At 49.5% G+C, this 71,251-nt stretch overlaps 2 protein-coding genes across 2 annotated transcripts; both read right to left on the bottom strand.

Moving 5' to 3' along the window:
- Nucleotides 1-3,582: 3,582 nt before the first annotated feature.
- On the bottom strand, nucleotides 3,583-7,019 carry Rpl14 (ribosomal protein L14). The gene is made up of 6 exons (XM_051202506.1): nucleotides 6,883-7,019; nucleotides 6,271-6,372; nucleotides 5,753-5,847; nucleotides 4,564-4,663; nucleotides 4,428-4,481; nucleotides 3,583-4,118 (listed from the first exon to the last, which is right to left on the bottom strand). The coding sequence occupies exons 1-6, from the start codon at nucleotides 6,883-6,885 to the stop codon at nucleotides 3,831-3,833; spliced, it is 642 nt and encodes a 213-aa protein (XP_051058463.1). The 5' UTR covers nucleotides 6,886-7,019; the 3' UTR covers nucleotides 3,583-3,830.
- An 8,627-nt stretch (nucleotides 7,020-15,646) lies between these two features.
- Entpd3 (ectonucleoside triphosphate diphosphohydrolase 3) lies at nucleotides 15,647-37,628 on the bottom strand. The gene is made up of 10 exons (XM_051173322.1): nucleotides 37,625-37,628; nucleotides 35,033-35,160; nucleotides 26,827-26,944; nucleotides 25,360-25,510; nucleotides 23,213-23,372; nucleotides 22,224-22,457; nucleotides 20,889-21,158; nucleotides 20,616-20,726; nucleotides 19,467-19,604; nucleotides 15,647-15,905 (listed from the first exon to the last, which is right to left on the bottom strand). The coding sequence occupies exons 1-10, from the start codon at nucleotides 37,626-37,628 to the stop codon at nucleotides 15,669-15,671; spliced, it is 1,551 nt and encodes a 516-aa protein (XP_051029279.1). The 3' UTR covers nucleotides 15,647-15,668.
- Nucleotides 37,629-71,251: the final 33,623 nt, after the last annotated feature.

Raw genomic sequence — 71,251 nt, 5'->3', positions numbered from 1 at the left:
ACCGCCTGGGTTTGATCCCTTGAACACACCTGGCAGAAGAAAGGAGTTGACTGCTGGAGGAGTTGAAAGAAAATGCATACATACAGGACATTGGTCTTGAAGACACGCCCACAATGGATGAAGCAAACGCTTCACTAAGGTTTTGATTTTTTAATGGGTGGATGTGTAGTCGGGGGTTGTCACACACATGCGGTTTTCCCACAGACCAGAAGAGGGCATCGGCTCTCCTGGAAGCAGCTGGAGTTACCCGTGACGGTACCGCCCAGCAGGGATGTTTGGAAGTAAACTTTGTTCTCCTGGAAGAGCAACAGGTACTCTTAAACATTTCCGTAACGCAAAGGTGTAACCCAGGCTGGCTCCCAGCCGCTGATACTCCGTTTGCGCCTCTTCAGCATAGCCTACTGGCGACGGTCACCACAACCAGCCCCGCGAAGAACTAACTACAGCAGGCGATTCTGTTTGCAGACACGATCCGCGCGAGCTTCACACTCGGGGATGGGCAGGCGTGGGTGTCCTTTCGTCCACTAGTATGTGAGCGCGAGCCTGACGCCTTGCGGCTTGGGGCGTGGCTGGTGTCCCTGGCTTCACGCACTGTCTTCTGGCTAAGCGGGACCTTAGAAGGTACCAGCACGGCACGCGTGCTACACTGAAGCCTGCCCGGGCTCTGTTTCCCACGGTGACAGCGCACGCGAGCCCCCGCTCCGCCTCCCACGCACCCTGCAGGGCTTGCATGCGCTGGCAGGGCACGCGGGTCCGACCGCGCGCGGCGGCTTTAAGGAGCACCGCAATGGTGCCCCGATGGCGGAGCGCCCCCAGGTCCCCCGCCCGCCGTGATCGAACACCGCCGGCGACCGAACACCCGCAGCCGCCACACCGCCCACCCGGAAGCGCGAGCCCGCACGCAGGCCGCTCTAGGCCACGGGAGGCCTCGTCTCGGTGGTTCCGAGCCCCGAACACCAGATGTCCAGGTGGACGTGGCTGTGTGCCTGAGCGCGTGCGCACTTGAGAGTGTGACGGGCTCACACGGCCCTCGGGCTCCGATGAGTGTGCACTGGGAGGGCCTGGGGGCTAGGTTTCGCAACATCTGGGTGCATGCGCACTGGGACCGCAAGTGGCAGACCTTGCCGGAAGCTCTGCACATAAATTATACAAATTCGCTCCAGCTATTTCTCTGGCACCAATTTTAAATAGCCACATTGATTGGGAAAAAAAAAGCCACATCTCTACAAATACCTATTGGACCATCAGTGCTGTTTCTTATGCTGACGTGGCCGGGAAGGGTCCCAGCACCTAAGTCCAGAAGGCCCAGTGCAGCTCCAGCAATCTGCGCCCCCCTCTGGGTCTGCCTGGCACCGCACTCATGAGCACATACCCACGCAGACACATAAATTTAGTTTTATTTACAATGTATACAATGCCCCGTCTGCATGTATCCCTGCAGGCCAGAAGAGGGCACCAGATCTTACTACGGATCGTTGTGAGCCACCATGTGGTTGCTGGGAATTGACCTTTAGAGCAGCCAGTGCTCTTTACCGCTCTTTACTATCTCTCCAGCCCTTAAAATGGAGAAACGGCTCAGCAATTGATAGCACCTGTTGCTCTTGCAAGGGTCCAGCGGTTGATTCCAGCACACACACGGTGGCTCACACCATCCCTAACTCCTGCTCCAGGGAACCCAAGCCCTTTTCCTTCTTCCACGGGCACCAAGCTCACATGAGGTACACACGCATGCAAAACATTCATATGCTTAAAAAATAAATCTTTAAGAAAAATTAAAGCCTATTTCTCACTGGGCGTGGTGGTACATACCTTAATGCCAGCACTTCAAAGGCCTACGTAGGAATCAGGAGTTCAAGGCTCAGCTGGACCACACGAAACCCTTCCTCAAGCAAACTGTCTTTTTTGTTCAAGGACAAAGCAGGTGTGGTGACTGAGAGCCTATCTGAAGACTAAGGCAGGAAGTCTGCTGGAGCTCAAGTTGGAAGCCAGAAAGGCACACAAAGTGAGACCCCAATTTTCTATTAGTCAGCAAGTCTACTACTGCAGTCCCAAGGTTAAGAAATCCTTGGTAATCAAAGCAATCTTCATCCCCAACAAGCAATCATCACATAGCTCACTGAAGTAACCGTTTCAAACTACTGGCTCCCAGGGACCTTTCTCCCTGACCACTCACCCTACCCACCTTGACCTCAGGTTACTCCACTAACCCCAGCCCCAGGTGCTAATTCCACGCCAGCAGGATGGATGCAGTGAAGGACTGGCCACTCCTGCAAACCAGCCTGAGCACACCTGGGCGTCTGTGTTGGTGCAGGAATCAACCTGCTGCTGCTTAACAAACACTTGGTTGATTGAAAGCAACACACACACACTCGGCCCCCACCCGGTGTGTGAACCAGGAATGGCATGGCTGGAGATGTTTCATGTCTACGTTCCCAGTCTCCACAGAAGGGCCTTTCCCTGCCTGTACTGCTCTGGTGAGGGCAGATTTGTTTCTATTCAGTTCTGTGGGGTGAGCTGAGCAAATGGCCGAGACTAGATAACCACAGTACTGATCTCAATTTCACTTTGTTTTAATTCCTTTCTCACTATAACCTTAAACCCAGACATATATACCCAAACACAATCCAAGGAACCAACTGGTCATCAATTGTCCTGACAGCAGCTAGCCCAATGTGTAAGCACTCCAAAGTGCCTCAACTAAGATCACCTCTTTCTCCATCTACAAGCCAATCAGAGCTAGCCAAACTCAAGTTCCAGCTTCACTTCCCAGAAGCCCCATTACCAGCACTGCTTCCCTTTTGGGGATGTTAAGTCTCACTGTGTAGCCCTGGCTGGCCTCTCAAGGTCTTCCTATCTCTGCCTAGCTTATTCCCTTTTCCCCCTTTGCCTTTACTGGAGGGCACCTTGACTGCAGGGTGAGTTCCAGGAGAGCCAGGGACACAGTGAAACCGTTCTCAAACCAAACAACAAAATCAAGACCATTTCACTTCATAGTCCTGGCAATCTGTATCCTAGGCTGATCCCAAGCTCAATAGATCTGCATGCCTCTGCCTCCTGAGAATTACCGGCATACACCACCACCAGGCTCATTCCCTTCTTTGGTTTCTTAAGACAGGGTTTCTCTGTGTAGCCCTGGAACTTGCTCTGTAGACCAGGTTAGCCTTGAACTCACAGATCCAGATGTCCATGCCCCTTTCTTAATCAGACTGCTCCAAATTGCACCATTTCCTAGGAGCAGCCTATATCCTACCACCCTCAACCTGCCACCTCATGGTAAAGACCCCAAAAGCCGCTTACCACCCCCCCCAGTCGTCTCCAATTTGTATTCCAGTACCCCACCTTGCTTATGTGTAAGCCCTGGAGATGATTCTCCTACCCACGGTCTCTTATTGGATTCATTGCAATGCTTTTACAAAGCTTTCCTCCAATCAGCAACTTTTCCTAGAAATATGCAAGCTTCTGAAATTATCAGACTACTGCAGTGGAAGGGAAGAAGCCTAACACCCCCCCACCCACAACAACCACTGAGCCATGGCCCAGCCCCACTCTGCCTTTGAAGAGTATTAGATTGACTCATCAAAATGATGAAATCCCACCTATTTGTGGGAAATACATTTATTTGTACAAGGGACAGGGTTCGAATTGTTGTACCTGCATATACAGATCCAGTTTGACTGTGGTTGTATGTTAAGGCCTGGGTATGAGTTTAATTAAATGATCCTGTCACAATACCATCCATCCTTTTCTAATGCCCACTCGGTGACAACTGTGAGTTCACACACGAGATTTGCCAACACGTCAAAAAAGAACGTTTATTCCTTTGTACAGCCTCATGCTTTCTTTCCAGCTGACTTTGAAGCAGGTGCTTTCTGGGCTGGGGCTTTCTGACCCTTCTGACCTTTAGCAGGAGCGGCTGCCTTCTGGCCTGTAGCCTTCTGGGCTGGCGCCTTCTTGCCTGGTCCTGTCGCCTTCTTGGCTGGCACCTTAGCTTTAGCAGCAGCTGCTGCAGCTGCCGCTGCTGCAATGGCAGCCTTAGCAACAGGGGCTTTTTTGGGGGAAGCTTTCAGGATAGCAGCTCTTTGAAGTTTCTTGACCTCAGTCTTGATTATCCTGTTCCTCTGGAAAAACACAGGAGAGCATAGCATTCAGGGCAGGCCTGCACAAAACATGCTTTATGTCCATTGTTTAACAATGAATTAAACTGCTTCTTCCACAGAACTAAATTTAAATAAGGACACTATTCTAGCATGATATAAGGATAATTCTGTGGGATCAGTTCTCTCCTTCCTCCATTTAGTCCCAACACTCAAAGTCAGGTCATTAGGCCAGCACCCTTACCCACTCATCTGTCTCGCTGGCCTGAAGCAGGGACTGGCCACTGTCTGCTTATACCAGGCACAGCACACAATGTGCGTCTCCAAACTCACCATTTTCTTTGCCTTCATGACTTTGAAACGATCAAAATCTGTCATCTTGGCTTTCTGTTGAAAGAAAACAAAATGATCTCTCCTGTCATTTACCAGCACACACCTGACCCTCCAGAGCTCAAGACTATGCCATTACCCTTTCTCTGGCATCAATCTTCTTGGCCCATCTCGTGGCTGCCCATTTTGTATTGATATCTGCCTTCTCCCAAGCTTTCCGCACATACTTCTGGCGGGCACTGTGAAGATGAAGAGCAAAGCCATGGATTAATCAAACAGCTTTGCAGTTGCGCATTCAACGACAGCAGCTCCCTCCTGCCATACCCTGCTTTAGGTGTCTCCCTAACAGGCATGCTAGACAATATCCAGAGTAATTTCAGAGACTGGAAAATCACCTGTCTGAACACATTCGATACTGCTTACACCTGTGCACATAATTAACAAAAGCCACTCCTTACACCTATTTATACTTTGTCTATTAACTTGGCCAAATTTCTTACCCACCCCAAACACCCTTACTTCTATGAACCTGTAACTACTCCAGTACAGTGAGTGACTAACCAACCCCATCCCTGAACTGCACTTGTCTCCCAAACCACTCAGGCTCCATCTATCCTGGTAGTACATTACAGAGGATGCTCCAGCACACCAAACATTGCTGATCTGACAGCCACACAGGGAGGCAGGACAGGGGTTTTAATTCGCATTTCCAAAAAGTTCTGCCTTCTTATGAGCTGGGAACATGCTTCTTTATGTTGCATACTTTGTAACCACCACACATAAGTCTAAAGGAGGGCATGGGAACTCCTTTAAATACACTAACTCCATCACCAAAGGAGGCCAAGTCAAGGAAGATAAATTTGGGCAACACCAGAAGCACCACAGGCCAACATGGACTCCGCTCAGTGGTCCTTCTCAACACAATGACACCACACGCACAGTTCTGCCCTAGCAACTACAGTAGCAACACACAAAAGCGACTCTGGGGATGAGTAAGTTTCTTTTGAATTTATTGTACAAAAAACAACAGAGGAGCCAGGCAATAGTGTTATGTGCCTTTAGTCCCAGCACTCAGGAGGCAGATGGATCTGAGTTCGAGGCCAGCCTGATCTACAAAGCTACACAGCGAAACCCCATCTCAAAAAAAGAGGTACCAAATATGGACAACTTCCATGATGGTAAAAGGACTGGGTGTCTTTAAGTAATTAAGGTAAGTTTGCTAAACCTGAGTTCTGGGTTGGCTCTGAACCCCGTGTTGCATGCATAATCTCAAGGATAAGAACAGACAGCCACACAAAACCGACAGGCATCTTACGTCAGGGAGTTACCTGTGTGGGAACTTGAGGATGAAGTCAGTGAGCTGCATGCACTTGAAAGGCATGGCCTGTCTCCTCACCCGCGTGCAAGGTCCATCCACTAAAGCCTAGAATAAAAACCGAGGATCTCAGACGGGAATCTGCAAACTATAAAATCTCTTGTCCTTTCCAGGACTGGATGTACACGACTATCCAAATAAAGCCACGTCCCAGAGACTGAGGTTACAGGCGCCACCACCCCAGATTCAGGGTCTTGAACAAAATCTACCAAGAACTTTACCTCAGGCCCCTGTGAACTCCTTTCATAGTTACCTCATTTAAACTCACCTGCGTTTTGAGCCTGACTAAAACATCTGCCCAGTGTACTTCGTGAGCTAACCTCATGTCTACACTGCTTCTGACCCGTGCCCAGAGTTCTCTCAAAGGTAAAGCTATAACCCAAAGGACCCCGCCCGAGGCCCATCTACGGTGTTGTCAGACCCACTGCCACGCTAAACACGAGGCTGTGAGACACCTCCTCTCACACGTACCCTGTTCTGATCGATCACGTCCACAATCGCGACCAGCTTCCCAGCATGAGGCCCAAAGGAGACGTAGGCCACCCGGCCAACCTCCACGAAGCGCCGGAACACCTAGGGCAGCGAGGGAAGAAAACTCGGGTTGGCTTCAACCCTTCCGAGTCCGCTGCAAACCGGGAACAACGGGGCTCGGAGCCGCCCGCCGGCCGGATCTGCACTTGGTGACGAACCCGCACTCCTCCCGGCTAAAACGTCCCGCGCACTCTGCCGCCATGCACCCCGTGCCTGCGTGTGCTCTTCTCACCCATCCTCGGAACTCTGCCGCTGGGCGCGGTGACACAGAGTCCCCGATCGATCGCCTCTGACGCCCTCCCCGGCTCGCAGCAGCGCCGCCACCCGCACCCCCGCCAGTGCGCACGCGTGGTCCAGGCCCAGGCCCGGCCCGGCGGGGCCTCCACGCGACCCCGAGCCGCGCTCCCCAGGGGCCGCGTTCCACGGCCCCGCCGCCTCCCCGCGCTCGGCCCGGGCCGCGCACAGCCACCCCACGCCGCGCCTCGCCCGCCCGGGGCGGAGGGCGAGCGTCACGACGGCCGCGCTCGGAGCCCTCGGCAGACACACACTCACCATGTCGGCGGCGTTCAGCGAGAAGGAAGAAGGCCCGCCCCGGCCGTGCGCATGTGCCGGCGGAAGCCCCGCCCCGACGTCCAGCGTGGCCGCCGATTGGTCGAGCCGGACTGCGTGCGCTTGCGCATGCTCGGTAGGGGGGAACATGGCGGCGGCGCCTCCGTCTCGGTTGCGCCTTCCCGCACACGTGCTGCTGTCTAGGCGGGTGTCGCTCGCAGCTGCGCCCCTGCCGTAGTTCCCCGTATGCTGGCGCGACAGGAACTGCAGGGACAGGAAGGACACAGGCAGAGCCTTGCGCTTTCTGTTCCTACGGTTCGCGCCCCACATCCTTCTGTCTCCGTGGGGTGGGACATCAGCCCTTGACCCCAGCACTCCGGAGGCAGAGGCAGCTGTGAATTCCAGGCCAGCTTGCTCTGCAAACCGAGTTCTGTGCCACCCAGGAATTTATAGCGAGATCTTGTTTTTTTTTTTTTTTTTTTTTAAAAATACAAATTTAAGGGACAATGGGGACAAGAGAGGGCCGGGGTTGGATCCAGAGTCGGTGATCTCCAGGTTTTAGCATCTCACGCTTCCTTTGCATAGTTTAGATTGAAAACAAATCTCCCTCCACCCTCCCATGTCGTTTCCTTCGTATTTATCATTCTTTCATGCCCGCATACTCGTGAGTGGGTGAGGCCAGTGCTTCTGAGAGTTGGTTTTCTGCTTCCACAAAGTAGGTCCCTGGGACTGAGCTCAGGTTGTCAGACCTGGCAGCAAGCACCTTTACCCAGAGTCTTTTGTTGTTTTGTTCAAATGTTTTTGTTTGTTTGTTTTGAGAGAGGATCTCTCTATGTAACCCTGGCTAACCTGGAACTAGGTAGATCAGGCCGGCTTCCTCCCAAGTGCTGGAATTAAAGGCCTGGGCCACCATGCCCAACCCTTTTTATTTTTCTACTAGCACAAACTGGTAACTATGGAGACCCATAAGCAAGATAATGGCTAACTTCTGGTGGCCCTGCAGCAACAAAGTCTCTGAGACTTTGGAACAATGTGGGTGAAATTCACACAGGACCCTAACTGAAGTAAACAGGAAGAATATATATTGTATTGTTTTATTCTACATAAAATTCACATCAGCAAAAGCCTGAGTGTCAGAAGTATGGATTGTGGCTCTGGGAGGTGTTTCAGTGGGTAAAGCACTTAGGGATAGGTAAGAAGTTCAAATCCCTTTAACACCCACATAACCGTACTTTGAGTGTGGTGGCCTGTCTTGTAATTCCAGCCCTCAGGAGTCGGAGGCAGTCAGATCCCAGGGGCTTACTGGCCAAAGAACCTAGCCTACTTGGTGATCTCCAGGTTCCACAATAGACCTTGTCTCAAAGACTGAGGTGGGAAGCAATGAAGGAAGATGCCTGAAGTCAACTACTAGCTTCTACATCCGTGCACACACAACTGAACATGCAGGTGAACTCATGTGGTAACAGACAAGCAAAAACAACAAGACAAACTAGTATCAATCTCGTTTTTTCCGTGGTGCACACCGCAGTTGCTGGAGGGCAGCAGGCTTCATGCTGTCCCTTCATCCCAACAGTAAGATACAAGATGTTTACTTTGTGCAGACAAAGATCTCCCCTTAGCAGCTGCGCCCCTCCCCCAAGTGTGTATTAACTTGAAAACAAAGAAAAAACCCAACACCTTTTACTTCTTGATGAGAGTTCCCTGGCCCTGCCATAACCAGAGAATTGAATGCAGATCGCGGGAGGGCTGAGATGGTTTAAGGTTCAGTGGTGTACTAAATACACTTTGGGAAACACTGGGTAAATCCTTCCGTTTACAGGACTTTTCCATGAATGTCAGTGTTCTCTTTTACACCCTAGCCTACAGGATGACATGTATAACCTGGAGTCCCAAGGTCGGTCATCTCACCTGAACATTCTCCGATGTTTTGTTTTTTCCTCCTGGAAAGACCGGAGCACACCTTTACCCAGAAGCATCAGGCTGCTTCAGGTTTCTTTCAAATTCTGTCTCATTGACAAGGGAACATTTTCCCAAACAAGTCTTGTCTTTGCCGTAGTGCAGCGCTTCTCAGCCTTCGGGTTGAGACCCACAAGGGTTGCCTCAGACCATTAAAAGGCACAGATATTTACATTACAATTCGTAACAGTAGTAAAATTAGTTACGAAGTAGCAATGAAAGTAATGTCATGGTTGGGGGGCAGCGCAACTTCAGGAACTGTGCTAAAGGGTTGCAACATCAGGGAGACTGAGAACCTTATGAATCGTAATGTATGCAAGATATCCGCTATTCAACCATATTCAACCCAGACCCAAGGAGGTCTCCACCGACAGGCTGAGACCCGGGAATCACCTGCTACAACCCTCTGGAAGCAGACAGCAGACACCCAATCAATGAAAGGAAGAGCATGTGAGACACACACACACACACACACACACACACACACACACACACACACACCCCGCCCCCAGTCAAGCCAGAGTCGCCAAGCTCTGGTTCCTTGAGCCTCTCTCTGCCCAGCGCCCATTAAAAGGCGGTTGGTCGAAGGGCTGGAGAGACTGTTAGGATAAAGCTTGTGGGGATCCTTGGCAGCAAGGGTGACCAAGGCGGAGGGACAAACATGCCAGACAGACAGAGCTTAAGTGAGAAGTTTCTTTAGAAAGGGGAGCGAGGGGGTAAGGAAGGAGAAAAGAGGTAAAGCGGCACAGAGACACCAAGGCAGAGAGAGAGAGAGAGACGAAGGAGACCGGAAATGTCCTGCCTGCCCCAGGGGAAATGGGGGAAGAGAGCAGGAAAGAGAGACGTGGGAAGAGCATGAGTGGGCGGGGTCTGTCTTTTAAAGGGTCCTTTGCACCTGCATGCAGACTACAAAATCATGGAACCCTGGGCTGACCAGGGCACTGCCTGAGTGCGTTCTGCCAGGTGACAGAGGCAGGCCAGGGTAATGCCTGAGTCCTTACAGGGATGGCTTAGCAGAGTTCAATTCCCAGTATCTACAAGCACCTGTAACTCCAACCCAAGCGGATCGGATGCCTCTGGCCTCCAGCCGCACATATACATAAATGGAAAGAAGAGAAAAAGCCTGGCGGTGCTGGCACCTACAAGGAGGGAAGCCCTGGGAATGCTCAGGAGATTCCGGCAGCCGCCCTTGTCACCTGGCCCCACCCCCTGTAGCAGAAATCCATGTGGAAGACACAGGGAAGACAGACAGCGAATACCCTGCCCATATCACAGGCCCGATGCCCCCCCACGGCTTCTGCCAACATCTAGCTACTCTGGGGATGTACCTCGAATTTCCTACTCAGCATGGGTGCCTCAGTTTGACAGAGGAAGTGTTTGAAGCCTCAAAGAGAAAAGCAAAAACAAAAACAATGTCTGTGCAAGTAGTGAACCCAAGGCTACCCTGCCCCTGACTGTCTCCTTTAAAAGGAATGTAATTATTAGGAACAGGTGTGCACATCCACCCGCGCATGTGGAAGGTAGAGCCCGTGCAGGGCGCCCGGATTTGCTTCCTGCTGTGATGAGAAAACACCAAAAGCAACTGCAGAAGCCAAAGTTATATTTTAAGTTTTAGTTACTGTGCCTAAGATCCATAAAGGAAAAAATGCCTCTAGCCTGTAAGCTCCTTGCCCAAGGACAGACACTTCCTGGAATGCTGGAGGCTGTTGTCTATGGGAGATAACAAGTCACTGGTTTTCACTCCCCTAAACACGTTCATTTGACTCAACGACACCAAGTGTGCTGAATCATACGTGAGGATACATGCTTCTCCATGACTGAAGCTGATGGGAAATACAGTGCCTTGTGGGACTGCCTGTTTTTCTTTTGGTTTTTCAAGACAGAGTGTCTCGGTATAGCCTAGGCTGGCCTCACAGTGATCCGCCTGCCTCCGCCTCCCAAGTGCTGGAATTAAGGGTGTGTGCCGCCACCCTACAGGGGCACGAGCGAGTGCCTTTTAAAGCCTCTACAAGGCATGATTTGTGGCCATTGTCTGGGAACCCAGAGGTGGACCTGGCTAGAGAGCCCATCAACCTCGCCAGTATTCAAGTAAAGCGTGCTTCAAAATTGGCTTTAAACCATGATAGTGGTCTCTTTCTTGACTGGTGGGACCAACACAAGTTGAGGAGGAAAGGGTTTATTTGGCTTACAGCTTACGGGCCACCATGGAGGGAAGCCAGGGCAGGAAGCCGGAGGCAGGGACGTGCTCCCCTTCCTTGCTCAGTCTGCTTTCTTACACTTCCTCCCCAGGGTCACCTGCCCAAGGGTGCAATGGCCCCCGGTGGGCTGGGCCCTCCCACATTAATCACCAATTAAGAAAGGGATCCGTAGCTGGGCGTTGGTGGTGCACGCCTTTAACCCCAGCACTCGGGAGGCAGAGGCAGGTGGATTTCCGTGAGTTCTAGACAAGCCTGGTCTACAGAGAGAGAGTTCCAGTACAGGCTTCAAAGTCACAGAGAAACCCTGTCTCGAAACACACACACACACAAAAAGTGTTCCACAGACTTCCCTCTCATGGAGGCATTTCTCTCTTCCCAGATGTGTCAAGTAGACATGCACAGAGCAGTACACTGGGCGTCTCCCTCAGTCACTCTTCACTCTCTTTTGAGGGAGCCTTTCACTGAGCTAGTTCAGTTGGGCTGCTCACCGAGCCCCACATGTGTGCCTGTCTCCACCCGCCTCACACTAACATGGCCACTCAGTCCATCAACCATAACTCTCTCTCTTTCTGTCTCTCTCTCTCTCGCGTGCGTGCGTGCATGCGTGCGTGTGTGTGTGTGTGTGTGTGTGTGTGTGTGTGTGTATCCACATTCAGGCCGTTATGGACAACAAGCACTTTACCCATTTTGTACGTGTGGTGTGTGTGTGTGTGTGTGTGTGTGTGTGTGTGTGGTGGGGTCACCTTGGACCTCAGGGAAGGTATCCAATCCCATAAGGCTACAGGCACCAATGATTGTGAGCTAAAACTGAACTCTAATTCTCTGCAAGAGCAGCAAGAAAGCACTCAACTTCTGAGTCAACTCTGCAGCCCCAAATGAGCCCGTTTTAGACCATTTCTTGTTACTTTATGTGTATGGGTGTCTGCATGTATTTCCGAGCCCCAATCGCAAACAAACTTAGTACCTGCAGAGGCCAGCAGAGGGCATCGCATCCCCTGGAAATGAACTTTCGTAGCAGGCTATGCGCTGCCCTGTAGGTCGCCCTCAAGAGCAACAAGTACCAGTGAGCAGTGAGCGTCTCTCCAGCCCCTCTCAATCAACCCCACATCCTGAGAAGTCTGCCTTTGCTGGAGAGCGAAGTGTGAAGCACCTCTGTGTGAGAAATCCCAGGGAAAAACTTCCTGTTGGGACAGGTGCAGGGAGCTGAGTGAAGGAATGTTCCGGGCAAGAGTGACTACAAATTCTTACCACCCTGCAACATATGCACAAAGGCCCTCTCCATCCTTGCTCTGGGCTTGCTGTGTCACACTCAGAGAGCATCGGAGAGGGTAGCATCAGAGAGGTGCTCTGGAAGACTGCCCGGGCTTGACTGTGCTAGCTCCAATGAGTGTTCTCACAAGTTTGTTTTGAGTTCTGTTACCTGCTTACAGTGACTCTTCTGAGTGAGTCTGTGGTCCAGGGTAGACAGCACATGGTACCTGTATTCTGTAGAACTGGGTCCTGGGGAGCTTCACTGCAGGAGGCTTGAGGGATGGAGCATGAGACAAGCAGGAATGTGACTCAGCGGTACGAGTGTTTTCTGGGATACATGAGAACCTGGGTTCAAACCCCAAACCCTGTCAAAATTAATACACTTAAAGCCAATCACAGTGGTTCACTAAAGAAAACAGGCATGCATGGGTTGTTCTTAAATACAAGTGGCCCTTTATATTTCCTTGATTTTTTTCTTTGTTATTATTAGGTCATAAAAACTTTGGAAGGAAGGCTTAGGTGAAATCTTAGGAAGTTGATTTTACAATTGAAAATATTGTGTATAAGCTGTGTGTGGCAATGCATGGCTGTAATCCCAGCGCGCAGGTGGCTGAGGTGGAAGACGCCAAGCTAGGCTGGGATGCACAGCAAGTACCCGGGCTGCAAGGCAAAACTTTCTCAACGCCAAAGCAAGGGCTGGGGAGGTGGCTTAGCGGGTGATGTGCTCGCGTGAGGACCTGAGTTCAACCCCGGGAATCCACATTACAGAGGAGAGAGAGAGAGAGAGAGAGAGAGAGAGAGAGAGAGAGAGGAAGCCATGCATGAGAGTGTAAAAACATGTAATCCCCATGCTGGGGGTGGCATATGAGACTGGTGAGTTCCTGGGCTAGATGGCCAGCTAGAAATACAGTGGGCTAGCTCAGTTAGTTCTCCCCTCTGCCCCTCTCTGGCTGTGGTTAGCCCCCAACCTCCTTTTCTACGGTGAAATGGCATCTCAGAGATCTCTGTCTGATAGGTGCACACTTGCGATCCCAGCTACTCGGGAGGCTGAGGCGGGAGCAATAAGGCTGGGCTGTACCAATGTGCACAGGTCTGTGTTGGAGATCAGGTGTGAGTGTTTTTAAAACTGTGTGAGATGCTTTGTGAGCAGCAGTAGTGGTAGAGAGCCAGTATGAGCGCGTGTGCGTGTGTGCGCACTTGTGTGTGTGTGTGTGTGTGTGTGTGTGTTAGACATTTGAGGGTATGGGTATCTGTACAAGGAACACAGATGTAGGGGCCATGAGAGTTGGGATAGCTGGAACAGTGTATGGGATGGGGCAGGTATGGCTTTGTGAGTATGTAGATACAAGCAGGGTTGGGGTATCTGCGGTGTAGATAATGTGTGCAGAACACAGCTGAGTGAGGGTCATCAGGTAGAGCTGGCTTACAGGTGTGCGAAACAAAGAGAGGAGAGACACTCAGAGCTGGCTTTCCTGCCTATCCAACTGAGCACTTGTTATTTAGCGATGATCCTGAACACTCAGCAGTTTTGAAAGTAAGCACAGAGAATGTTCTGGTTTTATTAGGCACGTGTTTGTTTTTAAATAAACTGGGAGGCTCTCAGAAGTCAGAGATTGGCAAGTAAAACAAAATGCTTACCGTCCTCTTTTAAGATTTATTTCACTTAAAAAGTTTTTCATTGACTAACTTTTATGTGTATGCCATTTTGTTTGCACGTTTGGCTGTGTACTGTATGATGGAGGAGGTTAGAAGAGGGACTCAGCTCCCTGGGACTAGAGACATAGTCAGTTGTCAGCTGCCATATTGGTGTGGGGAACTGAACCCAGGTCCACTAGAAGAGCAGCCAGTACTCTTAACCAATGAGCCATCTCTCCAGCGCCTGTTTTTATATCTGATATAAGCATCTTTGTGAGTTTGTGCAAGACCCCATCTCAAACCCAAAACAAGGGCTGGGGAGATGGCCCAGTTGGTCACGCAAGCCTGAAGATCTGTGTTCAGTACCCAGAACTCACGTTAGTGGGTAGAAAACAAAAACCCGGAATCCCAGCACCAATGAGCCAGAGGCAGAGCTCCACAGGAAGGGTCTCCTCCTTTTAAAACACTACCCTGTCTCCTTTGCAGGAAGGGCCTTATATCCAAGTTAGCAGACACATACTGCAAAATAAAAATAAGAGTTTATTCCATATGGTGCCAACAACCAGCCATGCGAAACAGCATTGGTTTGCAGCTTGTAGCTCTGGGCTTGCTGGAGCCCTTTCTCATCCCTCTTTGGATGTGAATATTCCCAAGATTGCATTTTCTTTCCCCCAAATCAAGATGTGCAGCAGCTACTTGGGGAGAGCTGTAAGCAATCAGGGGAAGTAACTGATCAGAAATTCCAGACTGGGATGCTTTAGCGCAGGGTCGAGTACACCCGTGAGAGTTGTGGGGAAAACCACATGCCATGATGACAGTTTGCCAGGTCGGTGAGATCCACAAGGATGATGACACACACCGAGTCCAATCTCAAGACCAGAGCCTCGTGCGGGGATTCCACAACAAGGACAGCTACTGTTTTAGTGACTTCTATGTGTCTGTGCGTCAGGCTCTGGCTACATGACAGAGGCCAGGAATCCTTGGGGCCACAGAGTCTTCTTAGCTGGGGATGTGGTTCAGTTGGTAAAATACTTGCCTAGCATACACGAAGCCCTGGGGTTCTAGCCCCAGAACCTCATAAACCAGGTACGGTGACTCAAAGCCATAATTACAGCACTCAGGAGTAGATCAGATGTTGAAGGTCATCCTGGGCCTTACAGTGAGTTGGGTGGAGGCTAGCATGGGCTACATGAGACTCTACATTTATCACCTTCCCCACTAAATGCTACATCCTACCAGTCAGGGAGCTCAATGCTTATGGCATTGCTAAAGCAACGTGTCAGTGGCTTGAGACAAGGCTGGACTCAACTAAAAGACAAGAGAGTCTTACAAAGGACCTATAGGGTAGAGCATGGGGCGAGGTGTCTGAGTTGGAGCCTTCATGGGTGCCTTGCTAAGAGGGATAGTGGCAGAGGGAAAATGGAAACTGAGTCCTGTGGTCAGTACTTCCACGTTAAATTACTATATTCTCAACTTCCTCTAGAGTGGATGGAATGAAGTCCCTGAATGTGACTGCCTGTGTCTCCTTGGTTCCCAGTGGATCAGTGATTAGGTCGGGAGGGGCCGCAGGGACAACTCCCACTGGGTAGTTGAGGGACTCCCGGGAGGTTCTCTGGCAGCAGCTGCGAGGCACATGACCTTGGCATGTAAGGATGGATCGCGTCCTGGTGGCAGCCACTTTGCTCACACTGCCTGGTGTCAGTCTGGCGGGCTCCAGGCAGCCTCGGGCTCCAGTTGTCCCTTGAAGACTCAATCAGAATCTACTGCTTGGTCGAAGGCATTCTCAGAGTGTGCCTTTGTCCTGAATGCCGAACACAGATACAAAAGGAATGCCAGGCACAGCAAGGCGATGGCCGTGAACAAGGCCAGGACTCCCATAAAAACCGGTGGCTGTATGGGCAGACGGATCAGGCTACTTCCAGCTGGGATCTGGTTGGTCAAACTGAGCATGTAGCCTAGGGACCAGGAGATGCTGCTGTTCCCCACCTGTGGAGGAGAGTGGGTGGCTCAGGCCTCAGGCAAAGCTGCCCATGGTCCCAGCCCACACTACTGTCAGCCTCACAAGGGCACCCTATGGTCTAAGAAGGTCAAAGGGTTTGCCTAAGTTCTGGGCAGCCCAAGTGAGAAGCCCGTTGTGTTCATTTCTTCTGGTCAGTCCCCCTCCCCTCCCTCCCCTCCCCTTTTCCCTTCCCTCCCCTCTCCCCCTCCCCTCCCTTCCCTTTTCCCTCCTCTCCCCTTTTCCCTCCTCTCCCCTTTTCCCTCCTCTCCCAGTCCCCTCCCCCTTCCCTCCCCTTCCCTTCCCCTGCCCCTACTTTAAAACAGGGCCTCACTGAGTAACTCCTTCTGGTCTGGAATTCACTCTGTAGACCAGGCTAGCCTGGAACTCAGAGCTCCACCTGTCCTTGCCTCTAGAGAGAGTACTGGGATTAAAGGTGTGCACCACCACATCTGGGCTTCCAGCTTTTTTTTTTTTTTTTTTTTTTTTTGACTACCTTATTTGATGTTTTTTTAGGCATCTCCATATTTTGAGTTTGCAATCTTTATAGTGAAGCGAATTTATCATCTGTGTCCTTCATCTCAAATGATGATCTTCTTCAAAATTGTTTAGCCAGATATTAAATGGCAGCACCAGTTTTTTCTGTGGGTAATATTTCCTTGTTATTTATTTATTCATATTACACTTTTGCATAGTGGTGTGTGTATGTGTGTGGGTGTGTGTCTTCGTGTGTGTGGGGTGTATCTGTGTTCGCATGTATGTGGGGGGGTGTTTGTGTGTGTGTGTGTGTGTGTGTCTTCATGCAGGTGTAGAGCATATCATAGCATGCATGTAGAAAACACAAGACAACTTTCAGGAGTAGGTTCTTTCCTCCTATGATGTGGGTCCTAGAATGGAACTCAGAGTCAGGCCTGGAGGCAAGTGCCTCTATCCACTGAGTCATTTCATTGACCCTTCGCTTAATACTAAGAAACCTCTTTTTTTTTAATTAAAGATTTGTTATTTATTGTGTTCTGTCTGCATGTATGCTTGTAGGCTGGAAGAGGGCACCAGATCTCATTATAGATGGCTGTCAGCCACCATGTGGTTGCTGGGAATTGAACTCAGGACCTCTGGAAGAGCAGCCAGTGCTTTTAACCACTGAGCCATCTCTCCAGCCCAAGAAACCTTTTTTTTTTTTTTTTTTTTTTTTTTTTAATTTTAACTTTCAATTTGTATAATTTTTTTTAACTTTTAACTTACGTATCAGTATGAGACAGGATGTCATACATTACCGGCTGGTCACGAATTTACTATGTAGCCGATGATGACCTTGAATTCCCAATCCCCATGCTCTATAGGTGCTTGACACCATGCCTGGCTAACACAGAATGTAACAGACATTCAGCATGAGTTAGAATCTGTTTGCAAGCCACGCCCTTTGCTCTTGCTGCAAGGTCCCCAAGCACTAACCCGAGAAGCAGCCTGGCTTGTTGAGTTTTAACAATCTAATCTGACCATGTTTGTCTCCATAACAGAACTGGTAGTTTGAGCTTCCCGGCCTGGCCTCAAAAACATGTTGTAGCTGAGATGACCTTGAACTCCTGATCTCCTGCAACCTGAGTGTTGGGATTAGGGATGTACAAGCTGGCTTTGGGGGTACTGGGGAAGCTGGGGTTCTACCCAGGTACAATATATGTTAGACAAACGTTCTACCAACTGAGCCATATCCTAGGCTAGACCTTGAGACTAATGAAATGGATGATTTGAACTTCTAATATTGTTTTAATGATCTCAATTCATGTTGATTCCCTGAATTTATTTTCCTCTGTTCTTGCCTCACGATGGTATATGGTGGCTAAACAGCTGAGTGCAGACTGCTATTGCAGAGAGCACAAGTTCAGTTCCCAGTACCCACACTGTGGTTCCAACAGCCTACAACTTCATGCTTCAGCACCTACACACACACACACACACACACTGACACACAAACACTCATACACACACTCACATACACACTCACACACTCACACACATACACTCACAGATACACAACACACACTCACACACATACACCACACACACACACCCTCACACACACACACTGACACGCACACACTCCTACACGCACTCTGTGTGAAGGTCAGAGGTCTTGCAGACAACTTGCAGGGGTCAATTTTCTTCTCCAATGTGTGTTTGGGAAATAACTCAGGTCAAAGGGCTCACTGGGAAGTGATTTTACCAGCTGAGCCATCTGGGCTGGCCTCTGGAAAGAAATTTAAACCAAGAATGTTTCCTCAATGAGGAGATGGTGGTCTCCATTCTTAGAGTCCTCGACAGATGCTAACTCGGCTCACAGGCCAAAGCCCACACCTCTAGACATCCTCTTTTTTTTTTTTTTTTTTTTTTTTTTTTTTTTTGTAGATGACTCAATTTTACTTACATGAAAATAGACAGTTCCAGTCTTAATTCGGGATATTGATTGGATTAATCCAATTTTACCAAAGCTGGAACAGAACAGAATGGCTCCAGACATCCTTTAGGCTTTGCCACAGCCAGTCCTCAACTGAGAGCATCCTACCGGAACTGGGAGATGCAGTGTGGCCGGACAGACTCAAAAGGCAAGTCCTGCGTGAAACAGCCATCCCTCCACCTCCTTAGTCACAGGGCCGTGTCTGTCCAACCATCTAGCTAGCTTGCTATCACCTATCTGTCCATGTGCCTAATTTATCTGTCCACCTACTTCCAGCTATCTATCCATCTTCCATCTTCCTCTCGTAGGTAATTATTGCCTACCATTCCACTACCCACCCCCCATCCCATACATTCATCTATCATCCGTTTAATCTACCTATCATCTATAATCTCTCTATCATCCATTGTCTGCCTACTAACACCTATCTATTACTGAGACAAGAAGGCCCTCCCCATCCCTGAGTTTTGTCTGTAAACACAGTGAGCTAGGGTTCCTTTACAGAGAAAGATTCCTATCTAATGAGGAGCCGATGTGAACGCCGCATGCCCTCAACACTGCATCTTACATCGTCTCTTGTGTATCATGGAGAGCAATTAATTATTCTGCTATAAAACAAATTATAAGCCAGGAGTGGGGCAGTGTACATCTTTAATCCATGTACTTACATAGTTAGCTCCAGGCCAGCCTGGGCTACATAATGAGACCATGTCTCAAAAAAAGAGAGAGAGAGAAAAAAAGTGAATTCAACTTGTAGCCCTGTAGGGATGAAAAGTCTCAGGTACTTACATGTCCCATTCTCTCACCAAAACCTTCCTCAGTACTGACCGCACTCCAGCCTGAGCTGAAGGCTGGCATTTGCCTTGCCCAGACACCCCGCCCTCGGGCACCCATCCATTGGCCCTCAATTCCAATCCTCTCATCTGCGGCAATCTCCTGAGACAACCACTTTAAATTCTGTCACCTCTCTTCCTGGGATGTTCACAGGTGACCGGCAAGATCAGGTCAGGTCATCCTTTAACCCCTGACCTGTGGTCTACATCCATGCATATCACCCTTTCCATGGCCAGCAAAAAGAGAAAAGAGGAAAAAGACTCACTTCTTTCTCAAATCGTATCTGAGGCCAAGTCTCCTCCGTGAACTTGTACCCGTTCACCAGCAGGTGATAGACGTAGTGAGCCGAGAAACAGTAGGAGCGGGCATACACCTCATCAAACCTGGGAAGCAGGGACGGGAGCTGGAAAGGAGGTAAAGACCCCAGCGTGGGGTGGACAAGTGAGTCCCAAACCTGCACCCGGGAACACTTGACGGTGACAGCAGTGGTTCAAAGCCCATCGGGACTTCAAGATGAAAATGACAAATAACACAACCTCACAGAACTGAAACATCTACCCAGTGTCGCCTCATAATCCAGAAGGTCACGGAGATTGTTCACAGCAGTGCGGCTGGCTTCTACCTGCCATGCTTTTCCCTTGCTTATTTATTTTCAGATGGGGGGGTCTCACATCGTCCATGCTAACCTTGAACACACAATGTGCACACACACACACATATACTCACATGCACGCATAGGTGCACACACATACATGCGTATGTGCACGCACGCTCACTTATAAACCACAGACACACTCATACATGCATTCGGGAACATGGTCTGAGAATGGAGTCCTGTGAAGGGAATTCTGAGTGCTTGTGAGAAAAACTGCAGGAGAACAAGACAAGAGCCTCGTGACCTGTTTCTTCAGGACCCAGGACTGTTCTTGGAAGGCGTCTTTGTGCTCCTCCCGGGTGGAGCGGACAGGAATGCGTTTACTTCTGATTATGTGTCACAGCTGTTTACCTGCCTCTATGGAAAACACGTCTTGGCCACGTGTGGCTTGCCTGCCACGTGTGGCTTGCCTGCCACGTGCAGCTTGTCCTTGCGAGTGTACACTTTACTCAGGTGATGCTTCTTAACCCTCGGAGCATAAATTGTCTGACGCTCTGAATAAAGTTGGCTATCGCACGGGGACTTTAGTCCGCCTGATTTGTCAGCTCCTTTCATACATATTTATACCCACACACACGTGTGCGCACACACATGCTTGAGCCTACACCCACACACATGTACACACATACGTGCACACACAACCTGCTGAGAGTACGTGCACACAGATGTATACACACACACACACACACACACACACACACGTGTTCTGCTGTACTGTTTGCCCTGATTCTCACTCTCTCTCTCCTTTCTAATACTGACCTCTGTCCAGGTGTGTCTGCAGAAGTCCCAGCTGCTGGTGTTGAAGGAGGCGAGGGAGAAGGTTCCGGAGAGGTTTAGTGCACTGGCTGTGTAGTAGAACCCAGCAAACGCCTGCGAGCAGGACAGAGGCAGTGAGTCCTCTAAAGGTGTGTGCTATGGAGCTATCCGGGGAGGGAATAAAGCCGGCGGGACAGAGGACGGACGGGGATGGCGGAGGGACACTCTCCCGGGGATGCAGAGCCCCCACACCTACCAACTGATCTTTGGTCTCACCACAAACGGCCCTTGAACCTTGGGCTGGTAAACGCCATCGAAGGAGCAAGCGTCTTGCTCCTGGCAAGCTTTGAAGTCAAATACAGAAGCCACCTTCTCCCTGCACAGCCATGGGTCCCCAGTTCCCGTGAAGGTGACAACATCATCAGGGTTGTAGCTGTCTGGCCTGTGCTTCTCTGTGCACAGGCTGCCGAACACGTGGCCCAAGCTGAAGACGGAGCTGTAAGCCCGAGGGTAGCAGGGGTTGCTGATGTTTCCAGTGGGAGAGCCCTGGAGGTGTGGCGGAGAGGAGTGAGATGGGGCATTTCCTTCTGGAATATTCTCCTGACCACTACCCTGCAGTGCCCCAGGAGAGGCTGAGAACAACCATCACACACTGCTCTGCTGCTGGAGAGAGCAGGATCCTGAGAGCCCTGCCCAACAGCCTTTTCCAGTCACATGGAACATGTATGTATAAGACAGGCAGACAAATCAAACATTGGCTCATGACAAAAATCATATCGATTTATTCTACAACAGTCTGGGAGGGGCAGGGAGATAGATGGCTCAGTCAGAAAAGTGCTACCTGCTCAAACAGGAGGATCGTGTGTGTGTGTGTGTGTGTGCGTGTGTGTGTGCGTGCGTGTGAGAGAGAAAGAGATAGAGTGTGTATGTATGTGTGTGTGTATGTGATGTGTGAGTATGTATATGTGAGTGTGTGTGTGTGTGAGAGAGAGAGTGTGTGTCCGTGTGTATGGCGTATATATGTTGTGTATATGTGTGTGTATATGTGTGATGTGTGTGTATATGTGTGAGTGTGTATATGTGTGAGTGTGTGTGAGTATGTATATGTGTGAATGTGTGTGTGAGTGTGTATATGTGTGTGTGCTCTCACAGGTGCATTTGTGCACACACCTGTGGAGATTAATCTCAGGCGTGGTCCTCCAGTGCCGTTCACTTGGTTTTCTTTCTTTTAGTAAGATGATGATGATGAATATTATTCTGAGAAAGTGTCTCACTGTGTAGCCCTGTTTGGCTTAGAATCACTATATAGACCAGGCTGTCCTCAAATTCATAGGGATCCACTAGCCTCTGCCTCATGAATGCTAGGATAAAAAATATGTGCCAGCCAGGCATTGGTGGCATACGCCTTTCATCCCAGCATCCAGGAAGCCAGATCTCTGTGAGTTCAAGGCCAGCCTGGTCTACTGAGCGAGTTCCAAAGCAATACAGAGAAACCCTGTCTCGCAAACCATGAGACTATGATGTCATTTCTGCCCACTCTGCAGACTGGAGTGAAAAGGGACAGACAGACAGACAGAGCTCCTCCCCGGCTCACACCCCCCCACTCAGCACCTGCACGAGCATGGCCAGGAACTTCTTCTCTGCCTCGTTGCGGCCGTAACACTGAAAACTGTGTGTGTAGAGCGTGTACGTGTAGCCGTACAAGGACACCTTCACCGTGTCACTGGCGTTTGGCTCCATCTTCTCTCCGGACACAAAGGATATCTGGGTGGAGGCGCCGCCCAGATCCAGGGCCCCTGTGGTGTCTACTCCGTGCGGGTGGACCCACATGTGCCATAGGTTTTTCTGCGTAGCGGGAATAGGAAGTGAGAGGAAAACCAGACACCATCTCCGTTGCCCCGGGCTCTCCACCCAAGTTCCAAGTCCCACTGCTGGGCAGGGTGACACACTCGGGGCTGATTCTCTCTCTTAGTACGGTGATTATGAGCTGAATTGGTTATACAAATGCACGCAGCATAGACAGGAAGTCAGGCAACAAACTAGGGTGTGCTGCCCGGCTGGGAGCTCCCTGCTCCCCCCCCCCCCCCGAACTATGTCTAAGGCCTCCAAAGCCGGGAGAGGACAGATGCGTGCAGTTTCATGTGAGATCTCCCCAATATCAATCACGTTAATTAACTTGAAAATTCAAAATATGCTTGTGGGGGGAGTCAAAGGTCTAGTCTGGGATGTGGTTTGAATATATCTGCAGGGAGGGGACGGGAAGGAGGCCAGGGGCACAAGCAGACTCCTTCTCCCTGAACAAAGAACGATAACTCTGTAATAAATTTCCAGGAAGTTTGGAACAGCCATCCCCACGATCCCCTTCTAAACATCTGAGGCCCAGGGTTCAATGCAGATTCCTCCCAAATTTCTTATGAATGAGCAAAGTGATGCGATTTCTCACCTCATCCACGCACTTGGTCCTTAGCTGGTGTCCCCGAGTGCTTCCCCAGTGCATTGCATGGATGGAACCCACCCTGATCCAGGACCTCCACCCAGCTATCACCCACCGGGACGGGATAAACAGTGAGATGAGAAACCATGCGTTTCTTTCCACACACCTCCAGGAAATTTCCCATTATATAGTTGGCTGTAATCCATCCATACACCCCTTCCTCTTGTCCAGAAATGATCTGAGCACCCCTAAAATCAAAAGGCTGGGACTTGAAGTAGCTTTGGATGCTCTCAAGGACTTCACGAGCTGCTGTCTCGTTCTGCAACCTACGCAACGCACAGAACACAAGAGTCTGAGCACCGAGTCAAGGCGGGCTCCCATCAGCTCCCTTAAGTGACAGCCTCCTCCCGGCCCATTTTATAGATCTCCCAGGGTGGCTGGGAAGGTGGGGTGCACGTTGTTACCTGCCAGAGTCCCACTTGTCATTGCCCGCCCCCTCCCGGGCCCCTGACTGGTCCTTCCACCAGGGGGTGGGTAATCAGGAAGACTTGCCCCAGCTCTGGCCAGTGGAGGGCGTAAGACTGGACAGGGCACAGCAGTGACTGATGGTCTCTGGGGGCCTCACCTGGACAAAGCACATGAGCTTAGGGTGCAAGAGGAAGGGACACCAGGGTCAGAGAGCACCAGCATGCCACCCTCAGAGGCCCTGACAGCACAGTATCACCAGGTTACCCAGGGACAACGCCATCCTAGCTCCTTCCTGCCGCGGCACCCTACAGAGCAGTGGATCTCAACCCGTGGGCCGTGGCCTCTTTAGGGGCCACACAACCCTTTCACATGGGTCACCTGTCAGATACCCTGCATATCAGATATTTGCATTATGCTTCCTAACAGCAGCAAAATCAGAGTTAGGAAGTAGCAGCGAAAATAATGTTATGGTTGGGGGATCACCCCAACGCAAGGAACTCTGTTAAAGGGCCTCAGCATTGGGAAAGTTGAGAGCCGCTGCTCTAGAGAAAGCTAACATGGAGGCAACTCTCCCTTTGTTTGTGGGGAAAGGAAGCTGGGGTGTTTGCTCGCTCAGGGAGGGAAGGAGGAAAAGGCCCTGGTTGCTTCCAGCAATGGTAAGGATAAAGAAACATCTAGAGGTCCCACCCAGCAGGAGAGGCCCTGGGCTCTTTACGTGCCCAGCCTGCCTCGTTCTTTCTCCTGCTGGGATCATGAGCAAGACACCTTACTTCCAACACCCTGGGCAGCCTGCACCCCGGACAGATTACACCCCCCCCCTCTCCCTTCCTTTCTTTTCTTTTAAAGATTTATTTATTATGTATAGTGTTCTGCCTGCATGCATGCCTGACAGCCAGAAGAGGGCACCAGATCTCATTATGGATGGTTGTGAGCCACCATGTGGTTGCTGGGAAATGAACTTCTAGGAGAGCAGTCAGTGCTCTTAACCCCCAGCCATCTCTGCAGCCCCATCTGGGATTATTTTTAAAATTCCATTTCAAGGTGAAAGCAACACTATAAAGAGGAAATGGAGACGGCTGGGGAAGTAGCTCACTGGTATAACACTTGCCTAGAGTGTGCAAGGTCCTGGGTTCGATGCCCAGCACAGAGAAACAAAATAAAACAGAGAAAGAACATTAAATGTGGCATGGTGGCTCACACCTATAATCTGAAGAGGCAGGAGGATAGCTATAAGTTCAAAGACAGCCTGGGCTATATATGTAAGTTGCAGGCTAACCTGAGCAACAGAGTAAAACCCTATCTTAACAAAACAATGACCACACACACACACCTATTAGCGTCCCTAAGATCAATCTCATGTTCTGCAGATTCAACAGGAACAGAGTGGATGGAATGAGATGTTTGTTCCATAAAAATTCCAAAGACTTTGACCTGGGTGAGGGGCAGACATTGCATTATCTTACAAAGATTTCTGGAACATTCTGCACAGGGTAGAGCCTACGTGGCTAAGGGCTGAACTTACCACAGAATTTAACTGACTGTTTACCCTTGCCAAAAACAATAACTGTTCTCTGAAGTATAGGCTACCCGGTGATCAGCTGTCAAACCAATCTGACCATTCCTAGACTTCTTGGTAAAATTACCACAGGGAAGGAACCCAGTTTTAGAAGTCTTTCTTTCTTGCTATGAAAACAGTGGCTACAAGTTCCCCAGCCATCAAAGCCTAAACTTACAGCAGAATATGTGCTTTTTTTTTTTTCCTCTTAGGTTTGCTCCCAGAAACAGAGAGAGTGACATTCCTGGCTGTCCTGGTCATGTGGGCTCCTCTGTGCCCTTAGTTGTTACCTCAGCAAACGCATCCCAGCTGTGGCTCCCAGGTAAATGCGGGTGGATCCATGGAGGGACTCAGGGATCTGTTCCTTGACTTTTAACATGCAGTCCTCAAAGGCCTTGGGGGCATCTTGGGGATTATACTCATAGCCGGAGATTCCAGAACCTGAAGAGCAAGCAGTCAGAACTCATTAGTCTTCCTTAGAATAAAAAACAGTAAAAAGACTTTTAAATAAAGAGTCAGGGGATGGGGAGATGGTTCGGTGACAAAGCATTTGCAAAGTAAACACAAACACTTGAGTTCTGACCTCCAGAACCCAAGTAAAAAGCTGGGCATGATGGTGTGTGCCTGTAATTCCAGCTTTTGGGGTGTGTGTGTGTGTGTGTGCAGAGACAAGAGCGTCCCTCGGACTCCCTGGCCAGCTGCCCAGCTTACCCTGTAAGCTCCAGGTCAGTGAAAGATCCTATCTCAAAAAGAAGGAAGGGAGAGAGGGAAGGTAAGGAGGGAGGGGAGGGAAGAGAAGGGAAAGGAAGGGAAGGGAAAGGAAAAAGAAAAAGGAAAAGAAGCAGATGGGTGGTACCCGAGGACCAACAGCAGAGATAGCCCTCTGGCTGCCATATGCATTTGCACGCACACACACACACCTATGCACCCTCACAAACTAGCTGTCCGTTGGTGGAAGGAGTTCTTGGCAGCCTGGATGCCATCTGTGACCCCGCAGAACACCCAGAAGTGATAGTGTCACCTCAGGAATCCATACATACTCTGAGGGACCAGAGGCCACAAACTCCAGTTGAAATGACACAGTGGAGTTTGGCCAAGTGTCACACCCTGAAGGACACTGGCTTCTCCAGCACTGAGTGAGGTTTCTGTGGTCCCAGAGTGGTGGCCAGCCACATGGGCTGGTGAACCCAGGCACATTCAAGAGGTCCAGACCCTCAGGGTGGCCTTGGTGGGTCTCAACCCCTGCCTCTGTTGGTGGTCTCCATTTAAGCGCCTGTAGCTCTGCTGTGGGAAAGCTGCTCTGCATAGCCTAGCATACTTGTGTGTGTGCTGTCTGTCTGTGTGTGTGTACTGCTGTCTGTGTTCCTCTCCTCTGACACTGCCCACCCTACAAGCACGTACTGTCTGTCTGTCTGTCTGTATTCCTCTCCTCTGACACTGCCCGCCCTACAGGCCCGCACCTCCTGGCTTTCTTCTGTGCAAACTGGGAGCTGGAGAGTTTTCAGGCGAACACGTTGAACCTTTGTTTAGCGCTCTCACTGCACAGAGGCAGGCCCTTCCCTTTTCTCATACACAAGTTTCCGCCATCACCTAGGTGAGCACTGAAGGGGGGGGGGACCTCAAGCCATTCACTGCCCCTGACATCCCACAGGGCTGTGGAGGAAGGGACTAGACCAAGCCGGCTCCACAGATGGGCAGCAACACGGGGTGTGTCACGCCCTCCTGACCCCCAGCTCAGGCCGCCTTGTCCCCTTTACCTTTCACACTGCATTTGAAGGTTTGGCTGACCACTCCTGTGTTATTCTCCTTCTCTGCTGGCCACTGATACACATACACCGTGGTTCTGGAGGAGCCAGCATCCAGCACGATCCCATACTGAAGGGAAGAGGAAGAGAGTTGGAAGCAGGGCTGGGCCCTTCTGAGTGTTTATCTCACCCTGGATCACTGAGAACCACGGATGCCATTTTAATTTATTCTTGGAGAATTCCATATGTGCAGAAAAGTATTTCATTCATATCAACTCCTAATTCCCTCTCCAACTCTTCCCTGAATCCTCCCATCATTCCTCCCACACCAATATCACCTTTTCATAACCCACTGAGTCCGGTGTCATCCTTGGGTGGCCATTATTGTGACCCAGGCGTCCTGCCAGGGGGCCACTCCCCCAAGAAAGCTGATCTGACCCTCTCTTCTGGGCAGTTGTCGCCCAGCCTGCCCATAGCTCCTCAGCTAGGGGTAGAGCCCCTTGAACCTCCCCTTCATCTATGCTGGAACATTGACACGCTTGCCCGTGCATGCGCCATGTGCTGGCAGCCACCGTGAGCTCTTATGTGTCCAGAAGACACCGTCGCCTAGCATCTCTCCCCGGTCTCAGGCTCTCACAGTCCTCCATCCCTTCTTCTGCCGTGCTTATGCTATGTTGGGAGGGGGTTCGATAAAGATGTCTCATTTAGGGCCGAGAACTGCGTGGTTACTCATCCTCTGCACTCCAACCAGCTGGGGACCTCGGCATTAATTGCCGTCCACCACAAAAAGAAGCTCTCCAGATAAAGATCGAGGCCGTGCTGACCTGTGAGCATACATGTATTTAGAAGGCAGCTTGATACTGTGTCCGTTTAGCAAAACAGCAGAAGGGGGAACCCGGCTGTATTCGTGTACTTGTTTCATTTAGGCAGAGGCAGATCAAGGAGAGAGAGCGCTACTTGTCCCCAAACCAGCTGTAGCCCCCTGGACTCTGGCGAAGGATGAGATGAGGTATGTAGGCTCTCAGTCTTGGTTGTGCATGAGACTCCCCTGGGGAGGGAGGGAGCTCAAAATGCCCGGTGTGGAGAAGCCACACCAGACCAATTAAGTCCCAATCCCTAAGAATAGGCACAATACCATCTCCCCACATAATTCTAATACATAGATGCTTTGAGACCAAATGTGAAGGAACTGGCGAACACCACACAAGCACCCTGATCCAGACCCCAGGGATAACACCAGGGGCCCAGCGAGTGTCCAGCCAATCCCCACTCCATCCAGATCCCTGGATAACACCAGGGGCTCAGCAAGTGTCCAGGCTTGCTCCATCCAGACCCCCAGGATAACACTAGGGGCTCAGCGAGTGTCCAGGCTTGCTGTGCAGACACACAACTGAAAGACATTGTGGGAAGACACTATGGGAACTTCTCATAAGGAAGAGCCATGTCAGGATTCCCATCAGCCCTCAGGAGAAGCTCACAATTAAGGGCAAAAGAGCAATGCAATGTTGGCAGAATCAGCCAGAGGCCCCCAGGGGGCTTCCAGAATCTTCTGGAGGCAGCACTCCAAATCCCTCTACTTTTAGCCCAGCTTTGCTTGCCCTATGGGAGAAGATGAAGCCAGGTCCCAGACAGGATCCTCTAAATGGATTCTACAGTGTTACAATGCTGGGGGATAGTTAAGCTCCCAGGGTTCCCTCATTTTAAGTGACTCGCTGCAGAGGTAAACAGAAAACCATATGCCCAGTGCTAAGTGGCTGCTTGTTTTTAAAGCCACAATTGCTGAGTATGGTAGTGTTGTCCGTAATCTCATCAACTGGGGAAGCTGAGCCAGGAGGGTCAGGAGTTCAAGCTCATCCTTGGCTACACAGCAAGCATGAAGCCAGCCTGGGCCACATGAGACCATGTCTCTGAAGAATAAATATATAAAAAAAAAATAAAAATAAAAAGATTACTCTGAGCCAAGTATGGTGGTTGACACTTGTAATCTCAGTATTGGGAGGCTGAGGCGGGACTGTTGCACGTTCTAGGCTAGCCTTGTCACAGAGTAAGACAGGTTGTGGGAAAAGCTCCTTCTGGACAAACCCAATGGCCTGAGTTTGATCCACGGAAGCCATGTTAAGTCAGAAGTAGAGAACCAAGTCTACAAAGCTGTCCCCTGACCTCCACATGTACACCAGGGCATGTGCACACCCCCATATTACATACACACACACACATCACACCACATCACACACACATCACACCACATCACACACACACACATATCACACACATCACACATGCACACACACACCACATCACACTCACCCTCCCACCCACCCATGTCACACACACACACACACACCACATCACCCACACTCATATCACACAAACACACACACACCCATATCTCACAACACACACACATACACACACACACATCACATACACTCATATCACACACATACTCATATCACACCCACCCACCCATGTCACACACACATACACATCACATTACACACACTCATATCACACACACATACACACCACATCATACACACCACATCACACACATGCACATAATAGACTAAAATGGAGGGCTTTTAAATCACCTTGAGAAAAGCAAGACAATACATAAATAAAGTTATAAAAGAAAAAAAAGGCCAGCCTGGTCTACAAAGCAAGTTCCAGGACAGCCAGGGTTACACAGAGAAAATCTTGTCTCAAGGAAAAAGAAAAGGAAAAAGCGATAGAAGAAAGCCAAGCCAAGAGCTCCTCAATGTAATTATTGTCTTAACCTTATGTCATATTACCATGTCTGCTGGCCTGCAGGTGTATAGATCTGTTCATTTAAAGGCAAGGCTACTACATAACCCAGGCTGGCCCTAAGCTCTTGACCTGTGTGCCTCAGCTTCCTATGTGCTAGGATTGTCCGGGGGAGCCACCATGCCTGGCTGTGGTTCTATATTTTTCTAAGATTTATTTATTTTTATCTTATATGTATTTGCCTGCATGTATGTATGTGCACCACGTGCACACCTGGTGCCCATGGAGACCAGATAAGGGTGTCAGGTCCCCTGAACGTAGAGTTACAGAGAGTGTGCTGGGACCGGAACCCAGGTCCTCTGCAAGAGCAGCCAGTGGTCTCAGCCATCGGGCCATCTCTCCAGCTCCCGTCACACTTTAAACCCACATGGGATTATATCATACACACGCACACAGGGTTTATGTGTTTAACTTCTCATGGACAATCTCTTCAGCAAACCACTCTGAACAGCTCCACCATGTCTTATGCGACATATGGAATGACTGGCTTTAGCACCTCTCTGGGTCTAGGCTACAGGAGCCAGCCCCTGGGTCCCAGCTTCTCCTCCCATTGGCTCTTGGCAGCTCCTTCATCCCAGCCCTTCAGTTTGATGAACCTGATAGGGACCCTGACAGGACGTCCCCAGCAAACAAGGCTGGCATTGTTCAGATCTGTCCCAGGCAGGGATGCAAGTGAGATTAGCGTGCAGGTGGAAACTAACGCCAGGTATGAAGAGGCCAGGGCCTCTGGAGGGTCAGCCTGCTTCCTCCTCCTCCCTCAGAGGAACTGATCACCAACGCCACTGGCCTGCTAGGCCTGGTGTACACACACACACACACACACACACACACATACATCACACACACATCACACACATACACCACACACATAAACACACATCACACATACACATCACACACACAGACACACACATCATACACACACACAATCACACATACATCACACACACATCACACATACATCACACACACATCACACACATAGACACATACATACACACACACACACACAGATCTATTTAGTTTTATTCTATGTGTATGGATATTTTGGCTGCATGTCTGGGTACCCACAAGGATGTCATCAGATTCCTTGAGACTGGAGTTACAGACAGCGGTGAGCTGCCCTGTGGGTGTTGGGGATTGAACCGAACCCCATGGAAGCCCAGCCTGTGCTCTTAGCTGCCAAGCCCTCTCTCCAGCAGCTCTGCCCTGTGTTTTGGGATAAGGTTTCTCATTGTACGTGGCACTCACCAACTGCCAAGGCTAGCTGGCCATCTCTGCCTGCCAATGCCAGAATTAGGGTATGTGCCACAGCTCCCGGCTTCGCACCCACGCAGCGAGCACCTTACCCACCGAGCCATTTCCCCAGAGGCCAGCATTTGCAAAGTGGTAAAAGATATTTTAACCCATGTTTAGATATTATTTGCTTCAATCACTGGACCCACTGTGGATGTGCTGGAGGTAAGGGATGGGAAGGAAATGATTTTTCAAATCAAATAGGAGGTGATGGGTTATTGGAGGTCAGCGTGGTGTCCAAAAAAAAAAAAAAAAAAAAAAAAAAGAAAGAAAGAAAGAAAAAGAAAAGAAACATGGCTTGAATGTAGTTCTGGAGACACACCCAGTGTTCCTCAGGGCATGGCAGTATATGCCCTTAGCCCCAGCACTCGGGAGGCAGAGGCAGGCTGATCATTGTGATTGAGGGCAGCCTGCTATACACAGTAAGTTCCAGCCATGGCTACACAGAGAGACCCTGTCTCATAAAAGGGGAGGGGGGACAGTCTTCATTTTCTACTTTTCCTTTTGTTTTATTTTTAGGGTTTTTTGTTTGTTTGTTTCTTTGTTTTGTTTGTTTGTTTTTTTCAAGACAGTTTCACTGTGTGGCCCTGGCCATCCTGTAACTCGCTTTGTAGACCAGGCTAGGCTGAGCTCAGTCATAGAGATTCGCCTGCCTCTGCCTCCTAAGTGCCAGGATTAAAGGCGTGTGCCACCACTGCCTGGCTGGAACAGTCTTTCATGCTGAAACCCGTGATCCAACACTTGGATACTGTGTGATCTTCTGCCGAAAGTAAGAGCTGGGGTGATAGGTTGTGGGTCGTAAGATCAGCCGTCTTAGATTTGTTATTAGCTCTCGAAGACGAGGGGACAGTAACAGACTCCTGAGCAGTTGTACCCTAGGATCTGATTTTTCTGGTGCTTTAGTGAGCTTTGTTGCCTTCATAAGGCTAGTAAAATCATCATCTTAATTGACATGAGAACAGGCCTGGTATTAAGCTACAGTGACTCTCAGAGTTTCCAGGCTTTCACGGAGGGAGTCCCAGGAAATCAAGTTTGATGAGGCCACTGTGAAATAACAGGCCTGGTGTGCTAGGATCGATATACTCCCTTTGTTTGGACAGACGATCCCTTCAGACTGCAGCCCAGGAGCAAATCTAGCTTGAGGCAAGGTAGACTGGCTTGTATAACGAATCTGGGGCTTCTGCATTGGGAGGAACAACTTATCCACTTCTTGCTGCCTCAAAATTGGAATAGCATGGGCCACAAGACACCAGAAATCCAGGAGACCTCACAAGGCTCCATGAGGGCTAGTGGAGAATGACTCACCCAGCCTGACTCAGAGAACACCAGCAGAGCATGGGCGTGGGAACTAAGATGCCTGTGATCTTCTACCCAGTGAGGGGAACTAAGGTGGCCTGAGCAGCTCAGAGGGAGAGCCCATCAGGGCATCCTTAAGACTATCCAGGACCCTCTTTAATGGTGACAACCAGTGGCTAAGAAGAGGGATTGGCACCGGGATATTGGGAGCAGAGACACCTTAAACTCTGATGCTCATGTTGGGGGAGGGAGAGAGAACCCCCAAAGGGAAGATTTTGGAATTTGTGGTAATAAAGCAAGTGAGGGCCTGAGTGGCGACATATTTACTCTTCAAGCTTGTGGAGCAGGCCAGACCAGTATCGCAGGGACCTGGGGGACGTTGCTGACCCTTGATTGAATCTTTCTCTAATGGTTCTGCTCTTAAACTTTCATCAGCCAAGGTCAGGCAAGTCAAGGCTGGATTTAAGAGCAGGTGTCATACCCTTTCACAGGGACAACAAACATTGCAGGCCGAGGGGAAGCTGGTGCCTCATAACCCACAGTCAGCTGCACAGAAGCAAAACAGGACTCGTGGGGACTCGTGGCAGGAACACACAAACACCACCAAAGCCAAAGGCCCTAGCCGTCATTCAGCTACACGCCTACAGCACTCTGCCCGGCCCTGGCATACCACAGAAACCCAAAACACAGAGGTCTCTCAACGCTCAGCCAAGCTGCAGGTGGGGCTCCCTCTGCCAGCTGTCAGTCACCTGCCCAGAGCACCTGTCTCTTCTCACATTTCATCCACCCACTCAAGAAAACGGACCATCCAAAGCAAGCAACTTCCTGTGCCCTGGAACTCTGGCCAGGGCCCGCAGCTATTTCCAAATGGATTGACGATGCTCTCTCTCTCTCTGTGTCTCTGTCAGTCTCTGTCTGTCTGTCTTTCTCTCACACACACAGTATGTAGCCCGTGCTGCCTTCGGCCTGTGAGTGCTGGGATTATAGGTACATGCAATCTTGCCAGCTGTTTAGTAAACATTAATGACACACTCCATAATAATATGAAGTAGAGTGTGACAATACACAAGCCAGCGACAGTCATCTGTTAATGCTAGCGTGCATCATCTTACTCAGCTGGCACCAGTATCACCACAAATACACGTGCAATGAATACTGTACCATGACATCTGCCTTAGTCTTAGTTAGGGTTTCTATCGCCGTGAAGAGACACCATACCCACAGCAACTCTTATAGAGGAAAAAAATTTAACTGGAGTGGCTTACATTTTCCGAGCTTTAGTCCATTTCTCATCATGGTGACAAGCCACCACAATGTCACAATGGTACCCTGTCCCTAACTGACAGGAAGGTTTAGCTCCAGCTCCCACAAACAGCTACCTGGCGGCCACATCTCAGACCCTCAGTAAGATCCACCCTCGGAGACCCTGACTTAAAGATTCATTGCATGTTCTAGAAGTGGGGAGCACAGGCTCAGGGTAGATGTATCTTATGGAGAGAGACAGACATGAGGTGCAGTTAGAGCTGCTCCTTTAACAATGTGGGGCCCAGGTATTGCTCTGATTACAGCCTTCTAGGGTGGTCCTGGTTTTCCCGCCCATCCCCCAGCTCTACAAGGCTCCCTGCATGGGTCCCTCCCTGAGCCTTGCTTCCCATGCTCCTGCTATGGTTGGACCCATTGTTGAGGAACTGCCTCCATCACACTAGTCGGTGGGTGGGCACGTCTACTGAGCATTCTCTTGATTCTTAATTGTCTACTTGAATGCATGAGGGTTCAGCCCACTGTGAGAAGTGCTATCCTTAGGCAGAGTTTTTGTTGTTACTTTGTTTTTTTGAGGCAGGGTTTCTCTATGCAACAGCTCTGGCTATTCTGGAACTTGCTTTGTAGACTCAGCAAACAAACAAACAAAAAATCCCCACCACAATGAAAAGCTCTTACTCCAGCCCTTCCAAACATGGGGCAAAGCTGCTCATGGGACCCCAGGCAATATTACCTCCTTGTTTTCTGAAACCAAGTACTCCAAATACAACTTAGAGCGGTTACTGGTGGCAGGAAGATGGGAGAAAAGAGGTGAGGGCGAGCGTAACTCCTAAAGAGAGTCAAATAACACAGCAGAATGACTGGGCTCCCTATGGAGCCTCCCCAGCTAGGAAGACTGACTCCATACATTTTTAATGAGCCCCAAACCTAACAACAGCACGCAGCAGAGACTCTAAGTGGCCTTCAGAGCCTAAAATATTACTGTTTGGGGTATCACATAAAACGTTTGCTGACTGATTCCCAAAATGACTAGAGGACTCCCTGAATCATCACTCTTCGTTTCATTCCAAGGCCCCACCCCCACCCTGCCATCCATCTCCTAAGAGTGAAGGCCAGCAGTCAAGCACAAGGCCGTTTGGGGATGAACTCAGAGAGATCACCGGACATTACGCAAAGTCCTGGTGGGACCGGGAGGCGTAAATGCGTATCTTAGAACCGGGAGAAGGGGCACACATATGCCTCAAAGAGATTTCCCAACACTCTTAAAACCAGGAGCCCCGTGCCTCCCCCAGTCCACCCATGATCATACTGTGTGCTTCCCCGGAACTGATGGAGCACTGCACACCTACATCTCTGGGGCACACATTCCATCTTTGTATCCTATAGTAGAAGTCAAAGCGAGTCCCTGGAAAAGGTCCCTTCCTGGAAGCACGCCTCCGCCTCGGTCTGCATCACAAGCCCAGCCCTCCTCCTGGGTCTCACGCTGCTTTCTCCAGCTGCTGGAGTTTTCTCTTTAAGTTACAACATTAGCATGACTGATGCTGCCGCCCATCTGGCTTACCTTCAGCCCTGGGGGGAGGACCTGAGGGTGGCAGATCTGGATGAGTGTGAGCGTCACGAGCACCACAATGCTCACAAGCAAGACCACCAAGGTGACGATGGCTGGAGTCCGGGACAGGGCCCTGAACCCTGCAGGGGGAAGCAAAGCATTGCAATTTGAGTTCCAACGCCCAGAAGCTGTCCTCTGACCTCCACTCGCAGGACATGTGCATGCGCGCGCGCGTGCGCGCGCGCGCGCGCACACACACACACACACACACACACGTAAACACGTAAACAAACGTGTAAATGCAGAATGAAATTTTAAGTGTAATCATGTAAATGCAAAATGAAAAAAAATTAAATTTAAATGCAGATTAAAAATCTGGGTTTTCAAGTGGGCAGTGGTGGCGCACGCCTTTAATCCCCAGCACTCAGTAGGCAGAGGCAGGCCCGTCTCTGTGAGTTCAGGCTAGCCTGGTCTACATAGAGAGTTCCAGGACAGCCAGGGCTACACAGTGAGACCCTGTCTCAAACAAACATGAAAGAATTGCATGCGCAATCCAAAAACATATGTGTTCAGAAGGTGAGACTACCCAACTAGGGAGTGTAACGTAAGATCTAACCATTTCTCTCTGTATCAACTAAAGAACTGTAACAGCTAGTTAATTAAAACATTGAAGTTGGCTGGGCTTGACACCACACGCCTCTAATCATTGCACTCCAAAAGGAGAAGGCCCAGAGGCAGGAGGGTCAGTAGTTCAAATCCAGTGTTAGCTATGTAGAAAGTTCAAAGTCAGCCTGGGCTACACCAGATCCTACACTTTAGGAAAACAAACAAACAAACAAACCACATCTTGGCTAAATAATAGTCTTGGTTGCCAGGCAGGTGGCATACACCTTTGAACCCAGCACCCTGGAGGCAGGTGAATCTCTGATCTTGCGGCCAGCCTGATCTACAAAGAAAGCTTCAGGACACCCCCCCACTAAAAAAAAGGTCTTGGTAGAATGCTAAGGCATAAGTACAAATAGTATTGGCTGAAGTATGATTAATTATAGATGAGAAAACATCAACATTTCTCTTGAAACTGGCTGTTTAAGTGCAAATTAATCAAAATAAATAATTCCTCAGTCATGTTTCAAGCATTTGGTCCCCCGTGACCCTGTGGTTGCTGTGCATGATAAGGATGCCACAGTTCAGCGCCACCACGCCACCCCTCAACAGCCATGGGTATATTTTACCCTATCCCACAACATTCCCTCTTATATCATTGTAGACTATGGTTCACTTCCTCTTTATATCTAGATTTTTTTTTTCCTGGAAGAAACAAAGGCTGCATGCACCACCTTAATCAAATTAGTCGCAGCCCATATCCAATTGCCTTGCCTTGCTTGCTGCCTGGGTGGGGGGTGGGGGTGGAGATTCGTGGCTCAGAAGAGCCAACTCCTGCCAGTGAGTATAGACAAGTCACAGGCACTTCCTGATGTCAGAGGGGCCCCTCCATTGTCCTAGTGTAACTGGTTTGGCATCCGTGGAAGACAATTTGTCAGTATTTGCCAACGCTCAGAGATGCTCACCCCCTGACCACATTGCACTTCTGGAAACCCACCTCACCCCACAACCCACGGAAGTGAGGGGACTTGGGGCACACCTCACAGATCTGGAGGAGAGCCTAGCCCTGAACCTCAGAGCATCAGAACTTGTCCTGAATCATTCATCTGTGCTCCAGATAAAACCTCCCCAGCCACAGGGAATCCACAGAAACGAACTCACTCCTACTGTCAAACCTCATCAGTGTTAGTAACAGAGGTTTAAGGGATTTTTTTCCCCCAACAAGACCCAGTAGAGTTAATATGCCAAGTTTAATCTTCCTTAGGAAAGAATGTAACCAATCAACTTGTATGTGGAATGTTACAGTATGTGTGTTAAAAATCTAATGTATTTGGGGGGAAATGTTCGATGTAATATAAACCATCTCCTTTAGTCTAACTGTTCTTTCCAAAATATTTAATATAAATTGGTCTTTATGTCCTCAGGTCATACCCTTTTGGAAGTCAAGAATCAGCAGTTTAGGGCATAGCTAAGGAACCTCTTCAAGGGGAGGGGTGCGTGGAATGTAAGCAGTCTCCTGACCACAACCATGGACTGGCTGGCCTCTTGAATCTTCTGGGCTTCAGCACTTTCCAAGTGAAAAGCTATGATTACCTCCAGCAAACACTTACCCAGCAAAAAAGATTATTGCAAAGCGAACAGACTACTAGGCTAGGTCTCATTCATGAAGAAACACAGCCTAGAGCTGTGCAGTAGCTAGGGCTGGGCAAACACTGTTAATTGCTGGTGCCTACCTGAGCTTGGAGAGGAGCTGCTGAGCACATACTTCCCACCTTCACAAGGATAGCTGGGGGGGGGGGGCGTTGGGGAGCTGGCAAGCCAGGCTGGGCAGGCTTGGGAGTGTGTGGGAAGGGGAAGGAGGGAGGGAAAGAGGGGAGGGAGGGGGAAGTAGCCTATCAACACTGACCCCCAAAGAATGGAGGGTGTGGCAGGCACTGTACCAGGACAGATCCAACTCTATCAGGATTCACCCCCAAGTCAACCACACACTGCAAATCTTACGCATAGCTAGGTAAGGAAACCACAAGAGCCAAAATAATGGATTATACAAACAGGAAAAACCATTTAAGCCAATCTTGTGTTAGCCCTTGTTCCGTGTGGCTTTGTGGACAGCATTGCTTTTATCTGAAGAAAGCCAAGGGCGAAACCTAGGTGTGCCTCGGCGTCGTCGTCTAGCAGCAATAATAAACAGCCATTCACTGGAGGTATGGATGGAGGGAGAGCTGGGAACCAAAGCTGGGGTTCTCCGGGATCTGACAAAGCCGCGTGCTCGCCGTCCAGCGAGCGACACTTACCTGCTTGTTCACAAGGCTGGCGGGTCACCACGGTAAACATCTCCTCTGCCGGCTGAGGGGGAAATAGCACAGAATGAGAGCGTGGCCAGCCCCTCGCTTCGGAAGTTCAAAAACAAACTTGCACGGATTAATATCGAAGCCTCTTTGGGAACAGTGCGCTCAGACCCAGAGCTTGACGCCAGTGGAACCAACCCGGCGAATGGGTACGTTAAAAACTTTAACCACAGGGCAGTTTTGAAAATAAAACCACGAAGGATTGCGTGTGCTCTCTCTCTTTTTTAATCTTTTCGCTGCAGGTCGTTCCACCTGTGAACAGCACAGAAGCACAGCAAACCCTCCTCTTGGGGACAGTCTCAGGCTCGGGCTGGGCCGTACCTCACCAGCAAAGCCGGTTCGCAGTGATGTGTGCTGGTGGCTGGCAGCGTGCGTCACCCCTTAAAGACCCGCGGGGTGTCTCCAGCTCCCGGAGAGCAACACCGGCAGACAGCTGTCAGGGCCTGGGGATCAGAGTGGGGGCCCCGGAGTTGGCCGGTCCCCTGCATCTGCAGGTCTTGGGGTGCGTCGTGACGCGGTGTCCCCTCCCTGCCAGATGACAGTGCCCAGCTCCCCGGGTTTCGGCTCCAGCCTGTGGCCCTCTGCGGTGAGCGATGTCCAGGCCTTCCCTCCCGGCTCCCGGATGCCCGCAGCCCGCTCCATCCCATCCCTGCGCGCGGGTCCAGATCTTACCTGCGCGCTGTGCTCGCTGGGGGTTGCTGAAAGGCGGCGGCGCCTCCGGGGTGCGGGAGGCGCGGGAGTCAAGGAGGCGGGGCGAGGCGAGGCGGCGTGGGTGGTGCAGTGTTCGGGACCGCCTCTGCGCTGAGGCCAGGACCTCTTCACCCTCCCTGGCTCCTCCCTTTCACTTCATTCACCCCCCAGCTTGTCCTGGAGGAGGATGGAGCCGGTCGGCGCCACGTGGGGGGACAACCAATCCTTGCCAGCCCCTGTTTTAGTTACTTCCCTCGTTGCTATGACAAAATACCTGAGCAAAGCAACTTAAGAAAGGTGACTCAGGGCCGTAGGGTACCATCCGCTGCGCTGGGACAGGTGCGTTGGCAAGAACTTGAACAGCTAGCTGATCACATTGCCTGGGCTGTCAGAAACCGGAGAGAGACTAATGCAGATGCCCAGCTCAATTCCCCGGTTTTTATTTAGACCAGGACCCCGGCCTAAGGCATTGATGCTACTCTTAATTCAGGTAGGTCTTCCCACATCAGCTAGTCCAGTCTAGATAACCAGTCTCAGACATGCACAGTTTGTCTCCTAGGTGATGGTAGGTGCTGACAGTATTAATTGTCACAGTGTTCCAACAGGACCCATCCAGATAGCTCTTCATGTCTTTATCTTCTAACTCCCTGGGTGGTCTCCTGAGCCCAAGGCAGAAGAGGAGGTGTTGTGACCTTGCCCCCAGTCCCAAGGACCCTGCGTGGGAGCAGAGTACCCTTTGCCTGCTAGTCCTCCAACTGTCAAGACAAATAACCTTTATACGAGATGTATTTATTATGCGTATCCGTGTGCCTGCCTGCATGAGTTTGCGTGTGCCGTGTGTGCAGGTACCCAAGGGGTTTTAGATCCTCTGGAACTGGAGTCATAGACAGTTGTGAGCTACCATGTGGGTGCTGAGAATTGAACCCAGGTCCTTCTGGAAGAGCAGCCAGTGCTCTTAACTGGTGAGTCATCTCTCCAGCCCCGTTTTGTATGCTGTTTTGAGACAAGGTTTCCTATGTAGTCAAGGCCAGTCTTCTACTTGTTCCTGCCTCAACCTCCTGGTGCTGGGGTCACTCTCCGGATGCCGTTCCTCCTGTAAGGGAAAGTAACTCTGTTTTGCCATTTTTCCCGGTTAAACCTTTCTTGAGGGAAAAGCAGGGCCAAGGGCAGAGTAGGACAGGAGAAGCCATTCTGAGAGCACACGTGATTTCTTGCAGCCACCCCACCTCCAAGCTCTCCACCGGGCCAGAAGCGGAGTAGAGCAGAACTCACCTAGAATGATGAGTAGGCTGATGGGTCCCTGGGTCTTCTGGGTGGGCGCACACTGGGGAGCGAGCACAGGACAATGCAGACACTCGCACACATGGTAGCTCATATGTGGTGCTGAAACCAAGGACTTCCTTAGTAGTGACAGAGAGATGTTCTTCTCCATCCTGAGTGGCACTGAGCCAACAGTCAGGACAAGAGCAGCTTGGAAGAAGCCAAATAGGACAGGAGGCAAAAAGGTGGAGCTCAGGGACTGTGGAGATCCCAAGGACCTCGGATTCCGTCTCGGGTGCAGACTCTTGGTGCCTCTGACAGCCCCAAGCAAAAAGCCTGAGTGGGAGGTTGTCCTCTTGTCCTGTCTGTGGCTGTGATAAAAACACAAACCCAACTTGAGGGAGGAAAGGATTTATGTGGCTTGTACTTCCAGGCCACACACAGGCCATCCATAAGGGAAGTCAGGGCAAGAACTCAAGCAGAATCTTTAAGTAGAAGTCAGAAGGAACGCTGCTGGCTGCCTCAAGGGCTTATCCAGATTTCTTTATAATCCACGACCACCTGCCCAGGGAATGGTCTGCGCTACAGAGGGCAGCGGGGCCCACCTACATCAAGACAATCCTCAGTAAACGCGTCCATAGGTTAGTCCCACCTAGGCAATCCTCAGTGCAGGCTTTCTCCTCAAATGACTCCAGGCTAGTCTAAGCGACAATCAGAAGAAACTAGGACAGTGGTCTTGGATCATCTCTCCTTGAGGCTCAGTATGCCTGCAAGGAAGAGCTAAGGACGAAGTCCTTGCCCTTCCTGCCTTCTCCTAAAGATCTACCGTTTGCTCCTGGGCAAGTGGGGCTGGAGTCCCTGTGAGAAAAGAGAGCCTTAAGACAGGAATTCCCCTGAGGAAGACCCCTGAGCCTAGGGGCTGGAGAGATGGCTCAGTGGTTAAGAGCACTGCTCTGCTCTTCCAGAAGACCTGGGTTCAAATCCCAGCACCTATATGGCAGCTCACAAACTTGTCTGTAATTCTTGTCTGTATTTCCAGAGGACCCGACACCCATGGCACATAAAACAAAGATTAAACAAATTAATAAAAAAACAAAGGACCTCTGAGCCTAGAGAGGAGAGCCCAGGCCACAGTCCTGCTTGTGCGCGTGCGTGCGCGTGCGTGTGTGTGTGTGTGTGTGTGTGTGTGTGTGTGTGTGTGTGCATGGAGATGGGTCCCTGCTGTGTGGATTTGCCCCTGCACTGGGGCAGGGGTGCTGGCTACTTTATGAGACTTATTTTCCTTGAACACTATGGGACACTGGAACATAACATGTGTGGAAGAACCCCAAGTCCCTGTGCATCCAGAGGGCCAGGAGTCTACTGTCCCCAGCAGGCACTGCACCCAGATCTGCTCTGTATCTCACCAGAGTTGCTGGGAGCTGTGAAAGATTCTTGGGCCAGGGACCTTGCAATGCCTCTAAACACAACTGGGCCAACTTTGCTTTATGCTGTCCCAATCTTCGAGCCTTGTGAGTGTCAACCTCCTCTGTGAGGTGTCTCCAGTTCTTTTCTTATTGTCCCAGATTTCCCTGAAGCTCTGCTCCAGGTTCAGACTGAACAAACATTCCGGTAGCTCGCAGACTAGCCCAGTCATTCAAAGGTGATTCACCACCCTCCTGAACGCACGCGTGTGCACTGCCTTCCCTCAGCTCCACTTGTGAGTAAGCCTTCAGAGCTCTGGTCACAGGATAACACAGGCGCTTTACTTGCTCTCCAGGCATGTTAGAAAGCTGCAATGATTAGATAGGGTTGACTACAGGGATCTATTTAATTGTCTGAAGAAGCAAGAGAAACTGAGCTGTATCAGACAATGGGTGTGGAGTTTAGACTGCACTAAAGGACAAGCTGGGATAATGTGTTATCCGAGGACCAATACTGAGATGATGAGTTATCTGAGGACCATACTGAGATGATGTGTTATCTGAGGACTAACGCTGAGATGATGTGTTATCCGAGGACCAGTACTGAGATGATGAGTTATCCGAGGACTAACGCTGAGATGATGCGTTACCCGAGGACCAGTATGAGATGATGAGTTATCCGAGGACCAGTACTGAGATGATGTGTTATCCAAGGACTAATACTGAAACTCTTGGTCCGTTGGGAAAGGATCCTAAAAGTTGAAACAGAAAAGAAGAATGCAGTGTACCAGGAAAACAGAACATTTTTACCGTTGGAAGGAACCACCGGTCCGAGTGTAAGATCAGAGCGAGACGATAAGCAGGAGAACAGATGCCCTGAGAGGCGGCTGAGTAAGACAATGGGGGGAGGTGTAGGATGCGATTGCAGAGGCAGCAAGATGGCTCCTGGGTACAGGTGATGCTAAGTCTCCTGACCTGAGTTCCACCCCCAGGACCCACATGGTAGATGGAGAGAACAAATCTTGAAAGTTGTCCTTTGCCCTCCACAAATATGCCACGAGCATTGAGCATCACCAAACCTCAGACAAAATAAATCTAAAAAGATAAAGTCATATCACTACAATACAGAGTGAAGTCCTGTCAAGCTGTAGAAAAAATAGGAATATCTAAAATAGAAAAATAAATGATATGCAATATCCTATTTTCAAAAAAAAAAGTAAGTGGCTGGTTTCCAATGAAAATGTGATCACATATGAGTATACCAGTGTTATAGGGTCATAGGGTTTCTATCGATGTGAAGAGATGCTGTGATCACTCCAACTCTTTTTCTGTTTGTTTTGTTTTGTTTTTTGAGACAGGGTTTCTCTGTATTGTTTTGGAGGCTGTCCTGGAACTAGCTCTGTAGTCCATGCTGGCCTCGAACTCACAGAGATCTGCCCACTGCAACTCTTATAAAGGAAAAAATTAATCAGCTGGCTTATGCTCATAGATTCGTTCCATTATCTTCATGTCAGGAAGCATGGCGGCGTGCAGGCAGACATGGTGCTGGAGAGGGAGCTGGGAGTTCTGCATCTAGGTCCTCTGGAAGCAGGAGAAGAACTGAGTACTAAATACAGCTTGTGCATATATGAGACCTCAAAGCCAGACACACTTCCTTCACCAAGGCCACACCCACCCCACCAAGGCCACACCCACCCCACCAAGGCCACACCCACCCACCAAGGCCACACCCACCCACCAAGGCCACACCTCCTAAAAGTGCTGCTTCTAATGGGCCAAGCATTTAAACACAGAAGTCTATGGGAGCCATATCTATTCAAACTACCACACTAATGTGTATGTGAGTATAAGTGTGTCTGTGTGTGTGTGTATGAGTGTGTGTGAGTATGTGAGAGAGTATGTGTGAATGTGAGTGTGAGTGAGGGTGGATTTGTATATGAGCCACCATACCCAGTTTAAAATCTTAACAACTTAACATCTTTAGACAAGATTTCTTTTGTTTATTTGGTTGTGATTTTTGTTTTGTTGGTTTGTTTTTTGTTTTTGTTTTTCATGACAGGGTTTCTTTGTGTAGCTCTGACTGTCCCAGGACTTGACTTGTAGACCACTCTGGCTTCGAACTCACAGAGATCTGCCTGCCTCTGCCTCCTGAGTGCTGGGCTTAACAGTGTGTGCCACCGCTGCCCAGCTCTATTTTTGCTTTGTTTTTAAGATAAGAGCTCTATGCAATGCTGGCTGCCCTGGAACTCGATATGTAGATCAGGATGGTCTTGAACTCAGAAGAAGAAATGCAAATGCTCAACAAATACTCCAAATAGTGCTCAACACCCTTATCCACCAAGGAAATGTCAAGCAAGGCTGTCATGATTCCATCTGATCCCAGCTACAGTGACCCTTCTTAAGAAACCCAAATTCAGTTTGCAGCACCACATCTGACAGCTCACCACTGGATCTGACTTCAGTTCTGGGGGTCCCGCCTTTTCCTGGCCTCTGTGGGCACTGCACACACATAAATAGAAACTTTTAAAAAGTCAGAAACTAAAATGACAGCACACACTGGTGAGAAACAGGACCTACTACACTGTTTGCTTTTGTTTCCCACTTTTAAATTGGAATAGGAGTTATTGGGGTTGTGTGACCCTCTTGCTAAACAAGGTCCACCTGAGTCACAGAGGAGCCCACGTGACCACGTGACGTCCTTATATAAAATGTGGGCCAGGAAGACACATGCAGCCCAGCAAAGCTTCGCAGTGCCCCTAACTTTATAAACAGGTGGTTCCCTGGGGCTGGTGAGATGGCTCAGCGGTTAAGAGCGCTGGCTGCTCGCTGGTGAGATGGCTCAGCGGTTAAGAGCGCTGGCTGCTCTTCAAGAGGCCCTGAGTTCAATTCCCAGCAACCCCACGGTGGCTCACAGCCATCTGTAATGAGACCTGGTGCAGAACACTCATACATAAAATAAAAACAAACAGGTGGTTCCCATGGCTTCTGAATGCCTGTGCTAATTGTCCTCTCTCTAATTTTAATCACCTGATTGGGCCCTGAAGCCCTGAACCATTGGTTGGACTATGCCTAGCTTACTCCTAGACCTGACTGGCCTAAGCTCACCTCTCCAGGCTGGTAGAGAGAGCTCTGAATTGTTTTCAATTTCCTTGTCTGCCTCCCAATACCACCCTGACGTCACTTAGGTAATAGTCCCCCTCCATGGGCCCCTTATGAACATGGCCAGTTTCGTTCTTATTCATCTTGGCTCTTTCTTTTCACTTTAAACATTTTGTTGTCTAACCCCTTGTTTAAAAGGTAAAGATATATTTTGTTTCTAACATGAGTGCAATGGTTAGTGTCTTGGATTTTCAGAGCAATTTCCATCTTCTAGATCTACATTTAGGACAGCAAAATCTCTCCAGAAACCCCTGTGGACACATGTATTTTCATATTTAATGAGCATCCAACATGTTGTAGGCAGCCATCATGACCGTGTTTATTATCATCTCCCTGTGAGCTCAGTGGTGATTTCTTTACAGGCTGAAGCTCACACACACACACACACTGCTTCCAGCTAGTTTATTATCACTAAGCCAATGCTCCTGCTTATTGAAAACAATGGTTTTCATTTTGTCCTTTTGGGGGTTTTTGTTTTTGGTTTGGTTTTTTGTTTTGGTTTGGTTTATGTTTTCCATCTGAACTGTATGGTCTCTTCAGCAATAGGCTGTTATCTTTATTTTATGAGGGCATTAAGGGCTTGTTTTGTTTGGGGTCTCTTGGACTCCCCTGACCAACAACTCAAAAGGAGAACTTCCTGCCTGGCACTGGGGTTCTTGTTAAAGGGCTTTGGTGAGGTCGCCATTATCATCCCAAGTGGCATAGCTTCAAATATATATGTGTGTGTATAACACATTATGTGTTAATTTCAAGGGAACATGAATCCCTGTGGTTTGTTCAGACATCGTTAGTGTAATTTATCCTCCCCTCCATCCATGTTGCCCTCCCTCCCCCTCCCTAGCCATCTTTCCCACCCCCACCCCCCTTCATAGTACCCGTGACCTCCCAGTTTTTCTAGAGTCCCTGCCATTTTAGAATCCTGTCCTAGTTTGTTGTCTGTGTCTGTGTCTGTGATAGAAACCACAATGAAAGCAACCTTAGGGAGGAAAGGGTTTATTCCAGCTTACAGATCACGATCCCCCATAGAGGGACGCCAGGGCAGGCCCTGCAGCAGACACCAGGGTGGATGCTGCTGGTGGGCTTGCCCCCTCTGGCGAGCCTTCAGTCAGCTCTCCTGCACAACCCTGTCCAGGGGTGGCTCTGCCTACAGCGGGCGGGCGGGCCCTTCTACATCAATTAGCATCAAGGAAATATCCCAGGGACAGAAGTGCCCACAGGCCACTCTGGTCTAGCTAATCTCCCAAGACTCGAGAAGACATCTAAAGCTAGCTAGAAGTTCTCTGGATTGTGCATTAGCTGTTATTCACTCTGTTCCCATATTCTCCACCCTTCTCTCCCCTGCTGTAACCACAGAAGTGTCACCCAAGCTCTTTGCCAGCAGCCACTTCGTGGTCACATTGCTAATGGGTGTCTGGAAGAGGAAGGTGAAGAAGAGGGAGCTTAAATATTTCTTGTCCCCTCTTGCTCGCATCAGGTTGTGTAATCTAGCACAGAGCGTCTCACACTGTGGGTCATGGCCCTCTGCATGCGACAGAATGCAGAGGTCATGAAACATTCGGCAACAGTAAAAGCTTTCTGAAGGTATGTGAATTCAATACCAAGTAAATAAGGGTCTGAGGTGCCACGGACAACACCCGCCTGTGTTGTATCACACGGCGTCACTGCGTACACGACACGCACATTCCATGTGCACCCTGTCGCACCAGGCAATGTTAGAGGAAACGCCTCAGCTCACATTACATGTCCATGCTGTCATGTATCGCTCTACTCTGTCTTGGCCTGCTCAGCCAAATCCTAGGGAGCATTGTGCTAAATCATCACCAGCCATCCTTAAATTAATTAATTGTTTTCTATGTTCCGAGTCTTTCGTTTGTGCCTGGCGCCCACAGAGACCAGAAGAGGGCAGCAGATTTCCTAGGACTAGAGTTTACAGACAAGTGTGAGCCGCCACGTGGGTGCTGAAAACTGAATCGGGTCGTCTGGTTCGTATGTGTTATGTGTGACTATCGTGTTGTGAGCCTCGGTGTTTTCACTGCACACGCAAAGCTTCCTGCTCTCAGAGAAACATGACGGTTTCATTTTGGAAAGCAATGACATTTTTCTACCAGCGATGTATCTTGGCATTACCACATTAGTTTGTCTTCAGATTGTCTTGTGCCCCACCAAGAAGCAAGCCCCAGCTTATGCTTCGCACACTTTCTTCTGTAACTAATAGATAGCAAGATTTATTCATCTCTTCACCGGAAACTCGCTGTGCTAAAAGGAGGCAGGGATTTGCCCATCCAAGTGGGAGATGATGAATTGGATCAGATGTCAAGAGTTGGAGCTGGAGAGATGGCTCAGTGGTTAAGAACGCCGGCTGCCCTTTCAGGGGACCCAGGTTCAGTTCCTGGCATCCCCATGGCAGTGCACAACACTGTATCCCTAGTCCCAGGGGAGGTGATGCCTTCTGCTGGCCGCCGTGGGCACCCAGCAAGGACAAAATATCCACGTACATAAATAATTGAAAGGGCTTTGGCTGCCCCCCCCCCCAGTCTTTGTTTCTTATTCCCTGCCCTCTGTCTCTCTGAGGCAAATAAGTCTCCTTTGTGCTAAGAACTTGGTCTTAGAGGTCCTGAACCAATAACGATCCATTCAATAATAGCAATAAAGTTGGTGATGATTTAGCAGAATATTTTCTAGGATTTATCCAGGCAGGCCAAGACAGAGTGGGCTACACCGGGACCCTAGCTTTACAGAAGTAGCACCCGTGTAGGCGGTTCTTGGAGAAGGCTGACTGTACTTTGGTCAAGGATATCCTTTACCAGCAACTTTCTCCTTTAACCTTCCAGATCAGTGACTTATTTTTTTTTTTTTTTTTTTTTTTTTTTTTCTTCAGCTGGGTCTATCCAACTAAACTTTGGCAGGCTAATTGCATTACCTGCTTAGCGACAGGAAGGGGAGTAGAGTAAACCTGATGATCTGTATTTCATATACAGAAAAAAGAGCATCCCTTGCAAGGGCACAGTAGGATCGATTTGTAATGTGAAACACTACCTGGTTGGCGAGACACATGAACATCACTCTAGAACAACCTCTCCTGGCCATTTGTGTTTTGACGTCTGTGCCCACCAGTAGGCTACGCTCCGTCTAAACTTCACAGGAGTGTGATGGCTCAGTGCGTGTGTGCTTGAGTGTGCACCCCAGGTGTGCACAGGCTGCCGCACGCCTGGCTGCTCGTCTTGGCCCTCTGCATGACTGTACTAGAACTGTGAATGCATGTGCTGAGTCATGGACCCCCCTCCCCCCCCACGGAACTCCAGTCTCCAGGGCTGGGGTCAGGCAACATTTTGAGCCAACTGGCTACATCTCTGTTTCAGGCGTAAAAACATAAAAGGTCTGGGTGGCTTTAATGACTTCGGTTTTTCTGTCACTTAAGATGTTTGTTCGGACAGCACTGGCTCGGTGACAGCTGGCCTCTCGACAGGGACATGGCCTGCAGTGGCCAGCACTGCCTTCTCACACTGGGGAAGGGCGGGGTCTGCCTCCTGTCTCACCTGACTCTTGGCACTGCTCTGGGTGAAAACGCCAGAAACCGAATGAGAACTGGTCTTGACTCGGGCAGGAGACGCCCAGCTTTCCCTTTTTCTTTTCTCTCCCCCTTTCATTATCGTTTCCAAAAGTGCTGGTTAGGTTAGGGTTAGGGTTAGGCATTATGCAGACCCCTTCCCTTACGCCTGCTGCAGTGGAGCCCAGCGGCACAAACAAGGCATTGCTACTGGTGTGTGTGTGTGTGTGTGCACATGCAGCATGTGTGTGTGTGTGTGTGTGTGCGCGCGTGCGCGCTCACTTACACAGGTTACTTTTGTCAGCTTGACACAAATTAGAGTCACCTAGGAAGACAAAACCTCGCCTGTAGAATTGCTTTCATCAGGCTGACCTGAGGATGTACATGCTGGAAAGAGAAACACAAGCCTCAGAGTCGGTCCTCTGACCTCCAGATGTGTGCTATCCTACCTGCCCCTGCCCCTGCCTCACACATTCACACACACTTTTTTTTTTTAATGTTTGTGCAGGATATGGGTGCACATGACTTTAATCTCAGCACTGGGGAGATCTGTTGGAACTGTTGGATCTCTGTGAGTTCAAGCAAGGCCAGCCTGGGCTACATAGTGAGACTCTCTCTCAAACAACCACGCCTTCAGTCCCAGCACTTGGGAAGCAGAGGCAGGCAGATCTCTGTGAGTTCGAGGCCAGCCTGGTCTACAGAATGAGTTCCAGGACAGCCAGACCACACAGTGAAACCCTGTCTCAAGAAACAAATAATAAACAAGCAACAATCTGAGAAATACTCAGCAGCCACAAAACCCCCATTCCTTTGCTTCCTGAGATGGGGGTCTTGATATGTACCCCCAAAATCTCGATTCCTCTGCCCAGGGTCTGCCGTACTGGCATGACAGATGTGTGTCACTGCACCCACCTGCCTCGGATGGGTTAGTTATAACAAGGGACGCCAGCAATGCGTGCCTACATGACAGAAACCTGGTCCTCCGAGGTCCACACTAAAGGCCAACTGATTATAAATGAAGGTAGAGAGAAGGCATCGCAGTGTGGGCCACAGGTCACCTCAAGGCTCTGCTTGCACCCTTCCACCTAAAAATTCCTTTGTCTCCTACTAATGTTTATAGAGAACAAGGCAGGACAAAATGCATCACATTGGATAATGTAACTTAAAAATTTCTTTAGAGTTAAAAAGATGTGATCAGTGGCCTACTTACACTTTTAACTTAAATTTTAGGGTTTTTTTGTGAGGGATTATGGCTGTTTTTAAATATAGAAACATCAAGTTCTAAAACCATGAGGGTAAGATGACATTGGTAATTATACTGACAGCTGCAGATATTAGCATGAACCCAATACCAAAAATAAATCAGACCGTGGAGAATGGGGATTTGAAAGAGCAGGCAGAGGCAGCAGCAAAGTTAATGTAATCTGACTTTTCTTTCTCCGAGCTGACTTTACTTTGAAATCTGAAACTTGCCTTGGTTTGGTAAGTTAAGATGATGGAAGGGAGAGGCATCCACGGACCCTAGAAAGGGCAACGGGAACTTGGAATCTCGATACAATTTTAATTATTATTTTAATTTTACAGTTGTATGGGGTGTGCTATCACAGTGTGAACCGATGGAAGGGGATGCATCCATGCATCCCTCCTCATCACTAACACCTGGAGCCCTGACTCCTTCCTGGTCCATCATGGGTTGTATGAGAGCTTCCCGTGGATGGTAGTGACCTCATGGGCTGCAGAGCACACTAATTACTTACCTTACTTGTGTCTCTCTGCTTTGGGGCACTCCTTACGTAACCCTAACCCTCCCCACCCTTCCCAGCCTCTGGCATTCACAGGCACACGTTATGATCACCCACTATAACTTCCACACGTGACACAGAACACAGAGGGTTTGTCTCTCAGCATCTGAGTTTTCTCTCAGAACCCTTTCCAGGTCCTTCCATGTAGCTGGAAATGGCAGAACTTCCTTTCTCATGGAAAAACTCGTGTTCCTTTTTACAGATGTCCCACGGGGCGCGTCTGCTCACCCTTGGACGGGCCTCCGGGTTGGTCCGTCTTAGCTACTGTGACTGGTGCAGCAGCAAACATGGGTGTGCGTTGCTCTTGATGTGCTATTGATCTGGGTGCTAGGGATACACCCAGAAGTAGATAGCTGGTTTGTACGGCCATCCTAGTTTTCATCAGGAGGGATCCGTGTGCTGCTGTTCTCCGCAGCGGTTGGATCAGCTTATGCTTCTCATCGACAGTTTGGGTGAGTCCCCTTTCTCCACAGCCTTGCCAGCACAGGAGATTCCAATTTTCCCACAGTTTGGTTTTTCTAAAGGTGTGTGTGTGTGTGTAAATGGAGTTGGTCTAAGTAATAAAAACCCTGAGTCAGATATTGAGGAAAATGCTGAGAGATCAGAGAGAGAAGGAACAAGCCACTCTTACACCTCACCTCCTCAGTGTCTCAGCAGACAAGAGAGTGACTTCCTGTTTCTCTCTGCTTATATCCTGTTTCCGCCCAGCTACCTCACTTCCTGTCTGTCTGTACAGACCTCCAGACCTCTATGGTTAGCTAGAGGCAAGCTCTATTCTCTGACCCTCAGACAGGCTTTATTTGTACAAGCCAGATATCACCGCGCGCGCGCGCGTGTGTGTGTGTGTGTGTCACAGCATGCGCATGCAGGAGTCAGTGTGTGTCCTGGGGAGGGAGTGCAGGTCCTCAGTGCATTTACCTGCTGAGCCATTTTGCTGCCCCCTTTTATATATCTTACCGGCCACTTGCTATTACTGTTTGTCTTGATTTAACACGGAATGCTCATCATTTACCTGTGTTTCTATTAGTTTCTTCTTCTTAGAAACACATTTAGGAAGGTATGTCCAGAGACTGTCCACCTACAGAGGTATAGAAGGCAACTGTTCCAAGATGCCCGGCCCAGGTCATACGGCTGTTACTCCATCTTGGTGACCTTGATGGGACTTAACAGGTATGAATGAGTGCTCTCAGGGTGTAGATGGAGGTTTCTCTATCGTATCCTGTCCTGCAGCTGCCTTTAAATAATCACTCAGAGGCTTAGTATGAATTACAAAGTGCTTTGCCAAACAGCTCAGGCTTATTGCTCACTAGCTCTTACCTTTAAATTAACCCATTTCCACTGATCTATGTTTGGCCATGCGTCTCGTGGCTTTACCTGTACATCTTGCTCCTCCAGTTGCTGGCTGGGATCTCCCCAACATCTCCCCTCCTCATCTGAGTTCTCAGTTTGATCGTCCTGCCTGACCTCATCCTGCCTGGCTATTGGTCAAACAGTTGTTATTTTTAACCAGTGAGAGGAATACATATTCACAGCACACAGAAAGATCTTCCCACAGCACTGGGGGAGGCAGGCTGGGTTGATGATTAGAACTTCTGTCACTGTGGAGAGTACAAAAGGTGGATCAAGGACCAAGATTATCTCCACTGCCTCTTGTCCCCCACCCCTGTGTCTGACTTAACATCCCACTGACCATCAACCAGAGACACTGGAACGTAAGAACTTAGCAGAACCACTGACTTCCTCCACACAAGGGCTATGATGTCGTTGCTTAGCATCAGAATGCGTATCTCCACTTTGCTGTAACATACCTGCCAGAAGCTCTGACCCATGCATTTGATACATGCCTTGATTTATAACTCGTTTTTATTTGGTGACTATAAAAGTATCGGCCCACCCCGCCCCCCTTTCAGTGGAATGTGCCATGCAGGACATCCTGAGTCCATGTCCCAGGCCATGGTCATTGTGTCTGGTTGGAAATCAATGGCCACTTACTCCATTTGGAGCAAGAGGTTTTCTTTGTGGCTGTTTTGTTTGTCATCAGTACAGGCCAGCATGTCTGCCTGCTCCTAGAATGAGCAGCTCACACCTGCAGGAAGTCCCACAGGACATGCTATCCCTTGACTAGGGCCACTGGAAAGAGACTGCACCCTTTTTCAGGTGTCCCTTTACCAAGATATCTGCCCTGGGGTGCCCCGTCAGGGGGACGAGGAGGGGCTTGGTCCGGCAAACAGACACAGCAAGTTCCCAGTGTGGATCTGCTTATGTCCAACTTCACCAGCAGGAGCAGCTGCCCCAGGGACTGGACGTGCACCGTGGGGTGTGACCACTGCACAGTGGGGTGTGGCACCTGACATCTTCTCAGTGTAGACTCCCTCACACCTGTCACTGCCACAGAGCAAGCCACCACTGTGGGGGACTGGCTGCTGCATCCAGATGTGGCTCCTCCTGGTGCAGGGCCACCATAAGGAGGACACCCACACGTCTGCCTGTGCACGGCTCTACAACAACCTGGGGTAAGACAGGAAGTGAGTCTGGCTGGAGAGATGGCTCAAAATAATATAAGAAGTGAGTCTTAGACTCATGCTATGCTGTGGTTCATATTTAAAAGAAACACCAAAACTTGGAACATTAATGGAGAGCGGGCCGACCACATCTGTCCCCTACGTTGTGACAAGGCCTTGGTTTAGGGTCACAATGGAGCAGATGTGCTATTTTGCAGATAAAGCTGTGTCTGAAGGCCTGAGTGCACGCATTACAGACATATGTTGTGAAGGTTTCCGAGAAACAGCCTGGACTCGGAGCCATCCGTCTGACTTGGACCTCACCTGTTGCCTAGTAGCGACTAAGGACCTCTATTCCAGATGAATGATCCATCTTAAACCAAGAGCTGAGGCTAAGAGGGGAAACACCGCCATCTGTGGAGAAAATCAGGAGAGCTAGAAATAGAGAAGGGGAGACAAGACAAACATCAGCAATATCAAAAAGCAAACAGAAAACCTCGGAGAAAGAAGATGTGTGCACCACAGAAGCGGAGTTTAAAATTCTGACCCCAGCATCAGTCTCCTCAGACAGACTTGAGACCAGTGTGTGCATGAGAAGGAGACGCTGTGAGCCTGTGTGTGCATGAGAAGGAGACGCTGTGAGCCTGTGTGTGCATGAGAAGGAGACGCTGTGAGCCAGTGTGTGCGTGAGGAGACACTGTGAGCCAGTGTGTGCACGAGGAGACGCTGTGAGCCTGTATGTGCGTGAGAAGGAGACACTGTGAGCCTGTGTGTGTGCAGGAGGAGACACTGTGAGCCTGTGTGTGTGCGAGGAGACACTGTGAGCCTGTATGTGCGTGAGAAGGAGACACTGTGAGCCTGTGTGTGCGTGAGAAGGAGACACTGTGAGCCTGTGTGTGCGCGAGGAGACGCTGTGAGCCTGTGTGAGAAGGAGACACTGTGAGCCAGTGTGTGCGTGAGAAGGAGACACTGTGAGCCAGTGTGTGTGTGCAGGAGGAGACACTGTGAGCCAGTGTGTGCGCGAGGAGACACTGTGAGCCAGTGTGTGGCCTTTAATCCCAGCACTCAGGAGGCAGTGGCCAGCCTGTAGTGATAAGTCATTTATGATTTATTAAAGCTTGACTGGGGATTCAGAAAAGCCATCAGCCTCAAGCTATAGAGATCGGGCAGTGGTGGTACACACCTTTAATCCTAGGATTTAGGATTAAGAGGTAGATGGATCTCTGCGAGTCCAAGGCCACCATGTCTACACAAGAGTGAACCAGTCTAAAAGAGAAACACATCACACATCTTTAATCCCAGCACTAGGGAGGTATATATGACAGGAGCAAGAGTCGGTAGGAGGCATCCGTTCCCCAGCCACGCTGAGGCTTGGTGAGAGCCCGTGGGGACAGGACCAGCCCATTCAGCCTGAGGGAGAGGTAGAAGCTAGTGGCCAGCCGCTTTGCTTCTCTGAACTTCAGCTTGAAGTTTGAACCTTAAACTCTGGTGTTGTAATTTAAAAAAAAAAGGCATGAAAAAGATGCCATGTGACAGGGTTCAAGCAGAGGTTTTGGTTTTTGGTTTTTTATTAGGGAAAGGGATCATAAAGAAGGGAAAGAGAGAGACAGAGAGGGAGGGGAGGGAGGGGAGAGAAAGAAGGAGGAACAGAGAGGGAAAAGAGAGAGAGAGAAGATGGGAGGTGGGCAGGGCCCTTTTGAAAGGGAATGTAATGAATGTGCACAGGTGGTGCTCTTACTGGCTGCAGCTGAGGGTGTGTCCCGTCAGAACCCCAGGGCAGGCCAGTACAGATGCCTGAATACTACCACCTGGGTCTTCGTCTTCTCTTTTTCCTGTTACACCAGCCTGATCTACAGAGTTCGTTCTAGGATAGCCAGAGCAGCACAGAGAAACCTTGTCTCACAAAAAAAAAAAAAAAAAAAAAAAAAAAAAAAAAAGGACAAAAGAAAATAAAAAGGAGGAGGAGGAGGAGAGAGAGGGGGGGGGACCGAGGGGGAATGACACACAGAAACACACGCAGACAGACAGCCAGACAGGGCCAGAGGAAAGAAAACCTGGGCCGGGAGATGTTTGGGTGGGTAAGCATGAAGACCTGAAGTTGGGCTCCCCAGACCCACATACAGATCTGGGCAGGGCGGTGCACACCTGGAATCCCAGGCTGGAAGTGGAGGCAGGAAGACCCCCCCCCCAGAAGCCATTGGCCAGCTGGTCTAGATGAATCAGTAAGCTCTGGGTTCACCGAGAGACCCTGTCCCAAAAGATGAAATGACAGTTGATTAAACACACTTCGTAGATGTCCACCGTTGCAACTCAATGCTCTAATACTACAAGGTGAGTTTTTAGTGATAATTTATTTCACAGATCTCTGGAAGTCCCAGTTGTCTTTTTGGCTCGATGCTTTCTCCAGTGCAGGACCACAGTAGTCAATCCTTCTGTGCCTGCGTACGAATGTCTCTCTGTACTCTCTGAAGACGAGGTTAGGATGCACCTCCTGCCAGTTTTCATCTGTTCATTCAATTAATTCATCTGGGATTGCTCTTGCATAAGGTCGGTCATGGTGCTACACACCTGAATCCTCGCACTTCGGGGCCAGAGGCAAGAGATCAGGAATTCGGGGTCATCCTTGGCTACATAGTGAGTTTGGGGCAAGCATGGGTGGCGTGAGACTATTCCAAAACAAAAAAAAGGAGGAGGAGAAGATGAAGAGAAGAAAGCACAGAAGGCAAAACAAAACCCTGTCTCAGTTTACATTCTGGCGGGGAAGAGATGGGCACATTTAACAAACATGCGCCGTGCGTCACATTGGAAAGAGTGAGTGCCAACAAAGGCAGCTCTGAGGCAGGGGTGCATCACGCCGGGGCGATGTAAGCAGTTACCCCAGGAAAGCCGGAGTGGGGCAAAGCTGGAGCACACTTGACGTGAGTGTGTGCCTGGGACAATCAGAAATGAAGCTGATGTAGTAAACGTTTGCAAAGGACCTTGGGAAGTGAGCAAAGAAAGCCGAGGAAAAGCAAAGACTGGGCATGCCAGTGAGTGGCACTCATCACGACTATGAAATCAAGAGAGCATAATGCGGCCGTGTTTCCAGGATGAAGACAGGAAGACGATGGCGGTCCCTGGGTTGAACTTCCTGGTGATGCCATTGGGAATTAACAGTCCCCAACATTCGTAACAGAAAACAGTAAGAACAGTGGGCTGAGGAAGGAGAGGGCAAACCCTAGAGGCAGCCAAGGAGATTGAAAGTGGAGCCCTCTGGCGACCAGGGGAAGGGTGGGCAGGTCAGAGACCTGGAAACACCACTGCCTTTGAGTCAGCTTCCCGTAGCGCTTTATGCCAGTTTTTAACCAGAGTCACGGTCTGTTTCCCGCCATCTCCCTCTTGGCTCCTCTCTGAAGACGAGTTTTGTGCTGTCCTTTGGTGCGCTGTCCCTGAGGTAATTTGCCTGTGTTGTTTTCAGCAGGATAAATATTCGTCTCGAAGGAGCCGAAGCAGGAAAACAACTGCTGCCATACCCGTCTGCCTGGTCTACGGTGACTCTCGTGGAAAACGTGTAGACGGCCATCATTTCTTGAGACCGTGCATAGTGTTCCCACAGCTGCTTCTGGAGAAAGGGAATCGTGCCATTCAGTTAAAAATCACCAAACTTAGTCAGACCGTGGTGGAGCACGACTTTAACCCCAGCATTCAGAGGCAGAGGCAGAGGCAGGCGGATCTCTGAGTTCAAGGCTAGCCTGGTCTATAGTGTGAGTTCCAGGACTGTTACGAGTAGGTTTTCCCACCGGTCTGGTCCCAAAGCCGCACCAGCCACAAATAACACACAGAGACGCTGTATTAGATATTAAGCTGTTGGCCTATTACTAACATTTTTTATTGGCTAGCTCTGTCTTAACCCATTCCTATTAATCTAAATATTTCCACGTGGTCTATCTTACTGGAGAGAGGTCCGGATGTGTTCTCCCTCAAGTCTCTACTACTTGTTGAATCTCTCCTACCTGTCCCCAAAACCTCCTTGTCTCCTAGTCCCTCCTCTCTTGCTTTCCTATTGGCCAACAGTGCTCTCTTCATTAACCAATACAAGAAACATATTTACAGAATGACATCTCCCATCACAGGACAGCCAGGGCTGTCACACAGTAAAACCCTGTCTCAAAACAACAACTCGATGCTACTCTAGTTTCTATTTCTGTGTCAGACGCATAGGCCCCAGATTTCAATTTGCTTGTATTTTAGGATGTCGAGATACGGTTAAGTCAAATGTGACCTTAAACCTGACCAAGGACCTTTGTCGCACAGCTCATGGTTACTCTGGCAGGCATTTACCCACAGATTAATTACGGATAATGGCAAAGAGGAGGTGCAGTGTGGCCGGGGCCCAGTCTCATTAACCACGGTGGGTTTGGTCCACGATGCTAATGCTCTCTCAGGACTTGCGATCCACTCCAAGTGCATAGGAGGGGAGAGGACCCAGGAGGGGAGAAGCCAGCCCTTCACAGCTGCTGTCTCACTGCACGTGGGTCAAGAGGAGCCTCAACCTTCAACTCCATGAAGGTCATGCCATCTGACTCATCCAAGTTCCCGGTCCTGTTAAAAATCTGCCGTACACTCTCATGAACATCATGCCAGCGCCGGCCTACACTTGACAGCTGGGAAGAGCAAAGGCAGGTAGGGTGTGCTGGAAAGACATGGCGTCTTAACGCAGGGTCTTGTTTTGTAGCCTCAGCTGGCCTTGAACATGAGACGTAGCTCAGGCTTAGCCATGAACTGACTCCTCCTGCCTCGAGCTCCCCACTGCCTGGGATCACAGGCAAGCACCACCACGCCCCACGGGGCGAGATAATTATTTATTTATTGTGATGTCCGCTAACCTAAGAACTTGACTAAGTCATAAATCTTGGAGCTGGACACTGGTTCATAATTCATCTTTCCTGCTCAGGACTTGAGTTCTGATTTCCCAGAGTCCTCACTGCAATCTCTTTGCTCCTACATTGAGATGGGAGGTGGACACTGAATCCCTGGAAGCTCACACACAGCTCAATGAGCCTGGCTCGTGCTGCAGTAAAGATGGATGGCCCACCAACCCATCACCCCCACCCCCCTCTCTGCTCACTTAGTTCATTTTGCTGCCGGGACCGTCCCAACTTCAGTCCGTTGGGTACAGGTAGCCCCATCCTAAGATCTAAAATGCTTTAATTGAGGTTTGAGCGGCTAGTGTTAAATTTTCAAAATGAAGAGGCTGTGCTTCTCTGGGATCCAACTCAGGGCTGACTCTTCCTTCTCTTCCTTGAGCCAGGGTCTCAGTTTCTGGAACCAAGCTGGCCTTGAACTCAGAGACTGCCTGCTTCTGTCTCTGGAGTGCTGGGAGTAAAGGCATGTGCCACCACGTGTGGCCCCTCTTCATTTTGTTGGCTCTAGAAGTCATTTATCTTGAAGACAAAGGAGAGTCCCTTACTCCGATTTATTAAATAGACCAGCAAGGTGGACACTAGCCAGGTCTATACCCAGGATTCCCAGGGAAATGGCTCTCCCTTATTCCTCTTTTTCTGGATGCTTTTAACTTTATTAAGGAAACGCGCTGACTTTCTGCCTGTGCATCTAGGGGGATAATGACATATTTCTTTTCTTTTTAATATCTTAATGCACTGAATTAAAGTAGCAGGTATCTTCACATTCAATCATCTTTCCATTTCTGGAATAAACCTATAACGTACTGTTCTTTTAATCCAACACTAGAGTCAGTTGCATCGGGGTTATGAGGACATTTTCCATCAGCCTTCCTAAGGAGAGTACACCGTCCATTTTCGTCTCACTGAGCATTTTGGGTATCAGGGTTATGCAAGCTCCGAAAGAGCAGACCACAGGACGATGCACGGGACACATGGAGTCTCTGGTCCTCTCCACTCATTTAGCCCCAAGTGCCCGGTAAACCTGAGACTGTCCTTCCTTCTCCCGGCTTTAGTCCTCAGAAGAGATGCAGCTCCTCCGGATTTTCAGATCCACTGCTATAGTTTCACATGACTGATCCATCTTTTAAAGATGGCCCCTATCTATAATAGTTTCCCCTGTACGTCTAACATAGAGATGTTATTTTGTTTCGCGTGAGGCTGGAAGAGGGTGGCAGATCCCCTGGATGTGGGCTTCCAGACGGTTGTGAGCTGCCATGTGGGTGTTGGGAACTGGACGTCTTTCCCGTGTCCTCTGGAAGAACAGGTAGCTCTTAACAGTTGAGCCATCCCTCCGTGTGTGTGTGTGTGTGTGTGTGTGTGTGTGTGTGTGTGTGCGCGTGCGCGCGCGTGCGTGCATGGGTGTGTGTGTCCTGACAAACTACTTCTAAGTTAATTTTTGGAGAATTGCTGTAGTAACTCTCAAATTGGATTGATAATGAGACCTTTTTTACAAAGATGTGGGCAAAGGTATAGGAATATCCAAGAGGCTAATGAAAAGAGGCTGTACCAGTCACTTTTCTGTTACTATAACACCCAGGTGAATCATCTTAAAGAAGGAAAGGGTCATTTTGTCCTACATTTAGGAGGTTTCAGTCCATGGTTAGGTTAGTACTGATAGGGTGAGGAGGTCATGGAGGGGGCAAGCTGCTCACCTCGTGTGGCCAGGAAACACACACACACACACACACACACACACACACACACACACACAGAGAGAGAGAGAGAGAGAGAGAGAGGATCTGCATTTCCGTCTTCAAGTGACACAATACCTCCTATTAGGCTGCACCTCTTAAAGACCCTGCACCCCAATAGGGAATTGAGTAGAGGTTGCCTGGGCCAAAGGAGTTGAGGGGGCTACAGTTCCCCATGGCAACGCCATCTTAAAACAGAGAGACCCTGAGATTACGGGCAGTGCCATCTGAGCACTGCTCAGCCACCGCGAACAGCCAGACAGATGCCATTACTAACAGAGCAGACCTGGACTTCTCAGCCTCTGCTTTATTCAGTTACATGCTTTCAGTTCCGTGATTAACGGCTGTAATTGTCCTAATTTCATCAGACCTCGCTTCCATTTTTAGGAAGCAGTGATTTCCTGGTAGATGTGTTTCTCTCCAGCGGCCAGTACCGCTCTAGCTCCCAGGCTCATTTCTTGTTTACTTCTGGTGAACTCTAGACACTGCTGATGACGTATCAGCTGACAGCAGGGCTCAGATCTACTGCTATTGTTACTTGGCCAGAAAAAGATCACCAGGGTTCTAGGGAGGACTTAACAGACGTGCTCAGTGGGTAAGAGAAAGTCCATGAGGACCTGAGCTCAAATCCCTAGGACCCACATAAAAAGCCTGGCATGGTCATAGGCTCCTGTAAACCCAGTGCTGCGGGAGGTGGAGACAGGGATCCCTGGGGCCTTCTGGCTGGCAGCCTAGCTCCAGGTTCAGTGAGAGCCCCTGACTGGTGGGAATAAGGTGGAGAGGGACTGAACTGGACACCCAACATCCTTCTCTGGCCTTCACGTGCACAGCAACAGGCATGTGCAACACACACACACACACTCACACACGCGCTCGCGCACGCCTAGGAAGCTGGATTTTGCAAACTTCATGGAATGCAATAGTACTTTGGCATCTGTTGTCCTGTGGAGTCTGGTCAGGGACTGGTGAGATGGCTTGTTCCTTCGACAGAGCACCTGGGGTCTCGGCTGGACGACTTCAGAGTTGTCGGCTGGACGACTTCAGAGTTGTCATTGTGAGGAGGCGTGTTCAATCACACGAGGGCAGACACTTCTTAGGCAAGGGCTGAAGTGGAGACATTGGAGCCTCTGTGTGGCTTCTCTGTACAGCATGGGCCTTTCTCAGGTGACCACTTGGCTTCAAGGATGGCAGGCAGGGGACCCACACTCAGGAAGACACAAGGGTCTCTCAGCATCACCCATGGTATGTGACATCACCCATGTGTTCTGACAGCTGCATGGAGTCTGGTCAGGGGAGGAGGGCAACAACAATCCTGTATGGCTTTGTTTTGTTTGGAGACAGGTTCTCATGTGCCCCAGGCTAGTCCTGAACCTAAAATTTGGACACCCCCGTTTCTTCTACTCCAAGTGCTGGAATGCGGGGCCTGTCCCACCAGGCCATGCTTACGCGGTTGGCGGCTACCTAGATGTTGTACTACTCCCCCCTCCTCCACCTTTTATTCTTATAACTGTAAGGAAAGAACAGCAGCCGGCGGGAGCTCAGCTGAGCTACATCCCAAGGCAAGACCCTGCTTCAGCAAGGACAGGTGACTGTCTCACTACAAAGAGTACCGCTGACAGACACACATGGGTGCAGATATCTTGGGAAAACACGACAGAACTATAGCTAATATGTCATAAGAGGCTACCCAGTGGCCCTGCTTAATGACCACAGAAGGTTATGAAGTCAAAAAAATAAATCAGTAAATAGTACTTACGAGCCAGGCATGGTGGCCCCGCCTTTAATCCCAGTACTCCAGAGGCTGGGGCAGGTGGTACTCTGCGAGTTTGAGGCCAGCCTGATCTACATGGCATATTCCAGAACAGCCAGGGCTACATAATGAGAGCTTTCTCACAAATAAACTACAGAGAAAAAAAATCCCCCCAAGAAAACACAAAAAACAAAAGCAGTGTGCACAATATAACACCAGTTGGAAGGATTAATACTTCTCTAGTGGTGAGATAATGGGGAACGAAGAACCAGCCTCCCTCCATCTTAGGCCTAAAGGCCATCTTACAGTAAGGACAAACTTGCTTCATTCCTGTTTATGATGAAATCTCTGGGCTGTGCCCCACCTGTAACCTTAACTACAAATGGTTCTGTGCCGCCCGTTTCAGGAATGAATGACAATCGTGTCATCTCAAAAAGTTATTTATAACCATCTCGAAACCCTACCTTTGTTTCAAAAGGTTACGAGACCCCCCTGTGACTAGCTTGTCACGACCACCTGTTGTGATTACCTTGTTTGGGTCACCCCTTATGTTCTGCTCCTGTAACCCCGCCTGTTTCCCCAATCTGGAAGCCCCTCACCCCTGTGCTATAAAAACCTTGTCTTCCTCACATCCAGTGCTGACCTCTCCAACCCCACCTCAGGGGGAGACCTCCTGTGTGCCCAGACAAAAAAAGCTTGCTTTAATCAATTGCATACTTTAATTGATTTGGCCGTGATGATTTGGGTCCGTGGTCCTTTTTCCTCCCATCCCTGGTATTAACAGAGACTCTTGCTCCATTCCCAATCCTCACTGCAGAGTTCCTCCTTGCCACAGTAACTGTGTTAAATTTATAATTAGAAAATAAAAACACTGGATAAATGTTACCTCTCCTCACTCCCTACCCTGTTTGTTTACAGAGACTGGGTTTAGCTCTGTAGCCCAAGGTAAGTTTGAACTCACAATCCTCCAGTCTCAAGCCCCTAAGTGCTGAGTCACAGGCAGCACCATGCCCAGCCTGGAGCGTTAGCTTTTCACAAAAACAAAACAAAAGACAAAAACAAACAAACAAATAAAACAAACAAACAAAAAAACACATTTACCAAAGGGTGTCAAGTACTGTAGCATGAATTCTCTTTGGTCTTAATAAAAAAATAACAAACAAAAGAAAACACCTAGAGACAGATATTGTGGTTAAAGCTGAAGGACAGAGAAGCAAGGGCAGCCGCTAGAGAGCGCTAGAGAGTTCTCACCTTCCCAATGCTCAGACCAAAGGGGCCACACTGTCCTCCAGGCTGCACTGCTCCTCAGACTGTCTAGACTGCTGTCTCCTGCCTTATATTCCTCTCTAGTGCTGGGATTAAAGGTGTGCACCACCTCTATGGCTGACTAGTGTGGCTAGCTTTGCACTCGGATCTTCAGGCAAGCTGTGTTTGTTAGATCATAAACAAAGTATCGCCACAGTGCCTCCTGCCTGCGCCAAAGGTCACCCCCCACAGCGAACAATCTCCCCTCTCCTTCACTCGAGCAGCTTTGGGGGTAGGGACTGGATCGGCTTTGGTCAACACATGGGTTGATTTCAAAAGTAGGGAAGCCAGCCTCTCCGGCATGGTGGCAGCTGTGCTCAGAGGGGACACAGGCTTTCTGGGACCCTTAGATTCCACTTGGCTCTGCACTGTATGTGCTCCACATCTGTTATCTGCGCTGGAGGTTAAGTTACCCAACCCTTGCTGGCTTTGGCCTCCAGCCCTTTGAGTTTGACATCATCGTGTGTGTCTAATATGGTGAATTTGTGAGTGTCGTTACCGCTAAGGTAATGTCTTCGTGTGGGTTCCTCCTAAAGTACGCAATGAGTCTAGGATTTGGGTGTAAGTCGTCATGGGAAAAGCCATTCCCCAAATCCCTTTATAGGAAGGTGAGTGGTAGACAAAGTGAATTAATTACTAAGAAGTAAGTGGGGTCACTGACCTGGGCACCATGTCAGACACAAAGAGGAGCCTCATCTCCCTGACACTTCCGGTCACTCTCCCCCCCCCCCCACGGAGAAGCAGGAAGCTGAGAGTCCTGAGTGCCAGGTGCCCAGCAGGACTGCACGGACGGCATCTACAGAAAGATGCTCCCGCCCATCTAGTCTTCCCCGTGGTACCTGGCACCTGGCCCCTGTTGAAGGGTTGGAAGCAGGCTCGATTCTCAGACCCATCCTGATGCCTTTCCATGGGAAATGAGACGAGTCAAATGAGTTATTGCATAACCCTAACATGTTCAAATCTCTCTGTGAATCACTGGTGGCATGCATCCTGTGCCTGCGGCAGGCTGTGGCTTCTCCAGGGAGAGCTTGTGACTTTCTGAGCTCAGCAATGGCTCGACTCCCTAGGACAGACTTCCTCATACCTGGTGATGCTTCTGGGCATTTCCTGCAAGGCTCTGTGTGTGTGGAGGGGTCAGGGTGCTGCAGAGCCTCAGTGTAGGCGAGAGTCTGGAAGAGTAACCCAGGGACCGGTGGCGAGGGCAGACCTTCTCCCTGGGTGTTTGGGCGATGGGCTGGTTCTTCCCTTGGGCAATGACAGCAATGGGAAATGTTGTTGCTGTTAGAGATTTTGTCCAGGAAATGGGGAGCTAATCGAGCAATTAGCAGGCACTGCAGCGGTCTGCACAAGGCCCCCGGGGAGGACAGGAACAGAGAAGCCACAGAGCTGTCTAAATGCAGCTATATGGACGCATCAGAAGCAGGTCTTGTGGGTTACACCTATAATCACTGGGGAATTGCTTCTCACACTGACAGTCCAGATCTAAAGACCTCCTTTCAAAAAGGGTGTGAATGAGCCAGGTGGCGGCACAGCCTTTAATCCCAGCCCTTGGGAGGCAGAGGCAGGCAGAGCTCTGTGAGTTCGAGACCAGCCTGGTCTACAGAGTGAGTTGCAGGACAGCCAGGGCTACATAGAGAGAGACCCTATCTCAAACAACAACAAAAACAAATATCACTATCATCATAACGCAGGGATGTGAATGAAAGAAAAGTTGCAAAAGTAGGTTCCAGAACCTCAGGGAATTGGATAGGCAAGACCTATTCAAGGCTTAACTGCATTGTGTGAGGGCGTGTCACCCACTGTTACCCTTGCTGCTGCTGTCTGTGGCCCCGGAGGGTGACTTGAGTCTTATGCTCTACCGTCTAGCTGCAGCCCACCACCTGAAAACTCGTTTCTGGCTGTAGAATTCAGTCTGTAGCCAGCGGGCCAGTCCTGAGTTAGGGGCGCTGTCTGCGGTCATCTCCCCTACTTGATGTTCCCAACTTTCAACTCTGTCGAGGAATTTTATTTTATGTGCATTGGTGTAAGGGTGTCAGCTCCCTGGGACTGGGGTTCCAGACAGTTGTAAACTGCCATGTGGGTGCTGGGAATTGAACCCCGGTCCTCTGTAAGAGCAGCCAGTGCTCTTAACCACTGAGCCATCTCTCCAGCCCTTGGACTTCCTTTTTGACAGTCTTCCTACTTTATTTCAAGACAGGGTTTTTTTCTGTGTGGTCCTGGCTGTCCTGGAACTCGCTCTGTAGACCAGGCTGGCCTGGAGCTCACAGAAATCCACCAGCTTCTGCCTCCCCAGTGCTGGGATTAAAGGAGAGAGCTGCCGTTCCTGACTTGTTTGCTTTTTGAAACTGGGTTTCACTGTGCAGCTCAAGCTGTCCTTGAACTTGAGAACTTCCTGTTTCCACTTCTCTTTGGCCTCAACAGCCTTGACTACATCGAAAATTCTGATTTTTTTTAATGATAAGAATCTGGAGTCAGATATAGGGTTAATGCTGAAAGGTCAGGGAAGCAGAGCAGCGGCCACTAGCTCTCACCTCTGCTGAATCCTCAGCCCACAGGGGCGACCCTGTCCCCTACGAACCCTGACTGAATGCCGTGCACGCCTGTATCCTCACGCCTTACATCCCTCTCTCTGATCTGCTATCATCCCTGTCTCCACCTCCCAAGTGCTGGGATTAAAGGTGTGAGCTTTGTTTCTCTTTCAAACTGGATCAATCTCATGTAGCCCAGGGTGGTCTTGAACTCACAGAGACCTGTCTGCCTCTGCCTTCTGAAAGCTGGGATTAAAGGTGTGTGCCAGCACTGCCTGGCCACTGTGGCTAACTAGTGGCTAGCTCTGCACTCTGATCTTCAAGCAAGCTTTATTTGTTAAAGCACAGATAAAATATCACCACACGTGTCATGATATTTAATAGAAAGCTCTGCTGCTGCAGGCCGAGTCTCTCCTGAGTTTCTGCAGTACCAGCCGGGTATGTTCATACGCAGTACCCTGGGTTTCAAGCCTACCTGCATCTCAAGGCTCATAGGGAGCACTTATTAGAAATGTGAACACCTCTCCATTCCCCAGCAGAGACAGTGGCTCAGATAGCTGTACGTCTTCTATACCAGTATCCACATCTTACTCTCACATTTTCTAAAACGAGGCCAGGTGGGCTTCATGAGGAGGACTCATCATGCCGGTAACAGCTGCTGTGAGACTAAGGCCAGCCATTCTAATGAGGGACACATGGGGTGTCTGCAATTAGGAAAGCTGTGCCCCTGCCTTTACCAGGTGTCTCTTCATTCCGTTTCTGTAGCTGCGTTAAAATAGCCAGACAACAGCCACAGAAAGGAGAATGTGTTTATCTGGCTCCCTGTTCCAGGTAAGAGATGGTGGAGCTGTCACAGCAGCTAATCCCAGCACAGCCACAGTCGGGAGCGGAGAGTAACGGACCTATGTTGGTGCTCTGATGGCCTAGTCCAAGCACCCTGCTCAGGTGATGGTGCCACTCGCATTAGGCAGGTCTGCCCACCGCGGCAACCAAGCCAATTCTTTTCTCTGAGTGAAAGCAGATCAATATGAGAAATGTAACCGCTGATCGTAAATGGGCCAACAGCACCACCTATCTGCCATTTTAAGTATTACAATCTCTGAAACCAAAGTATAACACACACCTGTGGATCTGTGGCTCCATCAGGAAAAGCTGTTCCTCACATACTTGACTCCACTATGAGCAGAAAGTAAAGAAACGCTGTCTTCAGGGCAATCGGTATACGGTGTCTCAAGTACAGGTTTTGAATTGAGCTTTTCACAAGCCAAGAAGGTTAGATGAGGTTGGGAACAAGCATGACCACAGGCCAGTTCCACTAGGCCAGCCCTCCTTGGGCATCCCATCATGGCTTACTCTTACTCTAACGCAGGTCAAATCAGCAGTGAACGCCAACCATCGAAGCTGCCATCACGTCCATGCCCCTCTTTCTTCCTCAGAATTATCTGTTCTAAGGAGTCCTCCTGGTGAGCTTTGGAAGGACAGGTCACCTGCAACCAGAAAGCAGGACGTGGCTGCTTTGAAGATTGTCTCTGGGGATGGGGCTGAGTGATTCTTTCAGACACAGGGGCCCAGGCAAGCAGGGGCTTCTCCCCACCCCCACCCCCCACCCTAGGGTGCTCTGGCATAATGTCCAGGAGATAGATGCACTCTGGGGATATCGGAATGCTTTGCAAAGGTTTAAATTTTGTTCTTGAGCACATGGAGCACCCGGGAATGTATCCAACGTTATTATAACCTGTCAACAACTCTTCCTCTGTAATATATGAAATTTAAGGGCTGGCCACAAATGGGCCAATAGCATCACCTACTGGCCCCATGCAGGTATGACCCCCCCCCTCTCTAAACCAGAGTACAAAAACAGACACACCTGTGGATTTGTGGGTCAATCGGGCAAAGATGTTCCTGATACACACATGACACCAATAGGAACAGAATGGTGGGAAAGAAATGCTATCTTCAGGGTAAGCAGTAAATAAGTGATATTAAAAGTGGTTTTTTTTTTTTTTTTTTTTTTTTTTTCCGGTTTTTCCAGACAGGGTTTCTCTGTGTAGTTTTGTAGAACAGGCTGGCCTCAAACTCATAGAGATCTGTCTGCCTCTGCCTCCCGAGTGCTGGGATTATGGGATTAAAGGTGCCACCACCAGATGAAAGTTCAGTTTTTAAATTGAGGTTTGTTTGTTTACAAGCAATGAAGATGAACCAGCTTGGAGAGTGTGTTGTTGGAATAGGGCATCAGTCCGGTTGAGAGTAGACCACAGAGCCCATGGCCAATGGGGAACACCTTACTTAACAGACATCACAAAAGAACATTAAGTGGGTGGTAATGAAAACATGTCAAAATTCATAGCAGCTGGGCAGGGTGAGGAACACCTGTAAAGCCAGCACTTGGGAAGCTGAGGCAGGAGGATTATGAGTTCAAGGCAGTATTGCTATGGGGTGAAACCCTGTCTTGAAACCAGCTAACAAAGGCCGGCCGTTGGTGGCACACACCTTTAGTCCCAGCACTCAGGAGGCTGAGGCAGGCTGATCTCTGTGAGTTCAAGGCCAGTCTGGTCTACAGAGTGAGTTCCAGGACAGCCAGAGTCATACAGAGAAATCCTGACTCAAAATACAAACACCATAAAAGCCAAAACAAAAAAAAATGAGCTAACAAAAACAAAACTGTTGGGCTGCACCTGGGGACGTCATATCTTTAAATGCTGTATCTTTAAATGCTTAGGGTGTGTGGGAGGGAAGAATGGAGGCTTGGGGAGTTACAAATAGAATAGAGCAAAGAGAATGACCATAAGGGCAAGGAGACAATAAGAATAGAACAGAGAGGCTTAAGAAAAGCTAAGGTGGGTGGTGACAGACACACCTTTAATCCCAGCACTCCACAGAGGCAGAGGCAGGTGGATCTCTGTCAGTTAAACACCAACATGGTCTCCATGGTGAGTTGCAGGACAGCCAGGGCTACATAGGGAGACCTTGTCTCAAAATAATACATTTTTAAAAAAGACAAATAAATTGGCATTTTAAGAACATTGAAAACTAATGGATCTTTGGAACACAAATGAATAAAAGGAAAAAAAACTGGGTGTTGATGGCTCTTGCATGTAAGCTACATCCAGAGGCCCAAGGATCAGGAGTCCAAGGCGAACCTGGGCTGAGTGGTCAGGCTGTCTCTACAAGCAGCAATCATGTAAACACACAGGAAAGAACAAAGACTAAGGGGACCCGGAGCTGAAGCTGCTGGCTGGTCACTGCCCTGCTACATCTGTGCTGAACTCATCCCAGGACCTAAGGCCTGGTGAAGGGAAACAACCAAATCCCCCCGAGGTCCCCAGCTCCCAGCCTCACTCTGAATTCCATGTATTTCTCCGGGCCACACTTTCTCCATCCACAGCCATAGGAGCAATTTGGAACCAAACGCTGAAGGTGACCAATCACCAGTCAGTAAAATCCGTATGGAGTACACTGAGGCACATGATGACTTTGGAACATCACCTCCCTTGAATAATGCTTCTCACCAGGTGAAAGGGTTTCCTGAGTCCCATCTCCATGGAAGAGATGCACTCAGTCCAGCTCGAAGTTAATTAATTCGCCGTGAAAGGGTTAAACTAAACTAAAAGGGGCTTCAAGCCCTCAGAACACACCCAGGCCACCCTTGCCCCTAGCCTCAAGGGAATTAAGTTGTGTTGTGAGCAACAGGCCACCTGCAAGAAACAGATGTGAAGGACCAAAACTAAACACAAAAGCTCCAACACACCCTTCCTCTTAGCCTTGGTACCTGGAAACTGTGTTTAGACACAAAGAGACTTCCAGAGACAGACAAAGCCATAGACACCACAGAATGTTCCCTCCCAGCATCAGCCAATGAGAATAGGCTATCTGCAAGTAGCAAAGCCATAGAAATCACCAAATGTTCCCTTCTGTAGTCAACCAATCAAAAATGTTAACAGACCAGTTTCCCTGACTCTGAGAAATTGCCTAACGGTTCCCCAAATGCCAACCAATCAGGATCCTGCCCACCCATGCCTCTCCCTCCCTACCCATGTAATCCTGTGATTTTTGTCTTTAAAACTCTTGCAGTAGACTGGGTGGCCACTTCCTCTGGTGGCTGCTGCGTTAGCTTGCTAGAGAGGTCCCCGTCACAGTTGGCTGGAACAATAAACCTTGCTTTTGCAGTTCGGTGGGTCTGTCTCCCTGGTGGTCTTTGGGGATCTTCGTAACTTGGGCATAACAATCAGAGCATCGTCCCCAGGGGGAGATGGGGGCAGCTGATCTACGTTAGCACTGCTGTTGGTCTTTTTTAAGATTTGTGTTTATTTTGTCTGCATGTATGTCTGTACCACACACACGCCTGATGCATTCAGAGGTCAAAGGGCATCACATCCTCTACTCCGGAGACGATTTGATAACGAGCCACAGCTGCCAAATGCAGAGGCAGTTTCCTTGGCTACCCTGTCATGTGTACTGGTTTCACAGAGTTCCTGAGAGTGCCACCATTATTATTTATGGATGAGGAAACCTGGGCAGGGAGGTGACTGGCTACTCTACATAGGTGGTCTATGGTACCAGGAATTTACCAGGATTGACCAGGGCTTGAAGCCTCTCCTGGCTGGAGAATCAATTATATGGGAGAGGAAATCATCTTTTTGTTTGTTTTTTATTTTTTTTTTCCCCAGACATGGTTTCTCTGTACAGCAGCTCTGGCTGTCCTTGAATTTGCTTTGTAGACCAGGCTGACCTTGAACTCACAGAGCTCTGTCTGCTTCTGCCTCCTGAGTGCTGGGATTAAAGGTGAGTGCCACCACCACCCGACAGAAAAGCATCTTTGGACATTGCCTTTCTGACACAGGCAATGTTGGTGTCAAGTGGCCGGGACCCTGCCTTGGCTTGCTGCATGGCCACCTGCTTGAAAGAGAACATGTTCCTTACTGCAAAGTAATCACATCAGAAACCAACAGGAAGGAAGGCAGTATTTGCTGACGTGTTGACAGTGGTGTGAAATTATTTCTGCCCCATTCATGAATCTCCATTAAAAAAGTCGTATTCTGAGGTCTTTCATGGCTGAGCTGAGCACTCAGTCTTGGAACCTCAATTACTTACCGTTAGCAGCCATGGGGGTAGGTAGCTATCCAATGCCACCAAGTAACTGAAATCATGAGAACCTTTTCCGCAAAAATGTTTTCCAGTAACTTGTCTAGTTTTGTCTCTTCCCCTTCCCATTAGATGAAAAGGTAAGCGTTGTGATACACCATACACATAGATACCACATACAAAGATACCACACACACACACAGATACCACACACACACACACACACAGATATCACACACATACACACAGATATCACGCACGTACATACACATAGATACCACAAAGATACCACACACACAGATACCACACACACACACACACACACACACAGATATCACACAGATACCACACAAATACATACACATAGATACCACATACAAAGATACCACACACAGATACCACACACACATAGCTATCACACACCCACATAAACCATACACACAAATACCACACACATACAGATAACTCTCATAGATACACAGATACCACACACACTATATATATAGAGACACCGCATACACACACACACCACACACACCTCCTTAACATATATGTATATGTATGTGTATACATACATAATCATTTATTTATTGAGGTCATCATATGCAGAGGTCAGAGGACAGTTGGAGGAATTGATGCTATTCTACCATGTGGGTTCCAGGGATTGAACCCAGGTTGTCAGGCTTAGCAGCAAGCACCTTTATCCACACAAACGTCTTTCTGGTCCCTCATTGTTTTAAATGGAAGGCAACATGTATTATGTTTGGCCTTTTGGTTTAAGGGAATCCTGTGACTTTCACACACAGCACCTTAAGTGGGTGCGCTCAGACAGCCAAGACAGTCACCTGTGTAGATGTGACAGGTTTAAATGGGGACTGCTCTTCAGGGTGTAAAACTTCAGGCTGTGTAAACATTGTATGTCCATTGAAACTGACAGCAAGTTAAACTGTAAGGAAGGACCGTACACCTCAGCCAAGGACAACAGTTCTGCTTCTGTGAGCCTAGAAGGAGCCCACGAGGGGGCGCTCATGGCTCCTCTATTCCTCTTCCCCTGGCACCCAACATTTCCAGCTAACACTTGGTCTGCAAGTGGGTTGCTAGTGACTCCAGTGTTCACACTGTTTCTCCTCATGTGAGTAAACTCGCCCAGCTTCTAACAAGTCAGTGGCACAGATCATTCACACTGGATGCTGGGGACCAGGGATGGACCTTTGACCTCACACAGATCGTTGCCCATAGCATTGGTCATGGCCAGCATGGACTAAGACTCACATCTCCACTCCCCAGACTACACATCTTGCGTAAAACCCTGCTTCCCTCTAGGATACTTGGGAGACCCTCCTGAGTTCTTTCTAGATTAAAATAGACTACCCTGCATGAAGTCATGGGCCTGTAGACACTCCAAGAACTTTGAACTTCAGACTTTTTGTACCGTAACAGTGACACAGCTCTCTGCAATCGCTTGCTGCTTGAGACAGGGTCTCCAGGAGCCCAGGGTGGCCTTTAACTCCTGCTCCTATTTCTACCGCCACATGCAGACCTCTGATTGCTTTTTGTGGGAAAAGTTTGACATGAAGGCCAGAGCTGGGAGCTCAGGCTGGTGTTGGTGGCTGAGAGCA

Source organism: Phodopus roborovskii, unplaced genomic scaffold (genome assembly GCF_943737965.1).
Source record: "Phodopus roborovskii unplaced genomic scaffold, PHOROB, whole genome shotgun sequence".
Lineage (NCBI taxonomy): Eukaryota > Metazoa > Chordata > Mammalia > Rodentia > Cricetidae > Phodopus > Phodopus roborovskii.
Note: the sequence above shows the minus strand (reverse complement) of the source record. Positions and strands in the feature narration are given on the sequence as shown.

Excerpts from the sequence above, each read along its gene's own strand:
- Rpl14 (XM_051202506.1), bottom strand. Across the intron at positions 4,664-5,752 it reads ATCCTCAAGTTCCCACACAG|TGCCCGCCAGAAGTATGTGC; the intron begins GTAACTCCCTGA and ends TCATCTTCACAG. Across the intron at positions 4,119-4,427 it reads TCATGAAGGCAAAGAAAATG|AGGAACAGGATAATCAAGAC; the intron begins GTGAGTTTGGAG and ends GTGTTTTTCCAG.
- Entpd3 (XM_051173322.1), bottom strand. Across the intron at positions 25,511-26,826 it reads CTTCAAATGCAGTGTGAAAG|GTTCTGGAATCTCCGGCTAT; the intron begins GTAAAGGGGACA and ends CTTGCTCTTCAG. Across the intron at positions 21,159-22,223 it reads TCCTGGCCATGCTCGTGCAG|GGCTCTCCCACTGGAAACAT; the intron begins GTGCTGAGTGGG and ends CCACACCTCCAG.